At 35.9% G+C, this 72,089-nt stretch overlaps 2 protein-coding genes and 1 non-coding gene across 6 annotated transcripts; 1 reads left to right on the forward strand and 2 right to left on the reverse strand.

Annotated features, from left to right (window-relative positions):
* Positions 1 to 26,675: 26,675 nt before the first annotated feature.
* On the reverse strand, positions 26,676 to 34,613 carry LOC107801625 (RAF-like serine/threonine-protein kinase 20). 4 transcript variants are annotated; one of them, XM_075236618.1, is made up of 10 exons: positions 34,352 to 34,575; positions 30,916 to 34,029; positions 30,640 to 30,833; positions 30,458 to 30,529; positions 30,156 to 30,308; positions 29,838 to 30,001; positions 29,247 to 29,394; positions 27,376 to 27,498; positions 27,216 to 27,303; positions 26,676 to 27,069 (listed from the first exon to the last, which is right to left on the reverse strand). In XM_075236618.1, exons 2-10 carry the CDS (start codon positions 33,893 to 33,895, stop codon positions 26,852 to 26,854), a joined length of 4,140 nt encoding a protein of 1,379 aa, XP_075092719.1. In that variant the 5' UTR covers positions 33,896 to 34,029; positions 34,352 to 34,575; the 3' UTR covers positions 26,676 to 26,851. The 4 variants fall into 4 exon arrangements, with proteins under 4 accessions (XP_075092719.1, XP_016480461.1, XP_016480460.1 ...); XM_016624975.2 differs by having other exon boundaries at positions 30,958 to 34,613; XM_016624974.2 differs by having other exon boundaries at positions 30,640 to 30,827; positions 30,916 to 34,613.
* Positions 34,614 to 61,164: 26,551 nt separating this feature from the next.
* Positions 61,165 to 62,539, forward strand: LOC107801626 (uncharacterized). The gene is made up of 3 exons (XM_016624976.2): positions 61,165 to 61,430; positions 61,811 to 61,926; positions 62,098 to 62,539. The coding sequence occupies exons 1-3, from the start codon at positions 61,269 to 61,271 to the stop codon at positions 62,147 to 62,149; spliced, it is 330 nt and encodes a 109-aa protein (XP_016480462.1). The 5' UTR covers positions 61,165 to 61,268; the 3' UTR covers positions 62,150 to 62,539.
* Positions 62,540 to 65,325: 2,786 nt separating this feature from the next.
* LOC142173049 (U2 spliceosomal RNA) lies at positions 65,326 to 65,522 on the reverse strand. Its single transcript, XR_012702483.1, has one exon. It is a non-coding gene; the product is annotated as a U2 spliceosomal RNA (small nuclear RNA).
* Positions 65,523 to 72,089: the final 6,567 nt, after the last annotated feature.

Here is a 72,089-nt window from a genome sequence, read left to right on the forward strand (position 1 = left end):
ATATCATAGCCTAAGCATTATTCCGAGTAGGAATACTTGCCCCGATACCCACACATGGGCTCAAAACCTCACATATATACGCACTTGTAGCGCGCAACTATCACAAATAATTTACGCAACTAGTGCCTCCACTGAACTTAAATAAAATACTCGCCTCAAACAGGCCGCAACCCTGAAACAATATGCTTTTGAGAACTCCCAGTCTCCACATTCATAGAATACATAAATCACCATAACCGATCCCAACTTCAGCACTCGAATGACTAACACATCTTTCACGCAGGATCACCTCGTGAGGAATACTTCTATAATTCTTCTGTGCCACATAGCAAAAATTTGAATACCAGTAGTCTATCAACCAGGTGAGTAGCGCAATACCAATGAACATCCGTAAGTCAAAATACAATGTGCCTTATGAAATGCGCACCCTTCTCAGGGATTACTGAGCAGTTATAACATTCATCTAGATATCTAAAATTGACCATTCTGTCCAAAATTCGTGATCTTCCTTTCAAGAATGAACTGCCACCTTGTACATGTAAATCTAAATCTCGCACAACACACTACATCTATAATGTGAAAAGCACGAGAATCTCATTATAAACTCTGAGTCACTAGCAAATTACATACCCGGTTAGTTAGAAATATTTCTCTTGCTTCTTTCCAGGAGTAAATCACAACACACAACATGTTCCCTACACCAGTAGAAAATATCCGGCTCAATTCATGGTAGAAACAATCAAGAACACTTTGCAATCAATTTGCACATAACAAAGCTATCATAACTGAATTCCTCTAACTCGACCAAGCCACGCAGGTCACTAAACCCAAGAATATTTCCATCAAAACATCTGTAAAGTCTCATCACATCATAATTAAACCCCATAATATCACAACTGAAACACCCATTATGAAAATATCTTATGTGAATTTAAAATTATTCCTTTTTTCCTTTCTTATACTGGAACATATAATCCATAGTCATACATAATTACCGCAAGTCTCAACACCATCAAATGTAAATAACCAATTCTAGTGATATACAAAATTCAAAAAAATTTCAATTGCCACATATACATTTTGAATCCATTAGAACCCTCTCGAGAGTCATCCACTCTGCCCAAATCTAAATTGTACCACCCAAACTGGCCGAAAGACACGTTCCCATTAGCACAACAACACTCAAAGAAGTAAACATGCTTTAACACCACCAATCAAATTTATACTCCGTGCGCACTACATCCTTCAAATAACAACTTAATCATTCCATGATTTTCATATTTTTATAAAGTGTAATGTAACCCGGATTCAGGAATTTCCTTACTAGAGTCATCCCCGATCTCAACCTCTGCAGTCATAACTTATCCACAAGTATGTCTCAAACCAAAACTAAAATTTAACATATAACCATAAAATTAAATCGTTAACAGCATGCTCCCCCACTTGGCTCAAAGCCATAGATCATGACATTCAATAACTGACAATACCCATACCGTATTACTGCCATGATACTACAGTGAGATTCAACTAAATTCTTCACAAGCTCATGCAACACCAACCATAAAATACCTCAATCATCCGCTAAGCTCGCATTTATTTCTCTTGACAGTCAAGTCAACTTTCTCAACCAGATTCAAATTCAAATCTCAACATGTACACCTCGCTGGTAGAAAACAAACTCTCCACTCAATATTATAATGAGCACACCTCCGTAGATTACTCCGCATGAGATAACCCACAAGCTTAGCCTAAAATTAACATCTTGATATACCCTTTCGCAGACACAATCGCTATGCTATCACTTAATCTTCTTGAGTCTAGACTCATTAGCAAGACATGAGAATTTAATTTGTCCAACAATTTAACAACGTGGAGGATCCTTGAACACATTCATACTCGAGACTATACGTCAAATCAAGACAGACAACAAGCACCCAATAGCCTTTTTTCCATCATATTCAAGCTGTCTGAACACATCCCGCAGTCACATCAAAATCATCACATAGTCAATTCAACCGCTAATCGAGGCAAAAATTTTACTCATAGGGACACTACCAGACGCATAAGTCCAAACGTATAAGTTCTCACAACCGAAACTACCGAGCTTAAATTGCGGTCTAACCCTGGCCTCAAGTCCTCAAGACTGGCCCATCACCAAAACACAGAATGCATATTTCGAACCCCGTTCATGTAATCACAAGCTGACGATGCACAGCTGATACCGAGCGCTCACATGCGCACACGAATGCGTTGAAGGAATTCAAAGAGTTATGTTTCAAGCTGAATCAATTCTGTACGATAAGGAAAGAAAGATGGAAAATTATCCTAAATGCCCTGTAGCCTCTCGAAGATAAGTATGGACGTCATCATACCGATCCGTAAGACTCTACTACACACTTGCTCATGAATTATAGAACCTATAAATCTAGAGCTGTGATACCACTTTGTCACGGCCCAAACTCTAACTAGCCATGATGGAACCTAACCTCACCCGCTAGATAAGCCAAATAACAACAATCTGATTCAATTAATATTTAACTGTCTCTAATACACTCCCCAATGACTGGTAGTATAAATCACGAGCTTCTAAGATTTAGAATTTACAAAGCTGGTGTGAAATAAAAATATGTCATATGTTTGAAATATACATTAACAGATTAAAATTTTAAAGCTACCATGAACAAGAGATAGCAATAACCGGGAAGAAAGTACATCTTTAGATCCAGCTCTCACCGTACGCAGCTAAATAAGCATCTGAAATCTACACGCAAGGTGCAGAAGTGTAGTATGAGTACAGCCGGCCCCATGTACTCAATAAGTAACAAGACTAACCTTTGGGCTGAAAGTAGTGGCGAGTTCAAAAGTTATAATCCAATATAAAATAACAGTACAGAAATGTAGGCATGCTTTCAAGTTGAACAGTTAAACTCAGTACAAGCAAAATAGCCCAATTCTAGATGATATGAGAAATATGACATCTCTATATCTATATGCAAATGTACATACTGTATGTGATGCACTTCAGTGGAAACCTGATATACTCAAATCACAAAATACTCAATCACTCAGTACTGTATATGGCCAATCCAGCCCAAGAAAGATTTATCCCACATATATATATATATACACACACACACACACACACATCGACTGATAGTCTGTCACTCAGTACTGTTTAAGGCCAATCCAGCCCAGGAGAAGATCCATCTCCAAATATAAATGATTCAGACAAGATCCATATCCAGGGAAGATCCATCCCTCAATATAAATTATTCGGGCAAGATCCATGCCTGGGGAAGATCCATCCCTCAATATAAATTCTTCGGACAAGATCCGTGCCCAGGGAAGATCTATCCCTCAATATAAATGCTTTGGACAAGATCCATGCCCAGGGAAGATCCATCCCTCAATATAAATGATTCGGACAAGATTCATGTCTTGGAAAAATCCATCCCTCAATATAAATCATCTACGCTCACTGTGGGGGAGGGGGCAGACTCCGAAAGGGCTCCTTTATCCCAAGCGTGATATAAATCCGATATGGCCTGCTGCAGGCGGGCAGCCCCGATCCATATAATAATAATATATATAAAACCAATATGTCTTGCTGCAGGCGGGCAACCCCGATCGCATAAATATCGTAACAATGGATGAACATAACTGAGTATGAAATGTACATTTTAAAAACAATTAAATTCAACAGCAATACGACCTTATGGGTCCCAAAAATATCGACACGTAGCATAAATACGATCTTTAATACAAGTCTCAGCTTAATTTCTCTAGCACGTGGAGGATATGCGGATAATAACATGATTCTTTAATTTTAAAACTCCACAGAATTTATTCAAGTCACAATTTCTATGGTGCACGCAACACGCCGTCACCTAGCATGTGCGTCACCTCCAAATAATTTATATAACAAAAAATTTGGCAATTCATACCCTCAGAACTCCTCAGAGCCCCTTAGAATTCGGCAATACGAGATGATCAACAAATGAAAGTTATAGCCCTTGATGTCTAGTTTCCAGAATGCTTATATCTCACAATCTATAAGGAATCTAGAGATGATCCAAAAATAAAAGTTGTAGCCTTGGTGTCTAGTTTGCAGAAAGTTAAACCATTTGTCATTTGGAGTTCTGAGGGTATGAATCGCCGAATTTTATATAATATAAATTGTTTGGAGGTGACGCATATACTAGGTGACAGGCGTGTGGGCATGCACCATAGAAATTGTGACTTGAATAAATTCTGTGGAGTTGTAAAATTAAAGAATCATGTTATTATCCGTATATCCTCCACTTGCTATAGAAATTGAGCTGAGACTCGTATTAAAGATCGTGTTTAGGCTACATGTCGATATTTTAGGGATCCATAGGGTCGTATTGCTGTTGAATTTAATTATTTTTAAAATGTATATTTCATACTTAGTCATATTCATCCATTGTGATGATATTTATGGGATCGAGGCTGCCCGCCTGCAGCAGGCCATATTGGCTTTATATATATTATTATTATATAGATCGAGGTTACCCGCCTGCAGCAGGCCATATCGGCTTTATTATTATATGGATCGGGGTTGCCCGCCTGCAGTAGGCCATATCGGCTTTATATCACGCTTGGACTGAAGGAGCCCCTCCGGAGTCTGCACCCCCCACAGTGAGCATATATGATTTATATTAAGGGATGGATCTTCTCTGGACATGGATCATGTCCGAATCATTTATATTGAGGGATGGATCTTCCCTGGACATGGATCTTGCCCGAAGCATTTATAATGAGGGGTGGATCTTTCCTGGGCATGGATCTTGCCCGAAGCATTTATATTGAGGGGTGGATCTTCCCAAGACATGGATCTTGCCCGAATCATTTATATTGAGGGGTGAATCTTCCCTGAACATTGATCTTGTCCGAATCATTTATATTTGGGGATGGATCTTTCCTTGGGCTGGATTGGCCTTATACAGTAGTGAGTGACAGACTATCAGTCGATGTGTATATATATATGGGATGAATCTTCCCTGGGATGGATTGACCATATACAGTACTGAGTGATTGAGTATCTTATGATTTGAGTATATGAGGTTTCCACTGAAGTGCATCACATACAATATGTACATTGGCATATAGATATAGAGATGGCATATTCCTCATATCATTTAGAATTGAGCTATTTTGCGTGTACTGAGTTTAACTGTTCAACTTAAAAGCATGCCTACATTTCTGTACTGTTATTTTATATTGGACTATACCTGTTGAGCTCGTCACTACTTTCAGCCCAAAGGTTAATCTTATTACTTATTGAGTGCATGGGGTCGGTTGTATTCATACTACACTTCTGCACCTTGCGTACAGATTTCAGATGTTGATGTAGCTGTGTACGGTGAGAGATGGATCTGAAGATGTACATGTATCCTAGTTATTGTTGTCTCTTGTTCATGGTAGCTTTAGAATTTTAATTTGTTCATGTATAATTCAAATAGATGACATATTTTTATTTCACACCAGCTTTGTAAATTTTGAATCTTAGAAGCTCATGATTTGTACTATCAGTTCTTGGGGAGTGTATTAGAGTCAGTTAAATATTAATTGAATCGGATTATTGTTATTTGGCTTACCTAGCGGGTGAGGTTAGGTACCATCACGGCTAGTTGAATTTTGGATCGTGACATGTATACAAAGGATATACTATGTATCGACTGTATTCACTCGTGCAACGAATACAATCAAAGCATAATACAAAAATACAGAAAATAAAATATTCTTGTTGAGAGTCGAACTCAAGATATGTGCTTCATAAGCTAGTGTTCTAAGCAACTGGGCTATGAGAGCTTGCTTCTATCTTGTTTCAGTTCAAAACAATTGATCTTTTGTTTTAGTATTATATGTGGATTTGTTATAATATTTAAATATAGCTACGAATGATGATTTTTTGAAAAGTGTAGCTATGAGCGGAAAATAGCTATTCTCTTACGTACAGTAAAGTTCACATAATTTGCATACCGTGTAGCTGCTTTAACTGTGATAGCTAACAACTGCTCACCCGGGAAGCTCTCCCTAATTTACCCCCTCTTCAACCACATGCGCGAGGTTCTAATCGCGACAAGTAATCAGTCACTTGATTTTTGGTCCCCTTTCAGTCTCGGATCTCCATATCAACTTCTTGCAAAAGATGAACCAAACGAATTAGTCTCGGTTTAGCATTCTTTTCTTAAATAAATACACGATGGCGACATGATCACTGTAGACCATGACTTTAATTTCCACCTAGTAGGGCCAAAATTTGTCAAACGCCCATATCCCACATTCTATAATTAGCAAGTACAATAATATAAAATCAATTACGCTTAAATGATGGAAAATACGATTTCTTGGATCAAACACACCTTTAAACAAAATTTATGGCTTCTCACATAAACTTTGAGTTGATATATCGAAAGAAACAGAAATTGTCCTATCAATACCATATTAAGGGATCTTAACATTTTTAGCCAGACGGCTAAAAATATTTTCACCCGCCTAGTTGTAACTATTTGTAGCTCTCGCCGATGTACGCTCAGTTTATAACAAATGTATAATCACTATATGATGTACGTATACTAATCATATACAGATTATACCATGATTATACCAGATAAAATTTGTAAAACGTAAAGAACAAGGTTATTTTTGTTGTTGGCTTTGTTGGGCTACTGTGGGGAGTAAAATGGTTGGGGAATAAAAAATAGTCAAATTTACAACTGGTAATTGAAAAATAGCCATAGTTTAAAAAGTAATTAAAATTTTGCCATATTTTCATGTAAAGATAAAATTTGAACAAAACACCCTTAAAAATCTAGAAAAATCAAGCATAATGTGCTGGAGTTCGAATGTTTTACATATGAGATTCCAACATAATGTGTTAGAATTTCATAATATGCTGGAGTTCCAACATAATAACCTGAAAATTTATACGCATGAACTCCATAATTCAGCATATTATGCTGGAACTTTTCGTGTGTTGGAGTTCCAACATAATATGCTAGAAGTTTATATGCAGGAGCTCTATACTCCAGTATATTATGCTGGAACTTTCCGTATTTCAACAAAATAATGACTATTTTTTAATGACTTTACAAACATTGACTATTTTTTAATTACCAGTCCAAAAACTGACTAGCCTGTGCTATTTTTACAGTAAAATCTCATAATAATTGACCTCTCCGCATTTTAATCTTTTTGGGCCAGCCCATAAATTTTGATTTGAACTAAACTACGGGCCCGAAGTTGGATGCTTTTGGGATTTTTATATTCCTATACACTATTTGAAACTTTATTACCCTCCCTACTCAAGTTTCAATTTAATTACATAGACATATATAATTTACAAATTATGTACATTTTAAAAATTTAATGAAAATCAATTAACTCCTATAATCTCTCTAACGTACATATCCCACTCTCCCACGTTTCTCTCTCCATACCCACCACATTTCTACATTATCTCCCTCCATTAACACATATTTTTTACTTTTCTTCAAAAATCTTTTATAATCTCTCTCAATTTTTCTGAATTCTCGCTCTAAATCCCACGAAAATAGTAGTTGCTTGTTCGTCGTGACATTAGTGCATGTTCTGAAAACTCTCATAATTACTGATGTTGGCTTATTCCTTGTTTTGGAATGTGTCAATCTCATTGGCTCTGATGCAAGGCACTATTTGAACAATGTAAGTTTTGATCTCATGTTCTTCATTATTGAAAGAAAAAAAAAGTTTATATTTTGTCCTCTAGCCAGCAATTTTTGTGCACAGATATATAAATTCATTCTTTATTTAACCTCACAATTGTTCGCGAGTTGGTAAGAAGTCAGAAATTGGACAAAGAATAAAGAGTGCTCAAATGGTGTTTTGAAGATGTTTGACTCTCCACCATTGACAACCATTAAAAAGTTTTGAAGTTTAGAATTCGAATTTGGGTTTCCAAAAACCATTATTTGTTTGGATTGAGTATTGTTGCAAATAATTGAGAATATTGTTTGGAGTTTATATCTCAATTTTGAGGGTATTTGGTGAAGATTAGACCTGATTTTTGCTGAATTTCAGATTGAAACTCGGAGAAGAAGAAGACATGATAATTGTATGTAAATTATATATTTTTTTTGTAGTTATATATATATATTTTTTATTTGAATGTTGTATGAAAGTTGAACAATAGTAGTATAATGTATGAATCGTTGTATAAAATTTGTATTTAAGTTATCAATACAATCTTTTTATATAAAGTTATTGATATGTATCAAAATTGTATTAAGAGAGTAAGTTTTGATTGGAATTTTAGAGAGGAAGAAGCACACACCACATACAAAATATATACAAATCATATACAAAATATATACAAATCAGATACAAAATATATACAAAGACATATTGTATAAAATTTGTATTTAAATTGTATGATATTGTAGTTATATATAACTGAGTAGAAATAATATATGGAAGTTGTAGATAAGTTGTAAATAAGTTGTATAATATATAATTAATTGTATGAAATTTATTTTTACTCTGTATAAATGAGGTACAAAATATACAAAACACATATTGTATAAAATTTATATAAAAATTGTATTTAAGTTGTATGATATTGTAGTTGTATTTAACTGTGTAAAATAATGTATGCAAATTGTAGATAAGTTGTAAATAAGTTATATAATATATAATTATTATGTATAAATCAAATACAAAATATACAAATGATATAATGTATAAAATTTGTATAAAAATTATATTTAAGTTGTATATTTAAGTTCGCGACGTTGCTTTATGGATAGCTAAATCCTTTGGGGATGAGCACAATTCTCTTATTCAAGCTGGAATTAGGTTGACTGATATATCAAATATTAAAATGTCAGCTTCTGTCAAGAGAATATCTTTCGTTAGTAACAAGTTGGAATGCCCAGAGACAACAACTTTACTTTTGCAAGATAATGTTCCCCTTCGGAGAATTCCCATAAGAGTTCTGAATCTGAGTAGCACTTCTATTCGAGCACTGCCTTTTTCAATCGATAGTTTATCTCAACTACGCGCTCTAGTACTACAGAACTGCTGCTACTTGACAGAGTTACCACCTATTGGTAATCTTCGCAATTTGCAATTGCTTGATTGTGATAATACAAGGTTACATCGTCCGCCGCCAGGAATGGACGAGTTGACAGATCTGAGGGTATTATATCTGCCTGCAACTGATTTGGAGAACATTCGCGAAGGAATCCTTCTCAAAAGGATAGTAAAATATAGAACTTTACAGCTCTTTCATTCTGTTGTAATTTATACATTGTCTAGATGGGATTTTTTCGTTCCCCGGTTCGAGTGTTAGTGGTCCCGATAAAAAGTCATTTCACATTAGCTTATGAGTTTGTTACAGAAAACAGAACAGAACGTATCCTGCTTACTCCTCTTTCACTTTTACTGGCTTCTACTTGTCTTTTTTTTATTGGCTTATTTATAAAATGGTATCAACATTTGAGACGACTCTCCCCGGCCAATCCGCAGTCGTCCGTCCTTGCTTAGAACCACTATCTCTTGATTGATCTGTTTGTAGGTAATAAAACCTACTATTCCGCTATGAGTAAAAGAGGAGTTAAGAAAAAGTCTTGTGCTGGGCTGGTTATTTAGAGCCAGCAATTGGCTGTCGGATTTCGTCCCGTAACTAGAAGAAGATCGCTTCGGGGTCACTGTGGTGTGGCTGAATGTAGAGCAGTCCGCCGTTACAGCCTTTGATCGGTAAATTATTTATAACTTCGGAAGATGGTCAAGGTAGCTTGCTTCCAAGCCACTGCACTAGATGGGCATGTAGTCGTTGTAGGGAAAATTTTGAATATGTCGATTGTAATACAGTTTTTTAAGTATTAAAAAAAAAGACCAAAACAATTAGCAAACAGAATTCCGTAAATATAAGTTCGATCTAGAGAGAAGAGGGGAGAGAGGAGAGAAAAAAGAAAAATGTTATAACTAAATCCCTTAATTGAAGGCACTAATTGTCATACATAATTATAATTTACCTAAATATCACCCACAACTATTGTTTAATTGTTATAGCTTGTATCATTTGTATTCAGACGCACAACTGTCAACTGCATTCGTTCGCGCACGAACACACCAAGGCGAAATAACATATTTCCCGTTGGGTACTTTAACCAACTGAGCTATGAGAATTTGTTGCTCTTTTGTTTCAGTTTAAAATAATTAAACTCTTATTTCAATACTATATGTGGATTTGCTATAAAATTCAAATATAAATACGAATGGTAATTTACGTGTTGAAGAAGTTAAAATATTTATTGTAGGTAAGAAGTCAATGAAAAACATGAATCTATATTATATTAAAAGCACGAAGGTCTTTATCGAAATATCGTTCACCTTTTTTACCCTTTAAAATTAGGTTTCACACTAGACAAAATAATCATTTAAATTATTTTTCTAATATTTAGGCTTTTTAAATTAATTTAAAATTTGACTATTAAATGTTTTCTTATTTGAATTAGTATTATTTGAGTTAGCATTTGAAATCAAGACTTTTAGTATGTATATGAACAATACGGGCCTTAAGCACATTGAGTTTCTTTCAAAATTAGGCATAATAAACATGCAATTGAAACATGATTTCAAATCATAACATTTTGATACATTGGTCATACTTGAATAGTGTCACGACCCGAAATTCCCGTCTTCGGGACCGTGATGACATCTAATATTTTACTTGCTAGGCAAGCCAACGTTAGAATAATATTATCCATTTTAAAATAATTTTTAAATTTATTGATAACAAAGAATTAAATGCGAAAGTAAAGTCTGAAATGTAGTGAATAATCCATAAAATAACGGTGTCTAAATACCATCCTAGAATTGGTGTCACAAGTGCACGAGCTTCTAGAATAATACAAATAAAGGTCTGAATAAAATAAAGTTGTCTGAAAACAAACACACAACTAAAGTAAAGTAGATGTGGACTTCAGAATTGCGGACGCCGTGCAGTTATACCTCAAGTCTCCTATGGGTAGCTAAAATCCAAGCCAGTCTATAGTACGCCGCTGGGACCAACTCCGAAATCTGTACAAGAAGTGCAGAGTATAGTATCAGTACAACCGACCCCATGTACTTGTAAGTGTCGAGCCTAACCTCGACGAAGTAGTGACGAGGCTAAGGCAGGTCACTTACATTAACATGTACGCAATAATAGTAATAACCACAATAATAGAATTAAATCATGTAACTCATTTCTAATAGTTGAAGCCAACTCAGCAGTCATAACCAATTATTATTTCTACTAATTTCAGTTGCAATGTGCAACCCGGTCCCACAATATATTTATTTTCAACCCTCCAATATATTTATTTTAATCAAGTATATATATAGACTTTTAAATAAGTCTGTTGTGGCGTGCAACCCGATCCCCCAATATGGACTTTTAATACAAGCTTATTGCGGCGTATAACCCGGTCCCCCAATATATTCATTTCAATCAATTCTGTTAGAAGAAATTGCCCTAATAAATGCAATAATTAATATATATATTTTAAGACAACAAGCGTATAATAATTATAATTTAATTATGAAACAAACAATGACAAATAGTAATTTATTATGAAAATCAGGGAGAAAATAGGCAGTTACTATTTAATATGCTAAATGTCAAGTATCAATTAATGCACATAAATCAAATCAGCATGTAGCAATTATTGCAGGAATTCAAGAATTAATATTTGACAAAGAATATGAGAGAAACAATTATCATAACAATTAATTCGTATATCAAAACAAATTTAGGATTTTCAAATAATTACGCAAACAATTAATTTGACGACATATAGACACTCGTCACCTGACCTATACGTCGTTCACATGCATTTCACATAACAAATAATTTAAGGGTTCTATTCCCTCAAGTCAAGGTTAACCACGACACTTACCTCGCTTTGCAATTTCAATCAATTATTCGACCACAACTTTTCCTTTTGCATTTATCTCCAAAAGCGTCAAATTTATTCACAAACAATTCGATATACTCAATACGAATCATAAGAATTAATTCCATTTGAATTTACTAATTTTTCGGATAAAATCCGAAATTTACTTTAAAACTTGATAGTGGGTCCCGCATCTCAAATATCGGAAAAACTTATGAAATCCGAACACCCATTCCGAGATGAGTCCAACCATACAAAAATTATCAAATTCTGATGTCAAATGGACCTTCAAATCTTCAATTTTCGTATTTAAAAGATTTTATAAAAATTTAATTTATCTCCCAAAATTTTACGGATTCATGATATAAATGAGTATGGAATCATGAAATACAATCAATATAGGATAAGGAACACTTACCCCAATATTTTCCCGTAAAAATTGCCCTAGAATCGCCTAACCCGAGCTCAAAAATAGAAAATAATGGAAAATGGGATGAAATCTCATTTCCAGAACATAAGTTCTGTTTGCCAAGATTTTTACTCATCGCGATCGCGGGAATTCGTTCGCGATCGTGTAGAACAATTTCTGCCTATCCATTTTAACTATACGCGAACGCGACAGTGCTCTCGCGAACACGAAGCACAAGTTCTCAGCCTCCCGCGATCGCGGACTACCTTGTGCTTCAGCTTATGCCTCATTCCTTCTTCGCGAACGCGGCTTGGCTCTCGCGTTCGCGGTGACTTAGTTGCTGCAAATGTGCGATCGCGGACCTCACTATGCGATCGCATAGTACAAATTTTATCCGTGACCACTAAGCCTTCGCGATCGCGGACACAGTCACGCGATCTCATAGAAGGAAACCAGTAGCAGCAGGTTCAGTAGTTTTATGGTTCCAAAATGCGCCGATCCTGATCCGAATTACACCCGAGCCCTCGGGGTTCCAAACCATAAATGCACACCAGTCCAAAAATATCATACGAACTTGCTCGTGTGATCAAATCGCCAAAATAACACCTAGAACTATGAATTGAACACCAAATCGAATGACATTTCAAAAAAACTTTAAAACGCATATTTTCACAACCGGACGTCCGAATCACGTCAAATCAACTCCGTTTCTCATCAATTTTGGCAGACAAGTCATAAATATTATAGTGTAGATTTCGGCATCGAATGTAGAAGTTAAAATTTCTTAGTTTTATTAGGCTTGAATTGGGGTGCAATTCGTATTTTTAGCATTGTTTGATGTGATTTGAGGCCTCGGCTAAATTCGTATGATGTTTTACGACTTGTTGGTATATTTGGTTGGGGTCCCGGAGGCCTCGGGTGTGTTTCAGGTATATTTTGGGTGTTATCGGATCATTTTGGGCTACTTTGGTTCCCGGTTTTCTGATGTTTGGTGTTGTTCTTTGCGTTCGCGAGGAGCCTCTCACGTTCGCGAAGAAGGATTTTGCTGCTAGGACTTTGTTCTTCGCGTTCGCGAAGAAGGAATTTCTGTTATCCGTCATCTGACTTTGGAAGCTTATATCTCACAATCTATAAGGAATCTAAGATGATCTAAAAATAAAAGTCGTAACCCTTGGTGTCTAGTTTGCAGAAAGTTAAACCATTTGTCATTTGGAGTTATATACAAAGAGTTATGGTAGATACACTACAGGATGTCTGGGAAGAGTTTGGAAATCTCTGCTGCACAGGGCTGACTTTGGAAGCTTATATCTCGCAATTTATAAGGAATTGGGAGATGATCAACAAATGAAAGTTATAGCCCTTGATGTCTAGTTTCCAGAAAGTCAAACTTCGGTCAAATCTTTTTATTTAAGCTTCTAAACAAGGATTGTTCTTTCAGTTTAATTTCGAATCATCTAAAAACCAAAGCCGACAATTCACACAAATCATAATACATATTACGAAACTCCTCAAGACTTCAAATTGTTGAACGGGATATAAATGGTCAAAACGACAAGTCGGGTCGTTACAATACATTCATATATTTTGTATTGGTTGTATTCGTTGTGCGAACGAATACGGTTGATATAGGTTGTATTCGTTGCGCGAACAAATACAGTTGATACAGATTGTATTTATTGCGCGTATGAATACAAGTGATACATGCTAGTAACAATTGAACAATAATTATGAATAGTAATTAAGCAACGGCCAAGTACATAGACGACCCCTCTAACTTGGCATCAATTTTTATTTTGGCACTTCATCTCAGCTCTATTCTATTTTGGCACTCCAACCCTATTTCTTATATGTCATTTTAACACAAAAACTTTTATCCAATGTAAAAATACAGCGCATATTTATACTTGCTTCTAATGTGTAACAACCATCCAATTAGATTTAGACACCTGTTTTTTAATCCTTATCAACTGGGTTTAACCCAAATACTCGATTTTGTAAATTATTTACCCCAGGTTGGTTACCCAATATAAAAATCCCTTATTTTCTCTAATTCCCAAAGTCGTCTGTCCTAATCCCACTCCCCAAGTCACTAGCCTTTGGAGATGAAATCATCTATTATTGAAGGATTCTTCATCATATACAGTTGATATTTGGATGTACATTTGATAGTTACGGCTCTTTTCGGGAGTAACCATTGTTCATTGTCGTAGTTCTTGTACTATAGTCGAGGCGTCGCCTGAATTTGAAACTTATGAATTTGAGAATTTGAAGTGCCAAAATGAAACATAATTGAGATAGAGTGTCAAAATAAAAATTAATATCAAGTTAGAGGGGTTGTCTATGTATTTGACCTTAAGCAATTTATAATTACGTATAATAATTACGCTTTAAACTGTAGCGCTTTACTAAAATTCCTAAAAAACAAAGCAAAAGGAAAGTTGCTTGGCCTTTCCTATGCACACTAGCGTTCAAACTATTCTAACATAAGAAGATCTAACAATATTTTAACCATGTTGTATCACTTTGGAAACAATATTCAGGCATTATTTTAATTGTTTTTTCAATTTTCCATAACGTGAAAGATAGGGGAAAAAGAGAGGAAAAGAAACAATAAAAATCAAACACATACCAATTATATAATATATTGTAATTGCTATCACTAAACTATATGGGGTCGTTTGGTATGATGGATAAACAAAAATAAATCCGAAATAAAAATTTAGTATCACTTTATCTCTTGTTTGATTATTATTCCTGGGATATATTATCACATAATTAAATATATTATGGGGATATATTATACATGTCAGGGGATGGAATAGTAATCCAGGATAAATTATCCATGCAGTAAAAGTAACAATCACATGATTAATACACATACTAATCGAATAATAAAAAATAATATCAGAATAATTAATTCCTTTATAACCGATTTAAATAACTAATCTTAGCCTAACATGTCTTCAAACCAAACGACCCCTTGATTTACACAATTATTCATTTGACTTATTTTAGGACCAATGAATCTTCCAAAAATCTCCAAAACGCCATTTTTTGGTCAATTTTCAAAATATTTCAAGGAATAGAAGTTTCTTCACAACGTGGGCTGGAGACAGCTTGTCTATAAAAGCGGCGGCTATTTTTATTCTAAGCCGTCTTTGGCCGGTTTTTTTTAAAATTGTATTATTATTTTATTTTATTTTATTTTCCCTTTTTATTTATTGGTCAAACTTTATCTTATCCTATCATTATTAATATAAGAATAGTTTTTATTGTATTTTACCTTTGGATATAGTCACCAAAGAAAGAAGTGTAATTTTCTTTTACTTTACTTTTACAATAAGCAATTCAATCGTTTACTTTAACATGAAAGGTTTTTATTCTAGATTCCTTTCCTTTGCTAAAGGGATTATGAACTTAACTTCTTTCTCTTTTTTTTTCATTGGGACTTAAATAAATTTAAATTTGTATCAAAAAATTTTATATTGAAAATAAAACACTTCCTAACAAAGGTATTATACAACAAGACTATGATTAAAAGAAAAATTACCAAGAGGAATAAGACTGAAGTAGAAGTTGGCAACAGGTAATTCTACAAGAATTATAGGATTATCACATGATAACATCTTGCTTACAATAGGAAAAAGTTTTCTTTTCTGATTTTTAATCCTAGCCAAAATACATTTATTCCTTAACTAAACATGAGATAAAATATGGGTTAATATCACATCATCTCAAAACTAATAAGTAACTATGATATTTCTTTTCACCAATTTTCTTACTAAGATAATTCAATACCTCTAATTAAGGGCAAGAGGCTCATGTTAATTTTAGAATTGAGGCATCCAAAATAATAAATAAATATCAAAGAATGTTAATCTAATAACAACATAAATTAAACTCTAACAATGAAAAAAATTTAATTTTACCTCTATATAACAAATAAAAGAAATATATATATATATATATATATATATATATATATATATATATATATAACCAATCTCATACACCATTTATGCCAAGTTAATTTTAGAATTGAGGCATCCAAAATAGTAATAAATATCAAAGAATGTTATCTAAATGAACAAAAGAATTTTACCACTATATATAACAAATAAATGTAATTATATATAAAACCAATCTCATACACCTTTTTCTCCCCTCTAATTACACATAAATCATAAATCACACACATCTTAATTTTTTCTTTTTTCTTCCAATAATAATTATCATAATCCAGCATTTCTCTGTGTATTATTATTAGTAACAACAGAAGCAGAAAAGGGAGCAGGAGCAGCAAACCGAGAAGAGAAATTACGAAAAAGCCCATCATCATTTTCTACAGCTTCATCTCCTTCATCAAAGTTAAGAGCATAACTATCAGAATCATACTGAAATTGCTGCCCCTTAGATTTTTTGGAATTACAATATTTCCCCATTTTCCTAACAAAATTCTTCCATTTTGGTCCAGCTACAAGTTCTGAATATTCCTTTAATTCCTTCATCTTTGTCACCATCCATGAGTCTCTGTCTTCACCTTGTTGTAATAGTGAATTTGCTTCACCTTCTTTTGATTGAAAACAGGGGAATCTGAAACAACCACAAAAAAGTGAAGGTTCTTCTTGGTAAAAATAGTTTTCTGTTCCTTCTTGGGCATTTTCTCTGATGGGTGAATAATTGTTGTTCATCATCTCCTGTTTAATTTTCTTGAAAATTTCAGCAATAAGTTGAGCTTGGTGTCAGTGTTTTTGAGTTTTGGTTGGGTTTGGGGGGGGGGGGGGTTATTGGTAAGTATATATGTGTATATTGGTGTGTATATATGTTTAATTTTCTTGAAAATTCAGCAAAAATTTGATCTTGGTGAGTGTTTTTTGGGGTTTTGGGGTGGTGGGGTTTTAGGTTTGAGGGGTGGAGTGGGGGTGGGGGGAGAGGAAGAAAGATTAGTGGTGGAAGATGAAGGAAAAGGGTGGGTATATATATGTATATTGGTGTATGTATATGTTTAATTTTCTTGAAAATTCAGCAAAACAATTGATCTTGGTGTGTGTTTTTGAGTTTTTGGGGCAGTGGGGTATTAGGTAGGGGAGAGGAAGAAAGATTAATGGTGGAAGAAGGAGAAAGATGGTGGGTATATATATTGTATATTGGTGTATATGTAATATGGGTGCGTGTGTTTTTTGTGTGGGGAGACGGCACAGAAAGAACAAAGAAAAGACACAGAAATGGGGTAATTGACGATTTTTCTTTTGACTAGTAAAGGTTGATTATTTTCAGCAGTTATATGATTTTTCTGGTCAATTCTGGAGTTTAAAATTATTGTTATTTTGTGAGGATACTCAAGGGGTTGTACTTGATATTTTCTTTTATGATAAATGTTTGTTATATTTCTAGAGATTAAGGGAAAGTATTTTTTTTTCTTAGAGCATAGGTTGTCTCAAATAATAGAGGGAAGTACACAAATCGTCATTTTTTAGGGCTCATATTTAGGGATTAGCTAATATTTATTTTATTCTAAAAATTTGAACTAAAAATCTTAATTTCAGAACTTTGTTTTTTGAAAAATTGAACTAAAAACAAAAAATCAGGACACAATAACTAATTTCTAAATAGTAGCCCTCTAGAATAACAACCTGGTATCATTTCTACCAAATAATATACGAAGAAAGTTGCAATAGTAGCAGCAGTGCCGGGACTAAGATTTATATTAAGGAAAGCCAAAATATAAACATGTAAACACATAAAAATGATAAGAAATAAAAATAAAAATAAATAATATATATATATATATATATATATATATATATATATATATATATATATATATATGAAAACAAAGCATATCTACGTCCTCGTAGTGTAAATTTCCGACAAAGGAGTCTCAACTAATTCACATGGACAAGGGTAGCTCCGCAAAAGAATAGGAAAAGTATTCTCCCTATATTTTTTATCAGGACAGAGCCTACCACAAGAATAATGTGCAAAAAAAAAACCCATTTATGATGATTATTCTGAATATTGGGCCAGTATGGAATATTAGTAAAGTCAATTACAATTTATTTGAGATTACAGTGTTGATTGTTTGATTATAGGGTTACCTAAATTAACCGCTGCTAGACAATTTTTGTGATGTCATTAGATTCGAATTTCGAACTATTGACACTGTTTTAAATTGTATTTGCATTCTAAACGAAAGCTGAAGTTCTCTTATGACCTTCTATAGTACTTATTCTTTACTGTTAATTCAATAATAATTGAAAGCAAAGTACCTTGAAAACTTTTTAAGGCTCGAAAATGCAAACGAAATTAAAATTGGGCTTTTGAAACATACTCTTCAATCTCAATTGTGTAATATAGTTAAGGAAAACTTGCTAATAATTCAAAGAGTTTTAAGTCATCTAAGAGACATTAGGATAAACCTTTAAGAGGACAACTTAATTTCTGATAGGGGCGTATCTAGCCTTAAATTTTTGAATTCCCGTCAATGGTAGCTTTTATCCAAATCATGAATTTATATTGAAAAATTCACTTAATATTTATAAACATTTGACTATGAACCCATTAAATATTGTTTATATAACTCGAGATCATTGTAGAAATCATAAATTTCAAATTCAAAATTTGCCTTTGATGTATGAGATTTACAGTTCAAAATAGTAGTAGTCTAGTGACTTTAACTCATTTCAACCAAATAGTTAGTGAATTATCTTTCTCACCATCCAACTAAATTAGAGTGAATTATAGCATTTAAAACCTGCTACGAAATTGGTAAGCGTGAAAAGACATTAATCCTTAAACTCTCTGTAACAAATTAAAAATAAAAATGTTCAAAACTAAAAAGGGACTTAATAAGAAACACAACGGTAATCTAAATATTATATTAGCAAGTCTAATATAATAATCACAACTAAGACCATTCAAGAAATATATAAATTAGTCAGGGGCTGTAGGGTAGACTGTAGAGAAGTCTTCAAAGTAAATAAAAGAAGAAAAGGGAAAGACAGCAGTGTTAGTTCGCGTTCACAACGCGTGGAAGGATTTATATCATATCATCATTTTGGTGATATGACTATTTCTTTTGGATACCAAACAATTATTTATATCAAGAACATACATTCTTTTCTCTTACTCAATGCATTATGTTTTAGGAACATAAGCTTTCAACACTAAGTATTGATTTTTGATAATTGATATCAATGTATTGATTTTTGATAATTGATATCAATCATACAATCTTCGGCTTATGAACGTGACCCTGAATAGGTGGGTGTGAAGAACATAATTAGGTTAGAAGATTAGTAAGCGAACAGTCTTTCCTTTCATTCCAATAGTAGTAGTAGCATTATTCTAGTATTTTCTAATTCTTAGAACTCTATTGCTCCCTAATGTTGCATGCGTGGTTTCTCCTACCACTACTAGAAATTCGGCTAATTTTTTTTTAAATATTTTAATTTTTTTTTTTTTTACGAAACCGACCGACTTCGGTCAGCTTTTTTTGGCGCAAAAATGCGAGAAACTATTTTAGCATCCTGCGAAATTTATTTTTTAAGAAATCGGCCGAAATCAGTTGGTTTTTCATATAAAATAAATTAAAATTAATATTAAAAAAAATGACCGAAATCGTTCGGTTATTTCAGTCAGTCATTTTAAAAAACCGACCGACTTCGGTCGGTAATTTTATATTTTTAATAAAATCGACCGAAATCGGTCGGTTATTTTCGCGCGAAAATACAATTAACAACAACAACAACAACAACCCAGTAGAATCCCACTAATGGGGTCTAGGGAAGGTAGTGTGTATGCAGACCTTACCCCTACCTCAAAGGAGTAGAGAGGCTGTTTCCGAAAGACCCTCGGCTCAAGAAAACAAAAAGACAAAACGACAAGAGGAGACAACATTAGTATCACCACAACAATCATAGAAAAAATAGGAACACCATGAAATGGAGAAGAAAGATGCAAAGCAAAAACGATAGCTAGTAAATAGGACATGCACTGAAAAGCGAAGTAGTAAAATACAATATTGTCACTAGCTACCCTAGACAAAAACCCTACGTGGCCAGTCCCACAATGGTACGAAGTAAGTCAAGACTCAACTACATCCTAACCTACAACTCTAATACTCGACCTCCACATCTTCCTATCAAGTGTCATGTCCTCGGAAATCTGGAGCCTCGCCATATCCTGTCTGATCACCTCTCCCCAGTACTTCTTAGGCCGCCCTCTAACTCTTCTCGTGCCCTCCACAACCAGCCGCTCACACCTCCGTACCGGAGCATCTGGGCTTCTCCTTTGAACATGTCTGAACCATCTAAGCCTCGCTTCCCGCATCTTGTCATCAATGGGAGCCACGTGGACCTTCTCCCAAATAATATCATTCCTAATCTTATCTATCATAGTGTGCCCGCACATCCACCTCAACATCCTTATTTCTGCTACTTTCATCTTCTGGATATGTGAGTTATTAACGGGCCAACACTCAGCCCCATACAACATGGCTGGTCTAACCACCGCTTTATAGAACTTACCTTTGAGTATTGGTGGCACACTCTTGTCACACATGACTCCAGATGCTAACCTCCACTTCATTCATCCTACCCCAATACGGTGTGTGATATCCTCGTCGATCTCCCCTCCCCCCTGGATAACTGAACCAAGGTACTTGAAGCTGCCTCTACTCGGGATGACCTGTGATTCAAGCCTCACATCCACGCCCACTTCCCCTGGCTCAGCGCTGAATTTACACTCCAGGTATTCCGTCTTCGTCCTGCTCAACTTGAAACCCTTCGACTCAAGAGCCTGTCTCCAAACCTCTAGTCTCTCGTTAACACCGGCTCGCGAGTCATCAATCAGAACTATGTCATTGGCAAATAGCATGCACCATGGCACCTCCCCTTGAATATGGTGTGTTAACGCGTCGATCACGAGGGCGAATAAGAACGGACTGAGCGCAGAACCTTGGTGTAACCCCATTACAATCGAAAATTGCTCAGAGTCGCCTTCTAATATCCTAACCCGAGTCTTAGCCCCATCATACATGTCCTTAATCGCCATAATGTAGGGAACCGACACACCTTTTGCCTCCAGGCATCTCCAGAGAACTTCTCTAGGAATCTTGTCATACGTTTTCTCTAGGTCAATAAAGACCATGTGCAGATCCTTCTTCCTCTCTCTGTACAGTTCCACCAACCTCCTAACAAGGTGTATAGCTTCTGTAGTCGAACGATCCGGCATGAACCCGAACTGATTGTCGGATACAGACACTGTCATCCTTACCCTCACTTCAACCACCCTCTTCCACACTTTTATGGTATGACTCAGTAATTTGATACCCCTATAATTGTTACAACTCTGGATATCATCTTTGTTCTTATACAATGGGACCACCGTACTCCACCTCCACTCATCCGGCATCCTCTTCGCCTTAAAAATAATATTAAACAACCTAATCAACCACTCCAAACATGCTCTCCCCACACACTTCCAAAATTCCATCGGAATCTCGTCTGGCCCGGTCGCTCTGCCCATACTCATCTTTCGCATAGATCCCACGACCTCATCAAAATCGATACGCCTGCAGTACCCAAAGTCACGGTGACTCTCGGAATGCTCCAATTCGCCTAGCACAATATCCTGATCTCCTTCTTCATTCAAATTTTTATGAAAGTAAGTCTGCCATCTCCTCTTAATCTGGACATCTTCCATTAATACTTTACCATCTTCGCCCTTGATGCATCTCACTTGGTCCAAATCCCGAGCCTTCCTCTCTCTCAACTTGGCCAGCCGGAATAACTTCTTCTCCCCGCCTTTTTTCCCTAGTTCCTCGTACATACGACCATATGCAGCAGTCTTATCCTCTGTGACCGCCAGCTTAGCCTCCTTCTTAGCTGTCTTATACCTCTCCATGCATGCTTGCCTCTCCTCCTCATCTATGCTCCCCACTAACTTCAGGTACGCCACCTTCTTAGCTTCCACTTTACCTTGAACCAGTTTATTCCACCACCAGTCTCCTTTGTGCCCACCAGAGACGCCGTCGAGACTCCTAACACCTCTCTCGCAACCTCCCTAATACAGTCTGTTGTCGCTGACCACGTAGTGCTCGCGTCACCGCTGCTCCTCCAAGCTCCTATAGCCTACAACCGCCCTTCCAACTCTTGGGCTTTATCCTTAGTTAAGGCTCCCCACCTGATTCTCGGACTTCATCGAGTAGACCTTTTCCTTCTCTTTAACATAATACCAACGTCCATCACCAAGAGCCTATGTTGCGTCGCGAGTATATCACCCGGAATCACCTTGCAATCTTTGCACATTCCTCTATCACCTCTCCTGAGGAGAAGATAGTCAATCTGAGTCTTCGCCACCGCATTTTGAAAAGTAACCAAATGCCTCTCCCTCTTTGGAAAGCTAGAGTTCACAATCACCAACCCAAAAACCTTAGCGAAGTCCAACAACGATGTACCTCCTCCGTTCCTCTCCCCAAAATCGAAGCCTCCATGCACCTCGCCATAACCACCTGCAGTCGACCCAATATGCCCATTGAAATCCTCTCCTATGAATAGCTTCTCAGTAGGCGAAACCTGACACACAATCTCATCTAACCCCTCCCAGAAACATCGTTTAACCTCCTCATCTAGGCCCACATGCGGCGCATAAGCGCTAACGACATTTAGGGTGCACTCTCCAACCACCAACTTAATAATCATCAATCTATCATTTACTCGTCTAACCTCGACCATAAACTCTCTGAGTTCCCTATCCACTAAGATGCCCATTCCATTCTTACCTTTCTGGACTCCCGAGTACCAAAGTTTATACTCGTCCGCGTCCTTCGCCCTCGACCCTACCCACCTAGTCTCTTGGACACACACTATATTGACCCTCCTCTTCTGGAGGATCTTCGCCAACTCTATAGACTTACCCGTCAATGTACCTACGTTCCATGACCCAATTTTCAACCTACAGACACCCTTGTTCCCTTTACCTCCCTTGCCTCCCACCCCACCCCCTAACCCCTGCCCTACCTCCTGCCCCACCCTCGTTCCCCTCGAGGGACATGACCTCACTCGACCATCCCAGACCACAACCACTATAACTACGGCAGAGTAAGGGGAATCACTATCACGCACAATATTACAGATCAAACTAGAAGAAGACAAGTTGCAACTACAGGCACACTAATACGAACTAAGTTGACAACAATTTAACTAACACAACAAAGAAAAATTAAAAAACGGGAGGTACCAACTCACACGAGTCCAATATTAACAAATAGCAAATTTTAAGCAAGAACAATAGAACCTGAAGTCACAACGAGTACTGAGAAAGGTATTGTCCACAACAGCTATGTTTTGAAAGTTTTCGCCCGCTTCGCCCGAGGTTCGTTGGAAAATAGTCTTCGCCGCCGCCACCGCTAGGCTAGGTCAGTGCGCCAGAAAGTAGGGGGACGAGGTGGAAGAGACCAGGTATAGGGGAGAGAAAGAAGGGAGAAGAAGAAAAGGGAAAGGGAAATAAAAATGAGGGGGGGGGGGGCAGATCTGAAAAGCAAAAAGGAGGACAAGAAAACAAAAAAGAAAGGGAGGGGGAAAGGGAAGTAACGGGAAGAAGGAGAAAGCAAGAGAGAGAAAGAGAGGAAAAGAAGACAAGGGGTGGGGTGGGGTGGGGGCCGAGGGTCTTACCTGGTCCGTCGGATGTCCGGTGATTTAGAGAGAAAGAGATGTGTGAATATAGAAAGAGATGTGTGAATATAGAAAGAGAAAGAATAGCTGCACTCTAGTAGCTCAAATTTCATAAATGGATTTTTTTTGGTCATAAAATACAATTAAAGAGTACAAATAAATTAAAAGAAAGTCATAAACTAAAATGTACTGATAGTCTAGTGGTAAAATAGTATCCTGTCATAGTACAGACCCTGGTTCGAGTTCTAGACAGTGCATTTTTTAATTGCATAACTAAAAATACCGACCTACTTCGGTCAGTTTTTTCGGCAGAATTTTCTTTTTGGGTCGTTTGTGAAAATTAATTTACCGACCGAAATTGGTCGAAAATTACGACTGACTTCGGTCACTATTTTTTACCGACCAACTTAATTTTGACAGATTAAAGTCGGCCGGAAATCGGTCATTTTTTTTTAATTTTCCGACCGATTTCGGTCGGTATTTCTGGACGATTTTAGACAGTTTTCTAGTAGTGTACCATCTTGTTGTTACCGCTTCCCTTACTTTTACACTATTACATTTTTTCTCTATACTATTATGATTTTGTATGCTTGCTTGGAGCCGAAGGTGTATCTGAAATCGCTTCTTTATTTGTACAAGATAGCAGTAAAATTGCGTACTCACAACCCTCCTCAAACCCTAATCCTTATGAAATTATACTAGTTTGTTGTTGTTGATATCAATGCTACCATCTCTGACCTCTAATCTAGCCAAAAAGTGGAACAATTAAATAGCAACATAATTAATTAGATGGTTTCATTATTGATTCAAAATAAAGATCATTAAAAAATAAGTTAAATAAGTACTACTCCCAAGTCCCAACTCCCAAAAAGATAAGAGATCCGTTAGGTACTGGGGCCGTAGGGTAGGAAAGTCTTAAAAGTAAATAAGAATATGAACATAGTTAATTACCTGGATTCATTATTGGATATGCTTTTTTTCTTCTTTTTGGATAGCACACATAATTAATTACATTAATTAACCACCTATAATATTTTCTTGCACTTAAAATCCATAATGTTAGACAAAATTAGTTGATGGTCTACATAATGAACTATAATTTTGCACCCCTGTATATGAAATCTTATGAGATTGTAGTAGGTGTAAAGGACCCATCCACAACCACTTTTGCAAGCCAACTCAATGAAATTGTAATATTTGAGATCATATTAGTGTATGACGATGTTCCTAGCCACTAGACGGGGGTAGTCTCTTGCAGTTAAGTCGTCTTCAACTCTTCTTTTCTTTTTGACCGTTGTTAGCTATTTTTTCCTGGATGAGCACATTGATTTTAAATTTTTTTTTTATTCTCAAATCATTTTTTGTTCGGTTAGGAAGAAAGCAACTCGGGGCCTTTTCTGGGACGAGCACATTGATTCTAAATTTCTTTTTTATTCTCAAATCATTTTTCGTTCGGTTAAGAAGAAAGCAACTCCTTTCCTTCACTGTAAGCAAAGTCAGTCCCAAAAAGAAAGTACATGTTCCAAGAACCATATGGCGAATACAATTCTATTGATTTCTTTTGGTTGCAAAAAGTAGTTAATCCAATTTAAGTGACACAATTTTAGACTATGATTAATGAAAAGCGCATACAAACTCGAGAAAGATAAGCTTTCTCTGTTCTTGTTTGGTTGTTTTCCAGTTAAGTTTTACAAACTAAACCGTGTAATTCACCCCCCCCCCCCCCCCAATTTTTCCATTCTTTTCAGTTGTAGCCAAACTTTCAAACAGTTGACATTTGCATTAAATTGGCTTTACTAAATACAGGAAGATTCAGCTATGATAGACTTCACAATTTCATAATTTTTCAAGTAACCACAAGAAAATCCCAATTTCAAAAATCCTAATACAATCAAACTTCTTTATAACGGTCTCGTTTGTTCCGATATTTTTCGTCTGCTATAGTGAAGTGTTGTTATAGAGTACATATATTACAACATAACATAAAAACCAGTTCCGAAAAATATTTGACTTTTATAGTGATAGGATGTTATATAGAGATGTTATAGAGAGCTCTGATTATAGATTTATAGCCAACACAAAAATTCAACCCTATTCATCATATTTAGTTGCATGTTTAAGTCCAGTGTTGGACTCAGATTCTCTGCATCTTTGCAAAAGTGGAAACTTCATCCCCAAGCTAATTCAAGAAAAAAAAGAAAGAAACAACGAACCAAGAGAGTAAAAAGAAGAGGAATCATATGTCAATTCACAAAACAATATGTGCATCACAATGTTTATATATCAATCAATCAACTATGCCTCTATCCCACAGGCAAATGTACCATTGTAGGGTGGATGTATCATTGTAGATACTGGTTCAACTGGACCCATAATTTTTGGCGTGAAATATAAATCTGTGTAAACTTTACTGAAATTGTAATTATAGTAAACATGAATCCATAACTTAAAAAATATAACGAGTTTAATGATAAGAATCTTAAAAGTTGAACTCATAAAGTTTAAAACTCGAATCCGCCAATCCCAACCTAGTTCATCAGAATGCCTATATTAAAAGAAATGGAACGAAAAAAGAAAATAACGAGTTTCTTATGCTTATATAGGTCAATTTGGTCAGTATCTGTGACACAGCCACGTTTGATTGCATTAGAATGCTAAAGGAAGCCAATAATTAAATGGAATGGGATGTAAATCTAAGTACCAGAAAACAAAAACAAGATACCACTATATTTTTTGTTACATTTATAAGCTAAATCTATATACCAACTTCAGCTTCCACATGTCAATTAAGGTAGAAAAAAACTATAACAGACAAAAGTAGAAAATCAACTTTTAGCTTGGTTGGTATTTGCTGAAGGAGGTGATTGTTGGTTTTGTCCTTTGGGAGGAAGCTTAGATTGCATCACTCTCAAATCATTGGCAATCTCGGTAAAGCTAGGCCTCTCCGACGGTTCAGCTGACCAGCATCTCTCCATGAGTATCCTCCAATCCGCATCACAGGAATCCGGCACAGGCGGCCGCAATGTATTACTCACGATACCACCTGCATTGGATTCAGTCGTCAATAGTTACACCGGTTTGATGCCTTGGCAAACAATATTTGCAGTTGAAGTTGAAAAAGAGTATCTGGAAGTTGATAGTCATTTTTAGCAGAGAATGAAAGATAATGCGAAAGCAGCGAGACGTTACCAATGATAGCTCCATAGTGCAATTCGGCGTAAGGTTCTTCTCCAGTAAGAAGTTCCCACATCACAATTCCAAAGGAGAATACATCAACCTACAAACACAAGTAGCAAAGAATGAGTTGAAAGTTCTCTATACCTTCTGAAAAATTATTACTTCTTAATACCTTCTCAGAGACAAGACTACTACTCCCATTGAGGAGTTCTGGTGCCATCCAGGGGAGAGTTCCACGTACACCGCCTGAGATTAGTGTTTGACACTTTACTTTGGATAGCCCCAAATCACCAACCTAAAACGAGAAGGATAAATTTCCAGTCAATAAACGATTATATGACAGGGAGCTTTTGTGATTGGCAATGGACTGCTTTTGTGTTTAAATGGTTAAGCACAAGATAAGAGATCTAAGTTGCTCGGACTCTTTATTTTCGGTACCGCACCCATGTCGACACGACATGGGTGTGGGATCCATACCGGATCTGGTCAACCGATTTTGGGCACTTTAAACCAAAATCGACGGAAAAATTTGGGTCAAATACAATGATTTCTGAAATCAAAACAAAAGCTAGGGTGAATTGAAGAAAATGGAATACCTTGTATATAAAATTTTATATGCCAGTCCTCTTCCTTTTATTTCCTTCCCGTATTCTCCTCTTGATCAATATTCTCCTTTTTGGAGTAGTGAGTACATTGTAAGTTTTCCACATAGTGTCACATAATATAGACATATTTTTATAACTCTATTTTTAGATATTTGAATTATTTTTAGCAGAATCTCGGCGCCCGTATCCAGACCCGTGCCCCGAATCTTAAAGTTTAGATGATGAAGGATCCGACCTCTAGATCCGCACTCGTATCGGACACCCGCATCCGAGTCCAAGCAACTTAGTAAGAGAAATCTCAATTTTTAGTGTGTATACTACTTACTGCAATTCCCTTTTTGAATAATACAGTGGATACTGCTATTCTTTGTCACAAGAAAAGTGAAAGGTATAAAGACAACAAGGCTAAAGAAATTATAAATGAAGCATGGTCCATTTATCAGCATTAGTAAGGCAAAAAAGGATGACAAAACAATCACGATAAAATAACACTAACGATGACAACAATGATGCCCATGATGATAATAATAACATGATGATTATATGACCAATGCCGTAGATGCTAGTGGCGATACATGCAAGTGACGTGAGCCATGGATCAATGTTGTCAAGGGCAAAAAGCGTAGACAAACAACGCAAAGCACCAAGGCGTTGCTTTTCCTTCTTTTTTTTCCTTCTTATTTTCGACAAGATAGAAAAGCACAAGGCTTTCCAAGAGATTTAAAAGCAAAGCACATTAAACAATGGCTTTTAGTAAAGAGAAGGCGAGAAATATACATAATGCAAGAAAAAAGTAAGACAAACAAAAACTACTATCATATATTAAACAAAAAGTATATCAATCAAATTTGAAAACCATATAAAACTTCCGATTTAGATGCAGCGGTGAAATTCTAAGTTTTTCATTTAGATTTATAACTTGCTACACCAAATTTCCAATTTTCATTTTCCAGTCACCAAAAATATTCACGCATAACATTTTTTAATAATTAATATATCACTTTGCCGACAAGTGGTATGCAAAGTTATTACCCCCTTACAAGTGGTATACAAAGATATGATTTTGACGCATCTTATCTCATCCATGTAAAAAGAACTAATGGGTACACCAGAATTTCAACCAAAAAAAAAAAAGAACTCTAATTTTTACGTAACAGTTCTGCCTACCATAAAAAATATAACCAACTGCAGATATTATCAGCTGATGTTTTACCTAAATAAGTCTAAACAATTAACCTTCAGCGATTTTCTACCTGTGGATCTAACTGCATAAAAGTTGAATTAGTCTCTATGTGATGTCAACATGTAATAGAATTTGCTAGACAAGGATTAGCACCCCTTCCCCTTGTTGAGATAATTGGCTACCAAATCACTAACATTTCTGCACAAAGTTTTTTTATCAACTGACAAATAAAAGCATCTCTTGGCTATGACTGACCTTGCATATTGGACGGTGGGGATCACGGAGATTAACCAACAGATTGTCACTTTTCAAGTCAAAGTGCACTATATTCTTCCCATGCAAATACTCCATTCCAAATGCAACATCCATTGTGATAACGAGGCGTTTCCGCTTATCCAGATTCCTGAAAACAGTATGCCATGCATTTACTCATCCCATTTTCATGTTGACACCACTAATAGTATAAAAATTTAATGTAGAAGAGGACTCCAAGTGCTCAAGCTGAAGATGATCAAAATCAAAACAGACGGCTTTCTGATCTTGCAAATGATCAGGAGAATATCATGAAAGTGACCTACTCATCCACAAACTAAGTACAAGAAAACCACTCTATTACCACATGGTTTGCTGGAAAAATCCTGCTTAAAATCATTTGGCCTTTAACCGACAATTGTCTAAAAATGCAAAGACAGGAATTTGTACCACCATGTTTTTTAATCACTGAAACCATAGTAGAGGTCAAACCTATCAAATTTTAACCCAAAATTCAGTGGAAGTAAGAATCACCAATAAACAAATACTCCGTTTAATCCATGGAAGTCAAACGGATTACAAATGAAAGATTACCTCTCATTCTTCTGTAAAGCATTTCTCAAGGACCCGTTAACCATATATTCTGTAACAGTTGCCACTGAGCCACCTGGACCATCTAGCACAACACCATAGAATGCAACAACGTTCGGATGGTGCAAATCTGCGAGTTTGATGGCCTCATTCCAGAAATCATCCCTCTAATAAAAAGATAAGCACAGCAAAAAAAAATGTACATCAACAAATGATGCAAAGATCTTCAATAAATTGGTTAAATTATCAGGTGCTGGGAGAAAGAAAAAAGACAAAGAAATAGACAAGTGGTAAACAGAAGGAAAGAGAAAAGATACCAACCATGCGCTCTTGTTCTGAAGCTTTCCCAGCAAAACACCTGTCGTTAATCCTTTTAATTGCAACATCAGTACCCCTCCACTTTCCATGATAAACAGTGCCAAATGTACCAGAACCCAATTCTCGCATCTCCTCGAGGTCACTATTCTTTATAATCTATTCACATGAATGCACTTATTAAGAAAAACAGAATGGGGTGAAAACTAAAAACATTGCAAAGTGGCAGAGACAGTAAAAGGTCATTTCATTTTTTTCAGTTAAGGCTAACAAATTATGGAAATTGCACTGGACAAGAGATGTCGAACCTGCAAGCGTCCAATGCCATCTGAAACAGGAAATCCAAAATTTGCTCTCTCTGGAAATTGAGCCTTAGTTTCCTGAATAGAGATTGCTAGTGGATTAGCAATACGGCAAAGATAAGATACAAGAAACTGATTATGAACAACTTGTATAGCAGCACGTGTAATTGTGTGAGAGAATTTAAGACCTCAAATTTATCTTTGTTGTCCTTTCCGGCATCAGCGCTTTCAAATTCAGCATTCCATTGAGTAGAAGATGGGGACTCACTCCTTCCATGTATGGAAAGGTCAGCATTAGATGGAGTTGATGACTGAAGAACAGAAGCGGCGACACCCTCGGCAACAGCCTGAAGTTCTCGCTTGATCATTTCCTCTGCTGAGCCTTCGACAGCAAAGAGGAAAAGAAAAAGTTAGGACTGCAAAAACATAAGACGACCTAAAATCCAGAAATTGAGACTTCTCACCTTTCTTGGACCGTGATTGATCTGAACTGAAATCTGTATTACCTGAAGGCAGGCAAGCTCCATCTTCCAACCGAATTTGTGTTTGTAATCCCCCATTAGTAACAGTTGGCAACTCACTGTTATTGCCAAAACGTTTCTCGCCAGAGTAATCCTTGGTGCCTGCAGCTTCCTTTTTTAGCTGAAGTTTACTAGGTTTAGGAGGAGGGAAATGGGCATCATGTTGCAAACTCCAAGGATCCTGGTTGCTATATAAAGAATTTGAGCTTTCCTGTACAAATGGTGGGGTACCATCGAGTATGGCCATTTCTGCAGTTGTAGGACTCAACATTTGCTGGAAATGCTGGGCCCCATCTTTCCATTCACCAATAGCTGGAGTTCTTTCTGTTGCATTGGCAGTTATATGGGAAGAGACTTCATATCCTTCTGCAGCCCGAATGTTATGCATGAAAGGAGCGTCATTTGAAGAAGCTGGTATTTCATTTGGATTCACGTTACTTGTAACCAAACCTGGGTATCCTTCCCTCCCACCAAACTGTTGAACTCTGTTATTCAACATGTCTTCCCTTCTAAAGTTATCAACAGTTGACTTACTCTGCTCATTAGGTGCTAACACTTCAGCGGGGTTTATCAGGAGATTTTCCATTCTTCCTTCAATTTGTCTCAAGTGGTTGTAAGCCATTAAGGACTCTACGTCATCTTCTTTTGGAAGCATGGCAGGAGTGTTTCCACCATAGTTTTTGGGAGATTCGCCACTTAAGTTATCCACTATTTGACCAGGCACAACTCCAACTTTAAGGAAATCATTATTGACGGGTTTGTTCGCAGCAACTTCTTGTTTAATCTGATACTGTGGTGAAACCATAAGCTGCTCAGTGGCATTAACATGGTATGGTTGAGGAACAGCACCAACAAAAACTCCATAAGGTGATTGCATCGTACCCGTTAACCCTATCATACCTTGGGGAACTGACACCTTTGGGTGCTCTGGCACAAACTCAGGCTTTTGGAGGTTCCTATCATATTCATACTGTTTATCAACATTTTGTGAGACTCCAACTACCTCACCTTGACCCCCAATTCTTTGCCCAACAGAAGCTCCTTGTTGTTCAACAGCCCCCTCACCTAACGTTCCGGTTGTAACAGCTCGGTGAATAGGCCGACCCCTTTCATCCAATCTAAGGCTATGATACACTGAATTAAAATCAGACGTTGTGCTTGCAGGACTCTCTCTTTGTTCCACTGCTACTGTATCTGAGTGTGCATGAGGCAGCGATTTTTGACACATTAGACAGTCATCAAACCGAGATAACGCCTCAGAACCAGTAACCAGTGGTGGAGGCACCTGGCCTTCAGAAAGCGGTGCCTGTTGAGACTGCGGAATCTGGTGCCATCCGTAAGCTGCAGGAGGGACCTGATGCTGATAAGCACTATATCCTTGGTCAACAGGGAACTGCACAACTCTCGGCCCCAATGTGCCTTCTGCAGGATAATTTTCAAACCTAACATGTTGGGGCTGAATCGGTGAGGGAACCATATTAGGATTCATACTGACATGAGCGGAAGGAGTCATTGTCATGTGAAGAGCAGGGACAAACTGCTGAGTCGGAGCACCAGCAATTATATGCTGCTGATTGATTACTGGCCCAACAGTTCCCAAAAGCTGCCTCGGAAATCCCATCTGGGAAGGTATTTGAACATAATCTGCACGGTTTAGGTTCTCCCTTTGAGGATCCACATAAGCCGGGACATATGGTGTAGTTCCTGGATAAGTCACTCCTGTTTGCTGCATATCATAACCCATCTGTCGCTGCTGTGCAGCAGCGACAGGCACAGATTTCTCTAACGCATTCTCCAGCTGAGCAGATAAGCTTGGCACTGGCCCGGGAACGACTAATGGAATGGTCATTGGAGTGACAGAAGCATCGGCATGAGTTGCAGGATTTGCATCTGTATACACCAATCGGTAAGCAGGTTCTTGAGAGGTAGCGGAAGTCCCACAAGGTGATAGTGCGTCAAAAGCAGGTATGCCTCTAAGCTCCCCTTGACCATTGGCTAAGCTATCAACAGCTTCAGAGCCGCTAAATTCTGAATTCTGGGTGGAACCAGCACTAGCGGTACTCCCTTTCCTAGTAATACCAATACCACTAAACCCATCACCAATCCCATTCACTGCCTCGACATACCTCTGTCCACTATCTTGCAGATCTTGCAGATCTCTTAATTGCATCACACCGGACGACTCTGGCTCTGAAGCCGAAAACAGGAACACCCTCAATTTAGCTGACCCATCTGACGCTCTTTCAACCAACTTTTCGTACTCATCCATCATATTTTCAAGATCTTCCGGACAAGAAACAGACACTAGCGCGTCAAGATCCTCATCAGGCAACTGGTACTTAATTACCACATCCTGCCCATAAGTATCTACCATTTTGCGAACCAGTTCAGCAAAACTCACCTCCCTCCTAACACTAATAATCCTAGTCTGTCCACCCACATATCTCAACGCGCCATCACTCGGCCTCGGCATTATCCTCCCCCCAAAACTACACAAAAACTTAACTTTCCTCCCCAACACCGAATCATCACCACCATCATCACTAGCACGATCAGACGCATTACTACCAACCCGTGCCCCGAAATGCAGATTCTTCGACGACCCACTTCCCGAATTCATAACGCCAATAGTAACAACACCAGGAGGCTGAGAAGACACAACCTGCGGGACCCAACCGGCCGCTCCTGGAGCGGCATTTGTAAACCCTAAACCTACAAACCCAGCATCCGCTACAGTGGTAGGGTAATAAACCCCAGGCATAGTTCCAGGACTACCTCCAACATCCCGGGTCAGGTTACCATAAAACCCCTCAACGGGTCTACCAGATGTGGTCACAGGAGCAATACCAGAGTCTTCTGGCACTGTCCTAACAATGTTCAACGGGCGCAAATCTTTGGGAATTGAATTCTGATCAAAAGCCATAATCCAATACTTACATATATTTCTATCTTTACAAATAAAAATTCAATCTTTTTACCAATAACCCAAATCTTGCTTCAACCCAAAAACCTAAAATTGCTGTTCTGGTTCTAGGCTTTATCCTTCTCTACATTGAGCTACAATACAAACCAAAAAAAGACCCTATTAACCCTAATGGGTTTACGCAAATATAGGCAAATCAAAATTCATTTTTTTTCCTCAAAGCCCAAATCTTGATTCAACCCAAAAACCTACAATTGCTGTTTTAATTCTAGGGTTTATCCTTTTTTACATTGAGCTACTATACAAACCAAGAAAACCGAATAGACCAATACCACTAACAGCCACTTTGAACCTCAAATAAACCCTAATGGGGCTTAACACAATATAGGTAAATCAAAAGGGTTTTTTTAGCAAATATATGTATTCAGTAACCAAGAGTCAAGAACTGAAAATTACCTCAAAAAACAAGAACAAGAACAACACTTTCTTGCTAATCTCTATATTTTTAGCAGCTGATATGCAAAAAAGATACGATTTTTTTTAATGGGCAATTTTTTTTCTTCTTTTTGTGCTCTTTTTTCTGAGAGATTTTGCAGAAAAATGTGCGCTGTAGGGGAAGAGGTGAAGCAAAAAAAAGGAGGAAAAAAAGCTGCGTAGGTCACTATCAAATTGTAGAGATGAAACAAGAAGGGTGCCTCGTTTTTGATTTCTTGAAGAAAAAAAAAGTTGCAGAATATAATTTTCTGTTTTATTACAATAATAGAAATCAAAATGTAGTGAGTGTAGTGAGAGAAAGAGAAAGTGAAGGGGGAAAGGGCACGTGGAAGAGTTCATGCAGAATTGTGCAATTTGCTAATTTCAGTCAAATGTGGTAATGGAGCTAAAGGGAGGATCTAAATTTTTTTCTTTGTTTTCTTTTTTGTCTTCTTATTTCTGGTATGATTCAATTAATTTGAATTCACGTTATATATTAAAAATTAAAGAATTTTATTTTATCTCATCGCAATTTTTAATGGTCTAAATTAAAATTAGGAATCTAATATAAAATATTGTTTGAATTATTAAAAATTGGAGTAATAAATTTTGAAACTTTGTGATTCAGAATTTCTCATTATACTTTTGATGCTATTGTTGTAATGAAAATGACATGGCATGTCGAAGATAAAATAAATTAAGAAAATTTTGATATATTGAAAATAATAAATATATATTTAACTTATATTTCAATTATTTTTTTAACTTAACATCCAAAATCAAACATCATTCTATAAAATAAAACCAACAAAGGTAGCATCATCTTCTCTTTGAATGAGCTTTATAAATGATACCATCAAGTGTTTTGATCAAAAAATTCTTTGATTTCAAATTTTAATTCATTTACTTTTAATCAAATAATTTGAATTCAAACTTTGTGAATAAAAAAAAATCTTGATAGTTAACGTTTCTCTCTTCACCTTACGAAATATCTTACGTTTGAGAATGGAATTAAGAAGAAGACAAGAATAATTGAATCTTCCTTTCCTTTTTGTTTTTCGTCATTTCCTAATTGACATTACTTTCTTTTTCCTTCTTTGTGAAGTAAAAAGTTAGTAATGTAAGAAGTCTTCTCTCTAACCTTTTTTTATTTTTCTATTTTAAGAAAATAATAGAACTCATTTCCTTTTAGCGGCATAAATTTGTTTCTTTTTTGGATGAAAATGATTTAACACCTTTTTTTGTTTCTGATGCATAAAACGCTCTTAGTTTCTACTCCTTTTTTTAAGTAAGAAAAAAACAAAAGTTACTTGAGTTTTATACCCTTTTGCATTTTTTGTGAATATTGTTCTTCTTTTTCTTCTTTTTTCCAGTATGGCGGTCATGGTATTCAGGGGCCGAGCCACAATGTTATTTGCGGGTTCGGCCGAACCCAATAACTTTTGTTCAAATACTGTATTTGTATTAAGAAATTCAATGAATATGTACAAAATATTAATTTAGAACCCAATAACTTAAAAGAATTATAATCTCGAACCCATAAGGTTCGAATTCTAGCTCCGCCTCTGATAGTATTCTGTTAGTATTTCTTTATTTCAAATTAAATGGTTGGGAAAGGGATCTAGCCATTTTTCAAGGTTAGTTTCTTTTTCACTTTTACTGGTTATTATGATTTCAATTTTTTCGGGTTATTATGATTTCAGTAGAGTATCCAGAATTTTTTGTAAACAATGTGGATAATATTTAAAAAAATCACTATAAAGACAAATAATGTCATTATTTATATTTATACCCGCTATTTTTATTTTTCTTATTATTTATATATACATATTTACATAAAATTTTCGACGAAGGCCAAGGTAGATGTACCCCTAATGTTACTGGCTCTTGGGGTGTGACTTACTTAAACAACATCTTGAGAAAAAAGATGATGATGTATAGCTAATTTATTTTTTTGGCCCTTTTCAGATTTAGCTTTTGTTTAGAGATGAATATTTTATGTAACTTCCATCTTAATTGTATAAGCTATTTTATTTTTCTAAATTTGTTACTAATTACATTTCTTTAAGGAAAATCATGAGGAAATATACTCGAAGTCGGTTAAAATGAATGAAAAAAAAATGGTTTTCTTAGCTAGGTGAATTAGAAATTGTACTTACAAGTTACAACTATAAATTTTTCTCCTTTTCCCTTAAGTTTGAGTTTTATCTATAATTTCTCAAATTGTGTGCGTCATACTATGCGGTATACAATTGTGAGTGGCCTTTTTCGGTCATATTTCCAATTTAATACTGTATCTTTATTACTCTCTACAAAATTCGTCCTACTTAAGTGGACGTTTGGACATAAGAATTGTAAAATTTCAAAAAAAAAAAAATTAAGTGAAAATGATATTTGAAAATTAGAGTTGTGTTTGGACATGAATGTTATTTTGGGTTCTTTTTAAGTTTTGTGATTGATTTAATTGAAAATTTTGAAAAATAACTTTTTGGAATTTTTTAAATTTTCGAAAAATTCCAAAATTCTTCTTCAAGTGAAAATTAAAAATTTTATGGCCAAACACTAATTTAAAAAAAAGTAAAAAAATTTCGGAAAAAAAAAATTATTTTATGTCCAAACGGGGCAACGTAGGTACAAAGGAACATTTGTAGCAAAAAATTGCAATAAAGAAGAGGACATAAAGTTAGGATATTCCTTTTTGCATTATCAATATAATATACTGACAATCCGATGATTGAGTTAATCAATCATTTATTAATGTCAAAATGGTAAGATTCACTTTCTAAGTCAAAAGATTTTAAATAAATACGTACATAATTTTAATCAATTGACACATAATTAACAAGACGCTGAGCTGATTATGGGCACATGGCCTAGGATAATATTTAAACACAATAATGACGAGATTTCTACCCAGAATTCAAGATTAGTTTCATTTGAAAGTACAAATAAAAGGGTTTAAGTTATACTTATATTATATCTCTGAGGAATTTTTACACTAAATTTTTGTTTTTGTTAGTTTACTGTGTATTCGGTTGGTTTAATTTGAAGCCTAACTCATTTGTGGACCTCCATTGCATAGTTTTGAAAGGAGAAAAAAGTAGATAATAGATTGTGAGGACAAGGTACGCTTAATATAAACACAAGCAAACTATATTAACCATGGATTAATTGGTTGCGCAGCATACCATCAACGGTCGTAGTGAGATAGTAAGTATCTAGGTCGGATCTAGTGTATTGGTTACGGGATCACGTGAATCCGTTATCTTTTACCCAAATCATGTATGTGTACTAAGGGTTCGTTTGGTTAAGAAACAAGTTATCCTGGGATTGTTATCTCACCCTCCCGTAGGGATAAAAATAACACTATAATCCCGGGATAACTAATCTCGAGATTAATTATACCGTGATTTTATCTCAACCAAACGTGGGATAAACTCATCTAAATTTAATCTCATGATTAATTATCCATTATCCCTTGTATTAAACTAGCCCTAAAAAATCCTCTAAATTATTGACGTGGTATTCAATAATTTAAAATTAAATAGAACATATCATTATTATTTATGTATCATTTTGGTTTTTATATTTAATTATTAAATTTGGTTAACCTTGAAAGTGTACATCAACGAAAAATTATTGTCAGATGATTAAAAAACTATCATGTATTACAAAGAAAATTCTCACATAAGAATATTTTAATAGATCATATGTTTGTCAATTTTTTAAATTTTTACTAAATATATATTTACTTATCAAAATTTAACAAAATAAGGTTGAAATAATATTCATGTAACAAAAAATCTCGAAAACCCGATAAAATCGAACCAATCCAAACCGATATAGTTGATTTGGTTTGGTTTTGATAAAAACCGAACCAACCCGATCCATGTACACCCCTAATGTATACTAAGGGAAACGAAGTTAGTGGGAGATTAGTTATTTCGGGATTAGTTATTCTACTTTTTCATGGGGATAAAAAAAATACTAGAATCCTGGGATAACTAATCCCGAGATTAATTATACCGTAATTTTATCTCAATTAAACGTGGGATAAACTCATCTAAATTTAATCCTATGATTAATTATCACTTATACCTTGTATCAAACGAACCCTAAAAGATTCACTAAATATCTATAAGTATTTATTATGAATTTAATTATTATTATAATATTAACTTGAGATCGATGTAGAAATCTATAAACTTCGAATCCTGAATATACCTCACGTAAGTACCATCTCACGTTAGAGCCTGAAAAATGAAGTCACCTTTTTCCCGGCGCAAAACTGGATTGGTAGCAGGCACGGAACACCAAATGAAAAAAACAAAAAATTTATGGTGCAATATCGTTCCAATTTCATTATGAACTATTTGTGTAGAAAAGCTAAGTCCACCCCTTTTCCTTCTTCTATTCACAGACTCATCAAAAAATAAAAAAAGATTACTAACAGTGCGAAAGAAAAAAAAGTCAGTACTTGTTCAGAGGTTTTGTCAGATTAAGGTTTTTACAGTTTTGATTAGAAAAAAAAAAAGAGTAGAAGAAATGCATCTTTCACTGAAATTTTATGAGTATTGAATAAATTTGAATTGGCACAAGAAATGCACGTACAAATCTCCACAAAATATGATGATATGTGCTTGCAAAGTTAGTCTTAAATTTTCAGTTTCAGCAGTTACACGTCTTTTTCTTGTTTGAGAGGTTGAGTACAAGTTTAGCCTTAACCATATCAGTCTCCCATATGTTAATTATTTTAAAATAATTAATGAGATTTTCCTAATACGAAATTTGGTGCGATCTCACAACTATACTTAAAACTTAACTTTAGCTTGCTTAATTATTCGAGTTGATTAAAGTTGAGCAAACACATTGCTTGTGGAGTAAGAAATTAAATGTAATTTTAATTCGTTTTTTAGAATTTGTCTAGTGGTGGTACAACAATGAGCAAAAGATTATGCTAGGATGTGTTAACTTCTTTACAATTTTTTTTTTAGGGAAAAGGCATAAGTAACTCCTGACCTATAACCGAAATTCTAACTATACACTTTTTTTTTTGGGGTCCTATTACCTCCCGAAAAATTTTAAAATAAAATAAATTCACCCTCCACTACAACCAGATTTCTGGTGGAAGGTGAACTATACGCTCTACACAAGTGTATATTTCATTAAAAAACTCTTTTTATTTTTTTTTCTTTGTCTTTTCTCTTTTTCACACTTCCATCACCACCAAACTAGCTACAACAAAGTTTCACTCCATGTTTTAATTTTTTGCCCCCAATCTTTTTTTTTTTCTTTTGATGCTAAACTAGGCATGAGGTCTTTAAATGGCTATTATGGTGAAAGTTTTTTGGATGGTTTCTATCACCGGTGATTGTGGGGGCATTGAAATGGTAGTTCTTATAATTAAGAAGTAAGTGATGGTGAATGATGTGAATACATGTGTATCTGATAGGTAAGAACAAAGATTCTTTTAGTTCAAAATTTAAAAAACACCATTTTTCTCGACAGAAAAAAAATTTCGATGATGGATATTTCCAGAGTTGAGTAGTTTTGCTTTACATATGTATAATTTTTTTATGAAAGTGTAATTTGTGTGTTCGAGAGGCTCAGAGAGGAAGAAGACTAACCGAAAAAATTAAAGAAGAAGGCCATAAAAGTTGTCGGCAAGTGTTGTATGTTATTGACGGGAATAGTGAAGTAGATGAGAAGAAGAAAAAGATAACAACAACAACAACAACAACAACAACAACAACAACAACAACAATATCAATAATAAAAACAACCCAGTATAATCTCACATGTGGGGTCTGGGAAGGGTAATGTGTACGCAGATCTTATCCATACTCTGGAGGGTAGAGAGGCTGCTTCCGAAAGACACTCGGCACAAGCAGATGAAAAAGAGGCAATGGAACAGTAACAATAACATACGTCAGGAAGACAGTTACAACGACCTAAGAATCGAAAAATAAACGGAAAAGGCAGTATCAATAATCAGAACAATGAAAAGTATATTTTTAATTTTAATAAAAGTAAGAAAGTAATATTTTCTTTTTTTCTTCTCACTCTCTCAAAGAGAGTGATATACACACACTCTACAACTAAAGCCTTTAAGGTGCAACTAATTATATTCTCAAAATAGTATAAGTAGATAATAGGACCCCAAAAAGAAATGTGTTTAATCAGAACTTCTGTCATAGGTCGGAGAGGGAGGGTACTTATATATTTTTCCATTTTTATTATATTGAGACTTTTTATTTTGCTTCAAGTATATTAGAGAAGGGAAAATCGACAGATTTATCCCTCTCCTTTCAAAACTTAATTACATTTAACTTTTTTTATACTTTGGGAACAACAATACAACAGCCGTTACTAATTTGAGAGTGTATAGGGCGGAACATCCATCAAAGCAGTAGCATCCCACACAATATATGTGTGTTCAAATTCCACTATCACCCTTCTTAAATGAGAACTTTTTACAAAAATGGAAAAGAGATTTAAATTTTGAATTAAAATTGTAGTTGACAATATATTCATTCTTTATCCTTCATAACTGTATTATATATTGAGTAAAATTATATATTTAAAGTTTTCTATCTAACTAGTCATATGATACACATGTTGTGCCTGTACCCTATATTGATGAAATAAATCTTTTAAAAAATAACATACTTAATACTCAAAGCATGTGTTTGAGTTGAAAAATAAATAATCAAGTTAAAGTGCAAGTTCCTAAAAGTGATAAATCATGTTTGAAACTTTGATTCCACTCAAGTCGTTCTTCTTCGTATTTGTTTTAGTACTTAATTCAATATTCATCATGTCAACAAATTAACAATTTTTCTGAATCTCATTTTAGTTTTTAAAACTTAAAGAAAACAAATGCAACGATATGCATATTCTAAAAATATTTGTATGAGTTATAATTAAATGGAAACTAAAGTATAAAAATAATTCAAGTTGATATCTTGTTTTATCTACAGTCAAACTTCTCTATAACAACCTCGTTTGTTCCGATATTTTTTAGTTGTTATAGTAAAGTGTTGTTATAGCGGACATATATCATAACATAAGATAAAAATCGGTTCCGAGAAAAACTTAATTTTTTTAGTGAATTGATGTTCAAATGGATACTGTTATAGATATGTATGATTGTATTTGATATTTTGGGACATGCTTTCAAATTAAATTACCAGATTAAAAGTTGGCTAAAAGATGCATCCCGATATATTACACACATTTAACTCATGTCAATGCAGCTTTTCCTAAATATGAACTTTTCCTTGACACAATCTAAAGGGATAATTACCTTAGATGCCAAAGATCCCTACTCTTAGATAAGCTGCAGTTCCAAAGTCAATTATCTTGCATATAACAGAACTTGTTTCACATTTTAAAAAATTAGATATACAAAAAGAAATTTGATCATAATTAAATAGAAATACGGAAGTTACAAGTTTGTAAACATATTCATCCAGGAGTAGAATTAGATTTACTTCAATCAGATACTTCGAATAAAACTACGTTCGGGCAAGGGCCGGATACACCTTATAGGTATTGAATTCATATGAATCCAATATTTTTTACGCAAAATATAAATTATATGTAAAAATCTACTAATATTATAACAAATATAAATTCATAACTCTAAACATATAATGAATTTCAATATTAAGATACTTAAAGGTTAAACTCATAATTTAACTCTTGAATCAGCCTCTTCTCCAGCTCTATTCCCGCATTTGCCCCTATATGGGGTGAAATATGATAGGACACGTGGCCGTCTAAAGGGAGGACACATGAAACCCAAGACAGGGATGGCCGAAGACCGAACGCAGCCATTCCGCTTGTCACCAGAAAAGATAACGTTCAATAAAGGTGTGTTAAATGTTCTGCGCCCGGTAGCATTTAATAGGTAATATTCTGCAGCAATAAAAGCGACGGTTCGCTACAGAGAATTTGGCATTTATGTTCACCGTTATGTCTTCATCAATAACCCTCATAATTGACATTAAAGGAGGACACGATCCTAGGACTCAATTCCCTAGACATAGCTATAAATAGTAAGTTCAGTTATCATTGATAAGGATACAAATTTGCTGGCTAAACTTACACTATATTCTATACAAAAGCTTAATACAATCTTATTTTCTTTCTTTTTGATCTTATCATTGTTGTGCCCGGAAACCTCGTTCCCGGAACTGTCATCTCTGTTGTTTCATCTACATTTCGAGGCTTAGTATTAAATATTTCTTCAATTATTATATTATTTCAAGATCAAATTAGTTTACTTATCTAGAAATCACGTACAAATTTAACTGTACCATTTTACGGGTAAACAGTTTGATGCCCACCGTGGGTCCTAGACAACCGTGCAATTAAATTGATCCTTGCCCTTTTTACTAACGCGATTTGATTATTTTGTCTTTACAAAAATCATAAAAATGGCAGATAACACTGTTAACAATACGCAGGACCCTGAAATTCAAGAGGATCAACCTCATTTAGAGAATTCAATCAGCGACACCCGCAATAAGGAGAATGACACCACGCCAGTGCATGACCGGTAGTATCCTCAACAGGTTCGGGATACAACTCCCGATGATGCAGATGAGGAGCATGTCGTGGATGCGGTGAGGGTCCTGCAAGAGCAACATGCAATCATTCTAGGGTATCTCACGCTATGACGAAACTGAAACAGGCACTATCGGGGGGCTTCAAATAATACAAACAGACGAGATCCAATTTCTCCCGGTGTTCCCGCAAACCAAACAACGCAGAGAGTCGACAACAACACTCCCAGGGGCGAAGTTGGCTCCGATGGGCCGGGGGGAGTAGATCTGGTCTCAACAATGAAGACGACCCATTCAAAAATGAACTTTTAAGATTTATAAGGGAAGTAAATGCCAGCATAGACCAAATCCCGGGTGCGCCACCAATATTGAAAGGCACGGACTCGAAGAAGTATACTCAATTTTCGTATAAGCCGAGTGTGGTACCATAACTAATCCCAAAGCGGTTGAAAATACATGAAGTGCCAAAGTATGACGGGGCTTCAGACCCACGAGAGCATATTACCACCTACACAACAATGGTAAAAGGAAATGATTTACCTCCTCACTAAATTAAATCTGTGTTGCTAAATAAATTTGGTGAAACTTTCATGAGGGGAGATCTAACGTGGTATTCATTATTACCCGAGCATTCCATAGATTCCTTTGAGATACTCGCAGATTCTTTCATCAAAGCTCATGTCGGGGTTAGAAAAGTACAAGCCCGGAAGGCTGACATATTTAGGATCGCACAAGGAGAATCTGAATTATTACGAGAGTTTGTTACCCGATTCCAAAAAGAAAGAATGTTGCTCCCGTTTGTCCCAGACGAATGTGCAGCTGAAACATTTACAAAAGGATTGAATCCGAGAAGTTTAGATGCGTACCGGAAGCTGAAGGAGAGTTTGCTTGAATTTCAAGCAACAACTTGGGCAGATGTCCACAACTGGTATGAGTCAAAGATAAGGATCGAAGATGACCAGGTCGATTCCACATCATCGGCCAAAGGACGGGATAAGAGCATAGAAAAATCAAAGGACGACTACGACGCGAACAAATGAACTTCAAGGGGTCAATTTGCGCCCTACGAGTGGACCGAAGGCCGTGACAGAAACTTCCGGGCAACAAACAAGTTCATCATTGACAGAGGGATCGATCGTGGTCGGAACAATATATCACTCCAGGATAAAGAGACGTCGGGGACTCGGGATCCTTCTTACCCCAAGTTATCGGAATATAACTTCAACATTAGTACAATGGAATTAGTGTCAGCCATAAGAAAAATTAAAGAGGCACGATTCCCGAGACCTATGAGATCCGATTCCAGTTAGAGATATCCCAACTTATGGTGCGAGTACCATGGGACGAACAATCACCGGACAGGGGACTGCCGACACCTCTAGGAAGAAGTGGCTACACTGTTGAAAAATGGTCACCTCAGAGAATTTTTGAGTGACTGAGCTAAGAACAATTATGGTCGTAACAGAGATAATGCGGAACCTTCGAAATCAGGAGAAGAACCCCCACGCCAAACGATCAATATGATCTTTGGGGGAATGAGATTAACGGGGTCACCTTTTCGGAAGCGCCGAAGACGAAAGTATCAATAACTTATAGTAAAAAACTCCGGGAAGACGATATCACTTTCACGGAGGAGAACCCAGACGACTTGTTGTTACCACACAACGACGCACTGGTAATTTCTTTAAATATGTTAGATTTTAAGATTAAACGTGTTCTAGTGGATCCAAGAAGTTCGGCTAATATCATACAATGGAGAGTATTAGAGCAATCTAAACTCGCCGAAAGCATTATTCCGGCAAAAAATGCTCCTCGCTAGATTCAACCTTGCAAGTGTGACGACCCGAGGAGAGATTTTACTACTCATGAATGCTGAAAGAGTAATGAAAACAACTCTCTTCGAAGTAGTAGATGGTGACATGGGATACAACATCATCCTAGGAAGGCCATGGTTACACGAGATGAAAGTTGTACCTTCAACATATCACCAATTGCTCAAGTTTCCAATGCCCGTAGGAATCTAGAAGATAAGAGGTGATCAACCGGAAGCAAGGGAGATGAATGCAATCTCCGTTTCCAGTAGCAAAGGGAAGGAATGCACAACATAGAAATTACAGAAAACGACACCTACTCCCGTACTACTAGGAGTTAGCCCGGAGGTAGAGTCAACAGAAAAATATCAGTTGCCAAGATATTTCCAAGTTTCAGAGGAGACGGACGCAACGAAGTCCATGGTGGAGGAACTGGAGCAAGTTGCATTGTTCGAAGAATTTCTAGAAAGAAAATTCCATTTGAGGACATGACTGCACCCGGAGCTCAGGTCTGGTTTTATTGAATTCCTTAAATTTAATGTTGATTGTTTTGCATGGTTGCACGAGGATATGACAGGTATCCCGACAGAAATAGCCATGCATAAGTTGAGTTTGGATCTTAACGTACCTCCGGTAAGACAAAAGAAATACCCTATTACCGAGGCCAAGAATAAATTTGTCAAAGAAGAGGTAACCTGCTTGCTTAAAATTGGTTCGGTCCGAGAGGTAAGATATCCGAACTGGCTAGTCAATGTAGTAGTAGTTTCTAAGAAGAACAATAAATTTCGTATATGTGTAGACTATAAAGACCTTAATAAGGCATGCCCGAAAGACTCGTTCCCACTGCCAAATATCGATCAAATGATTGATGCCATAATTGGGCACGAGTTGATGAGTTTCCTCGATGCTTATTCCGGGTACAACCAAATCAAGATGAACCCGGAAGATTAGGAAAAAAATTTGTTTATAACGAATTTCGGTATATATTGTTACAATGTAATGCCCTTCGAGTTGAAAAACGCTAGAGCCACTTATCAAAGGCTCGTAAATAAGATGTTTGAAAAGTAAATAGGAAAGACTATGGAAGTTTATATAGATGATATGCTCATTAAGTCTTTGAATGCATATGACAATCTTAAGCATTTGTAAGAAACATTCGACATCCTGAGGAAGCATAACATGAAACTTAATCCCGAGAAGTGCGCGTTCGGGGTCAGTTCTGGTAAGTTTATAGGATTTCTGGTCTCATAAAGGGGAATTGAGGTAAACCCCGATAAAATCAAGGCCATAGAGGGCATCCCTGATCAATTGTCGAACGTAAAGGAAGTCCAAAGACTCACAGGAAGATTAGCAGCTTTGAGCAGGTTCATTTCCCTTTCGTCGGAAAAATGTCATCGCTTCTTCACACTGCTCAAAAAGAAAAATAATTTCGAATGGACACCAGAGTACCAATAGGCTCTAAGGGATCTGAAGAAGTATGTATCGAGTCCTCCATTGCTCTCAAAACCAAAAAAAGGTGAAACATTGCTAATCTACCTCGTGGTTTCAGAAGTTGTGGTAAGTGCGGTTTTAGTCCGGGAGAACGAAGGTACGCAATTTCCCATTTATTATGTTAGCAAAATTTTAGCGGGAGCAGAAACTCGTTACCCACATTTGGAAAAGTTAGTCTTAGCTCTCGTAGTCAACGCTCGGAAGCTGAGGCCCTACTTTCAATGCCACCCGATAGCTATGGTGACTACTTTTCCTTTGCGGAACATCCTCCAAAAACCCGAGCTCTCGGGAATTTTGGCCAAATGAGTCGTCGAATGAGTGGGTTCGACATAGAATATAAACCAAGAATTGCAATTAAGTCGCAAGTCTTGGCTGACTTCGTGGTCGATTTCAGTCCGGGACTACTGCCTCTTGCAAACAAGAAGGCATTAACGGTGTCGGAATTGACATCGGGGGTTTGGACCTTATTTACGAATAGAGCTTCTAACGTAAAAGGGTCTGGACTCAGAATAGTCTTAATCATGCCTTCAGGGGAAATCTTAAGGCAAGCCATCAGAACGATCCCTTTAACTAACAATGAAGCAGAGTTTGAAGCTTTGATTGCAAGGCTCGAATGTGCCCAGGGACTTGATTCCGAGGTTATAGAAATCAAATGTGACTCGCAGCTAGTGGTAAATCAGGTATACGGGATCTTTGACACCAAAGAAGAATGTATTCAACAATACGTGGTAAAGGTCTAGGCTCGTTTGGCACGATTCCGGGAGTGGTCAATTACTTATATCCCAATAGAGGATAACACAGAAGCGGATGCATTAGCAAAGTTAGGATCATCGACAGAAATGAAGGGATCGGAATCCGAGACGGTAGTGCAACTGATGAACTCAGTCCTAGATACAAATGGTTATTATGAGGTGAATTCGACTAGTCTGGTCTAGGAGTGGAGAAATGAAATAATCAACTATCTCGGGCACGAGAAGTTGATCGAAGACCCCAAAGCATCACGTGCTTTACGCTCCAAAGTTGCATGTTATAGCTTCAAAAGAGGCCAATTGTATTGAAAATCCTTCCAAGGCTTGCTGGCTTGGTGCTTAGGAGCGTAAGAAGCTAATTATGTCATGAGAGAAATCCATGAAGGGATATGCGGCAATCACTCAAGCACATATTCCTTGGTGTTGAAGTTAGTACAGGCAGGATATTATTGGCCTCGCATGGAACAAGACGCCAAAGACTTCGTACGAAAATGTGATAAGTGCCAACGCTACACACTGCTAGTACACCAACCGATAGAACCCTTACATCCGGTTTTGCCCCTATGGCCATTCATGTAATTGGGGATGGACATAGTCGGACCGCTGTCACCTGCTCCCGGAAAGGTAAGGTTTCTTTTAATTTTGACTCACTACTTTTCTAAATGGGTGGAGGAGAGTCCTTATCAGAAGATCGTAGAACGCAAAGTGGTTGATTTCCTATGGGAAAATATAATATGCGAATTCAGAATACCAAAAGAAATAACATGTGATAATGTGCCACAGTTTATCGATGCAAAAGTTACAAAGTTCCTCGAAGATTTGAATATAAAGAGGATCGCATCTTCCCCTTATCATCCGAGCGCAAAAGGTCAAGAGGAGTCAACAAACAAAGTGATTATCCAATACCTCAAGAAAATTTTGGAAGCGGCAAAAGGCAAATGGCCCGAAGTTCTATGGGCCTACCGAACAACAGCCAAATTGAGTACATGAGAAACTCATTTTCCCCTTGTGTACGTTGTTGAAGCCCTAATCCCGGTGGAAGTAAGTGAACCCACTTTGAGATATTTTTAGGCAAATGAAAAATCGAATAACAAAGCGATGTTAATCAACTTGGAACTGCTCGAGGAACGCAAGGACTTGGCGCATGTAAGAATGTTGGCTCAAAAGTAGAGAATGGAGCGATATTATAATCGAAGAGCCAACTTTAGTTATTTCAAAGTAGGAGACTTGGTTCTGAGAAAAGTAACCCAAAATACCTACTCCAAAACCTTAAAAAGAGGTTAACCGATGCCAAAGGGAGATGGAAGGAAAAACTACCCGAAGTCCTATGGGCATATCGTACGGCCTCGAACTCCAGTACCGGGGCTACCCCATTTTCATAAGTTTATGGCACCGAAGCTCTGATTCTGGTCGAAGTCGTAGAACTAAGTATCAGATTCTGATACCCAACGAAGGAATCAAATGACGAGGCTATGAGTACAAGCCTGGAACTATTAGATGAAAGGCGCGAAGCCGCCCTTGTCCGACTGGCAGCCCAAAAATAGTGGAACGAAAGGTATTACAATCAAAGGGCCAACCTTTGACACTTCAATACCGGGGACTTGGTACTAAGGAAGGTCACACTGAGCACTCGAAACTCGAACGAAGGAAAATTGGGGCTAAACTGGAAAGGACCGTACCAAATTATCGAGATCACCGGAAAAGGATCCTACAAACTCAGAACAATGAACTGCGAGCAACTACCGAACAACTAGAATATAAATCACTTAAAGCGATATTACTACTAAGGTACGACCCCGTTCTTTCTTTTATTTACATTTTAAACTAACGCTTGCAAGTAACCAACAAGGGATGATACGAGATTTTAGGTCTGAAAGCACGCGTTGCACTCTTTTTCCCTTGAATCGATTTTGTCTCAAATGGGTTTTACGGCAAGGTTTTAATGAGGAAACCAGTAAATCATGCTAACTTAGAGTTAAAGACCGGCTACGAGCCAATGATGATGATCACAACAGCATTCAAGGCCTCTCTTTGATCAGCCCCGAACACCGGGGGGCATTACCCTCGGATATCGACTTTAGCATGGAAAGAGACTTCAAGATTGAATGGTCTAGATCAATAGAATTCATTGTAAGGGACAAATGGTCAAATGAACTGTGCCCATATAGACTGCTCGGACCGTGGCATAAAGCACGTATACATGTGTAACTATTATGCACAAAAACAAAAAGAAGTCTTTTCCTTGCGCATAAACATCTTGTCCTTTAAAATATTTCTTGCATTTCTCGAAGAATTTCCTACATATGACCCCCTGACGGTATCGAGCCCAAGGGCCACCTTAATTCAAGTTCGAACAATAACTCTCACTCGGGGACAGCTGCCCGAAAACAAACTCGGACGGTCCGAGCTATCAGACATCGGGGGCATAAGCTTATTTGGCATTTTTCGAACTAAAAGGCTACGGTCATTCCGGGATAACAAAACCCGAGGGCACAAAGCTTATTTGTCACTGCCCGAATTAAAAGGTTACGGCCGTGTCGGGATAACGAAACCCGAGGGCGCAAAGCTTATTTTGCATTGCCCGAATTTGAAAAGACTACGATTATATTAAAAAAGGCTCGGAGACGTCCGAAGCTCGTAACAAAAGGTACCTTTGGCAAAATTATAATCTAAGGAATTATAAGTACTTTGGGAAAAATTTTCCGGTCATACCGAAAATTCCTGCATCGTCTTAAGAATAATCAAAGGCAAGGCTTATTCAAAACCCAGAACATGACCTAACTATTTAATACTAAGGCATTTCAATCTTTGTAAAATATAAAGAGAAAGTAAAAACCCAAAGAATTATCGAAAAACTTATATATATATATATATATATATATATATATATATATATATATATATATTACAAAGGCACAACAAGCCTTGACAAATAATACAAAATGCAAAGATGAAAAAAAAAAAACAAAGTCAAATAGAAGCCGCCTAATCTTTGCCGGGAGCCGCATCATCACCTTCGGGGTCTCCGCCACCTTCGGACTCACCCGAATCTTCAGACCCTCGGAATATTCCTCCTCTGGATAAGCCAACTTCCTGGTCTTGGCTTCGAATACCTTGGCATTCTCGATTTCATCCAACAAGTCAAAACTCCAGGCGTGAACTCCCTCGAGGGCCTCCCTTCGAGATTGCCAGTTCGTATGCTCCACCATATTTCTCACTTGGGGTTGAGCCGCCTCGGTATCGGCTTGTGCTGGGCCACCTTCTCATCGGCCTCGGCCTTGACCACGGCGATCTCTGACTTGGCCGCCTCAAGCTCCTTGACCAGATTTTCTTGACCGGAGACCACCGAGCTCAGCTGAGACTGGAGCTCCTCGACCTTTTTGGCCCGTACCAAGGTTTTTTCCAAACCACTTCTTGCTCGGCCTGGAGTTTCTCACTGAGATGCTTATAAGCATCCATCTTCTCAGTGAGCTCTCGAGTTTCGGCCTCATGATGGTTTAACTCTTCTCGATATCGGATAAAAGTCTCGTGATGAAGAACCGAGGCCTGCGGGACAAAGAAAAGAGTTACGATTGTTTGCAAATTAACCTAAGTACGTAATAAAGAGGCATTCAAAATTACCGATTTAACGCATGTTGTGCTTCGTTGAAAAGGCAGGGCGCTTCCACCTCGTCCATCTTAGCTTTATCCTCTTCGGTCACCAGGCACCGAAAATAATCGACCGCTTCCGGTCAGGATATGCACTCGGAGCTGGGAACTGGTTTACTAGTCTTGGACTTGTAGAAGGCCCGCTGGCTCCCGAAGACGGTCTCTTCTTTGGTACCGGTAAGTCGCTCAACCCGGTGACATCTTCTGAGGCGGTAGAATCTAAGCCATCAAAGAAGTTGTTAAAGTCTGCTACCCCTTGGGTCCGTTCACCGAGGTTACCTTTCAGTGTTTGCGGCTCGTTGATCATAGAGTCGATAAACGAAGGCAACTCAAAGACATCTATCACTCTAAGTGCGTCCTTCGGGGCATTGTACTCTGCCCGAGAAAAACCAGCCGCGGCCTCCTTATCAGCCTCCCTAACTTGAGGCAAAATGACCTCGCTTCTCTTTAGTTCCGAGGCCACATCCACTGCCTCTCCACCGCCCCCCCCGGTTTGGGGTAATTCGATGTCGCCTCTCTCCGATTCGGGGCCCTCTCGTCCCTCGAAATGCGGCCACACGCGGGCCACTAGTTCAGAAGCTTCTTCTTTTTCTTCTTCGGACTCATCCCTCAGTTGATAGAGTGAGTCCGATGGGAGCTCTCAGGCGCTGGTACTTTTGTTGGATTTGCGCACGAGCCTCCTTCTCAATTTCTTCTTCTCGGAGCTCGGAGAACTCGAAGGTCGTTTTCTTTTCTTCTATTTATCCTGCCTCGAAGAAGATGGTTCGGGGAGGATATCTTCATCGCCAGATGGGGGCCTCATTACAACGTCCTTGGGAAGGCCTGCAAAGAAAAGGAAAAGAAGTAAGGGCTCGGCAACACGGAGGAAACATAAATGTTGTTGAGTCGAGAGCGGAATCGTGAGAACGGGCCTCCCACCGACACTTTAAAAGTTTGTGCCATGCACGCTCAGAATATGGTTTCTGGGACACGATGTCATCGACCCACTCCTTGAGTCGAGGAACTGCATCCGGCATCCGAGCGACAGTTACGCTACCACGAAAAATCGGTGAGAAGGGAAGAAAAAGAAAAAGCGATAAATGAAATCTTGAAGGCAAGGTTATACTTACGTTTCATATTCCATTTCTCGGGAAATGGCATATCCTCGGCCGGGATTAAATCTGAGGTCTTCACTCGAACAAATCGGCCTAACTAGCCTCGGTCCCAATCCTCGTCGATGCTCGATAATGGAGCCTTACTAGCCTGACAGGCAAGTTTTATTAGTCCCGCTCGATAGAGTCGGGGACTGTACAGACGCATGAGATGATCGATGGTGAAAGGACACCCTTCGATTTTGTTTACGAAGAAGGGGAGAAGAATTACTATCCTCCAGAAAGAGGGATGAATTTGATCGAGGGTCACCTCGTACCTCTTACAGAAGGCGATGATGACTGGATCCAAGGGGCCCAACGTGAAGGGATAAGTGTAAACACTTAAAAATCTCTCCACATGGGTAGTAATTGCTTCCTCGGGCAAAGGAACCACCACGTGCTTATCAACCCAATTATAGTCTTCCTTGACCTTGGAGAGGAAGTTGTCGGTGACCGAGCATATATATCTCGAGACCGGTTCACACCGACCCGGTACCGAGGAAGTTTTCTCGACCTTGAAATCGGCACCGGTTGGGCACCCCGTAGGAACGAATATCTTCAGAAGAGGTTCCGGTGTCGGTTCCTCAGTAGCAGCAGATGAAACGTTTTCCTCTACAGCCGGTTGCGAAGTAGAGGGAATTTCTTTTTGGGGAACGAACTTTGAAGTATTCACCATTTCTTTGATAGGTGAAGGAAAGAGAGGAAATTTAAAGATTAAGTTTGATGGTTGGGAATAAAAATAAATCTGAAGTTCTTGTGAAAAGATTTCAGAATAGCCAAAGATTTAATACTGGAAAAGTGTTGAAATTTCTAAGAAATAAGAGTAGAGAATATTTGGATGTAAAAAGTTTGAATGAATGAAGAAGGGGATATTTATAGTTTCCAAACGACGGTTCAAAGCCGTAAGTGGCAGACCAGCGGCTGACGAGCATTTAATGCCATGAAGATGTGACTGACGAGATGTTTCGTTCAATTTGTCGTTTCTGACGAGAAATACCGAGGAGAGATATCGGAGGCTCATATCGTTTCTCGTCGATTATTCTCCAAAAAACGAGGGGACTATCTGTATACGGTCAAAGTCGAGCTCGACTTCAACTTGGTAGATTAGGTTTGGAACATGGAGACCATGGACTGAAGATCGACCCCGAGTCTCACCGAGCTAGAACCCGAGGTCGGAAAACCTGCCTTCGAGGAAAATTGAGTCCGGTGTCGATCTTAGCCTCGAACGAGCTCGAGGATAACTAACAGAAGACCGAAATATCCGCGACCGGATGGAAATTACGACGAGAATCTCGGCACGTATCAGCATGGAATCGGTAATTAGCAAATCAAGAGATTTTTACCTTATATAGAAATGTACCTAGAATAGGACTCATCTACTATATAAAGGGGGTCTGATAATTCATTAAGAACACTGTAACACGCATTACAAAGCAATATATTATTATTTTTAGTTCTCATTATCTTGTCATTCTGTTCCGGTATCGATAAAAGCATTTTTGACTCGAGCGTGACTAACCTTCAAGGCTAAGATTGTTCAAGTTGTGTGGTTTGCATTTATTTTTTCATTGCTTATTTCAACATTAATCTGATTTTTCGTTTTGTATCAAGTTAGATCACGTATCCTTAAAACAACGTACAAATTCAATTGTTATTCAATTTTGAGTGTAAATATATAACTTTTTTGTTTTTCGCTTTATACTCAAAATTTTGATTAATTCGGAGTTGTATCGCGTAAAATCCGTTAAAGAGAAATAGTGCTTGCTGCCAGGTGTTTAATAAAGCGCGAATTCTAACTATCCGATACATAAACTGAAGGTGGAAAATCAAAATAGCAATTATTGAATTATTTGATTCTATATATTCTTGGCAAAAGCAAATGCCACGAGCTCTTGTCCCTTCAATTTGCACTCTTTCTAGAAAAAAAACACTAGCATTCTCGATAAACTCAAAACTGACGAAGAAAATAATACTACTATGTTTTAGTTTGAATTTTCAGAAGTATATTTTTAGGTTTTGCTTTAGTGAAATAAAATAACCTTTATTAATAACATTAGAAAATGTTGAAAGATAGGAGTAGTTTATAGTTGTATGTATGATGTCTTGCTCGATTGCATAAATGTCTGCACCAAAATTGTCCTGGCTTGCCTACATACTTTTAAGGATGAAGTCATGCTAGTCATACTGATTTTTCACTATCAAGTGCGTTGTATTTGTTAAACAATTCTTTATCATTTCCTTTGTTCCTTTCTTATTTTTATTGTCATTTAATTCTATCAAGATATAAAGTTTTTATTTGCATCTCGTGTTTGATATTCGTAATGAAGTTTTGACTGATTTAAATTTGCGTCGCGTAAGATTTATTAAAAACAAAAACGTTCCCTATCAGATTTTAAAGGATTTCGAGTGAAAATTTATATGTTTCTAAATTATCATATCCGACTTGATATATGTTTTAATCGATCACTAAAGCTATTCTTGTGAACATCTTTTTGTCATCTACTCTTTAATTTTTCTTTCCATCATTTTTTTTTTCCTTTTTCTTATCCAACCATAGCCAAACTAGTATCTCCAACTCCAAGTGTTCGATGTAGCTTATTACCTGCGTGTAGGAGTGGCAAACGGGCGGATCGGGTTGGATATGGTTCGGGTTAAAAACGGATAAATTATCCGACCAGACCCATATTTAATACGGATAAAAAATGGGTTAATCAACGGATAATATAGATAATCATATTATACATGACTTCTTGAATATGAACTCTTTTGGGAGAATTCCTAGTCTCTCAAACTTGAGGAACCCCCAATTTGAGGCTTTATAAATGTAAAAGTTAAACTCATTAGTTATCCATTGGTTATTCATTTTCTAAATGGATAATATGATTCTTATTCATATTTGACCCATTTTTAAAAAGTTCATTATCCAACCCATTTTTTAGTGGATAATATGGGTGGTTAACTGTGTTCTTTTAACCATTTTGCCACCCATACCTACGTGGTTCAACCAAATTTAGTATTAAGTATAAAATTTCAACCAAAATATCGAGAATTTTAAAAGTCAAACTCTATCAAGTTTAAATTACTTTGAATATCTAATGCTTTTACCAAAGACTCGAGCAAACAAGTGTGAGTTGTAGGATCATCATTTTTATTTTTTTTTTGGAAATAGGTACATCAAATCTTCCTATGATAATCTTATTCAAATATGAAAATACACCATTGATGTATTACATTTCTTTTTACATCTCTATTGTCTTCTGCCTTCTTTTTAAACCCATAGATATTTTACACCTTCCAAATTGAGTATTGAGATATTACAAAGGAATATATTTTTGCCAAAGCATTATGCCAATCTTATGCCATATTAACCGGGCGGAGCCAACCTTTCGGCTACGGGTTCTGCCGAATCAGTAGCTTTGGTCCAAACTTCATATTTTTCTTAAAAAAATTATTGAATATTTTAAATTATTAAGTTAGAGCTCAATAACTTAAAAGAACTAGAATCATGAATTCACAAACTTTAAATCCTGACTCCGACTCTGATATTAATTATACCGGGGCAGGAAAAGACCATAGTGGAAGTGACAGAAAATCTCACCTATACTCAAATCTACATCATAATAATACTCAATACTTTGGCAAACTTTTGCTTGTTTGTTCTTTACTTTAATAGTTAAGGATAGTAAAATTCAACACGAAAGCATAAAAACGATTTGATGTTGACTAGAGACCAACTTGAAGTAGGACATTAGCCCTTTAAACAAAATCACCAATGCAATATGATAAGAGTACCAAAGCTAAGGCCTCAACCAATATTTGATTGGACATTCCAAAAATGCCTCACCACCCCACCCCACCCACCCAAAATTCCAAAAATGCCTCATCACCCCCCCCCCCCCCAAAAAAAAAAACCCAAAAAAATCGACTCGAAGAAGATTGATGTATTTTTAAAAATCTGATATGAATGTAATGTTATTTTTATTTTTAGAGAATTCGAGTAAAAGTCTCAATAGCCTCAAAAGTTTACCTGGAACTTGGTTGTTTGTAAGTTTCATTTTTTTTTTTAAATTTCACTTTTTAAAGATTTTTCAAACTATTACCACCTCTCCAATATTGAGAGGTGCAAATTTATCTGCTTTAAGAAATTATCTGAAAAAAACCAACTACTATTCAATAATACCACCACTTCACTACTGTGTTCATAACTGGTGAGTTTATGTTTTTTACGAGCCAAAGATCTAACGAAAATAATTTTTCTATTTGTATCAAATATGAATAAAGTTTACATACACATTATTCTCGGTAGATCTTATTTACGAGATGATACTTAATTTTTTGTTGTTGGGGCCGAGGAATATAAAAGTAGTACTCCTTCCGTTCACTTTTACTTGACACGTTTTGACTTTTCACGTCCCTTAAGAAATAATAAATGAAGTGCATAATTTATCATGTAGTCATATTAATTGATGCATATTTTGTTGAATTTTAGAAAATGATTTGAAATGAGTAATAAATACTGTGAGTATAACATATATTTTTTTTTTGTCATTCTTTTGATATGCGTAAAGTGATAAGTAAAAATAAAAATCTATTTTTAGTATACATATCAAGTAAAAGTCAACGGAGGAATTATCAGGTTTCCATGTTTTTGAAATCTATAAACCTTTTTAGCTATGAGACCAAGGATGGAATAAAAGAATCTTTCATAGAAATCATAAATACAGTCATAGTTTGTTACTTTACGATTCTATCATGTCTGTTATCATTTTGGCTGCACCAAAAAAATCTTGAAATTCCCAAATAATTGTTTTTTACCAAATGTAACAACCAACAACCATGGAAAAATATTTCAGTTGCGAAAATAGTTACTAGTAAATATTACTCCATCCGTCTGTTATTTTAAAAATTCAAGATAAAATTAATTATTATTTTTTTGCACTCTTAATAATAATTATTTTTGAAAATAGACATAATACATAAATAAAATAAATATTTAATGAAGAGATATTTTATCTTAAAATATAAATAAAGGTAAAATCGTTTAATCTCTTTCCTAATTAATATTTTTTAAAAGGCATGTAAAATAACTGCAAACTATTACTCAGCTAAATTCCACTGCAGTAATCCATAAATTGTTCTGCTCAGTTAATTCATAGAAATATCATTCAAAATTTCATTGCAGCAATAAGTATTACTACTAATATCAATAATAAGAAGCTAATTCTATAGGGTAAAATTTCTGGACAGTCACTCACTCAACTTTTATTTTAGTACACTAAAATCACTAAAGTACCAAAAAGATATTTAACTTTGTAAGTATGTACAAAATAAAACGTATATTTATTGACTTAGTGTAAATATCTGTCCACATTTTTACCAAAGATTTATCTATGTACAAATTACCAAAGCTCAGAAACTGTAATTTCATCCCCTATTATAATATATTTCCAGAAATATAAAAAAAGAAAAGAAAATATAGAGTTAAAATACTCCCCAAAAAAAACCAAACTCTCACCAGTAACCACCACCAGTACTCACACGCTCGCCGCCGTGAGAGACAAAGCCTTCACCGACGGCAACGGCGGAGAAGACGGCGGAGGAGGGAGTCTAGAAGAGAAATTCCTAAAAGGGGCTTCATCATCCTCATACCCATCTTCAAAATTCAACGCGTAACTTAACGGGTCGTAACGGAACTCAGCGGAAGAGTGCCGTTTATGTCGGTTTCCGTTACCGTTACCGATGAAATTGAAGATCGTACGGCACTTGTCTTTGATATCAGGGAAGTCGTTCTTGATCCAAATCAGCGACGGGTTTTCGTCGGAGGAGGGCGGTAATTGAGGGAGTGGAGTTTGGTGGTGGAGGTAGTGGTGTTACGGGGGTGGTGGGGGAAACAGCAGGAGAAGCAGAGGGAGTTTTTGAGTTTTTGTTTGAGAGAGAGTGGTGATGTGGTGAATTCGTTGTCCTCCATTGGGATAGTGTAGAGCTTGTGATTTGTGTTGTGAGGAAAAGGGTGCGGAGTATGTGTAGGGCTTTCAGCTTGATTTATTTCTATGGGGATTTTTTTTTCACTATTCTTATATCAGAAATACAACAGTTTAGACTAATCATGTATAAATACTTAAAAGCTTGGCAAGCCGTTTGAATCATTATTACCCATAATTTTATAATGTATTTTATTGTATTGTACTGTATTATATTGTATCGTTTTATGAATACAACGTTTGAATAGATTATATCGTTTGATATTGTTAAATAATATTTTTGTTGTTGGTTTGACTGTATCGTACAATACTGTAACTAATAAGTTCACTAAAATACCCGTAATTGTTTTAAATAAAATTTATCAAGAATTACACATAAAAATAATTTAAGAAAACCTCTTTCTACTAATTTATCCTTAATTACGTAGTTTGGAAACAAGAGCAAAAACCTAGAAAAAAAAAGTTAACTAATATTAGAAAGACCAAAAAAAAAATTAAAACTATGAAAAGAGACAAAGAATCGAACGGAGACTTGGATAATAAAAAGAACGGGGCAAACCAACTCTAGAAAAGATGGAAGAAGACAAAGTAGGTCAATATATTGGAGATTTGGAGTTAAAATAAAATAAAAATTAAAAGATAAAATAGAATTATGGAGTAATAAGTAAGGACATAATTAGAAAAGAAAATAGGAAACGATCGCACCACACCAAATCGGTTGTTTCATAAAATGGGGCTTTTGGTTGTTCCAAAATAATGGATTTAACAATACGATACAATCAATTTTAAATAGACAATCAAAACAAATATTGTTTTAGCATAACAATACAATACGATACAATGGGTAACAACCATCCAAACAAGCTGTTAATCTCGATTTCAAGCCGTATAGATATAAAAACTTATGGTAGAGTTTCTTTTATTTTAATGTATTTTATATGGTACGAATTTAAATTAATAAAGTTAATAAATTTTGAATACTAAATTATAAATGATAAATATTTATCTACACTCGGTATTTAAATTAAATTAAATATTCAATCTTAACAATTAAAAATTAAAGTGAAAATATATATCATTTAATGTGTATAAAATACATGTCTTATATTTATTGATTTGATGTAAAAATAGATTTAGAGAATTTCTTCTTGCATAGAATATCACTAGTTCAAAAGGATTCTACCTAAAGATCGATTAATGCCATATTACAAATGTTTTTTTTTTTTTGTTATATAGCTCTTTTACCAAGAGATCGTTAATAAATGAACTAAATATAGTTGGTGAGGTATTTGCTTATTTGTAAAATAATACAGTTGAATTTGTTTTGTGGTTTACAGATAAGCGGGCTGATTTTCTCCGAAAATGATAAATAAATAAGATTAAAGATAAGACTTAGCGCTAAAATCAAAGGAAATGACAGGCTTGACCCCGAGAGCAACGTCTGTGAGGACAGAAATAAGAACAATATGCAAGAAAAAGTAATGTTGTATTATTTAGCTCGAGAATAGAATGTAGCACAAATTTTGCCAAAGATTTCTTCCCCTTACAATGGCTGTTGAAACTACTATTTATTGTTATACATAAGGAATAAGATCCTACGGCCAGGCCCATCTTAAATGACAATAAAGGGGGCCATTGATGAATATGTAACGGCAGACCATGAATGCTAAAATTCTCTACAACGGCTACCTATTTAATATTAGGGAATATTCTACATTAAATGACATCTGGTGACAAATATTCGACCCGCTCCCGTTGATTATGCTCCCTTCGGGTTCTATTCGATATCAAGCGCAGTTGTTATCCCCGGTCTTGGTTCTTACTCGATTATCTTTCTGCATGTTTCCGGTTCCATGTGTCACGCCATTATTTAATCATTTAATATAAATCAATTTTACCATATATATATATATATATACCGACTAGAAAAATTATAATTGTATCCAGCCGATTATTTGATAATGATCCCTAGTTTATACCCGCATATCTGCAGAGGCGAGCGTTCATCTCTTCATGTGTAGCCCAAATGTAATTTGTCTTGTTATGCAAAGTGTGCATATATATATATATAGAGAGAGATCCTTAGTTGGATAATATTGGACTATTCACGTGGTCCCTTGTGCTTTTGAACAGCAGTTGACCCTATAATTTGGCCCAACAATAGCTTGGCCCAATTTCTCTCTCACCATTTAAGAAGCCCAAATTCTTACTGTAGTAGATCTGGCCCAAATTCTCCCCCTTGTTCTCTTTCCAAGAACTCATTCCACACCTCTTTTCTTTTATTTATTTATGGGAAACTTACACAAATGTCTCAAATAAGTCTCAACTTATCAAACTCTAGCCATTAATCATAGACTTACCAAAACTAGCAAAGCACATATAAAAATTGGAAAACCAAATAAATAAGGTTCTTTCTCTCAAAGAATCACATGCAAAAATCGCCTTCCATATTTTTAAGCGTGATTGGCAACATTAGGTGCAAGACGGAAATGAAACTTCATAGATGAGGTAGAAAATAAGGTGATAAAATACAAAAAAAAAAATACAATATTAAAAAAATCTAAGCAAAAAAGGATTTTTTTTTTTTCAATTGGTATAGTTGAAATTCATTGAAAACATATAGATAAGTCAATATACAAAATTTGAGGAAGATTGGAGGTGATTTGGACTGGTTTTATATCAAAATTCGTAATTAAATCGAGTTAAAAAAATTTATTTGCAACACATGTATCAAACATGTATCACGCATGGATCTTACACACAAGTATACATGGATATACATGTGATACATAATTGATACAAATACGATACATATGTGATATACAAATGATACACAATGTGATACACATATTATTATTTTTCATATTCAGTTTTTACTTCGAATTTTCAATTCAAACCACCTCAAAACTTCACCAAATCATCCCAAAACTGAGATTCAAGCTCCTTAAGATGTACCCAATTTATTCTAATAACACCCACTCAAAAGAAAGAAAAAATTTAATATTTTTTTGCTACAAATATCTAATTGGCTAATATTAGTAATATTTGGCTAATATTAATAATATTTTATGAATTGACCAATTTTTGTAACGAGCTACTTATAAATGGACATAGCGGGTAATTTTCCTTTATTTATTTTGCTAAACCTATGTAAAATGGACACTCCTCGGTTATATTGGAACTTTATTCCATATTCATTAAGATTAGACATGCAAAAAAAAAATTATTTAAAAATCAAACAAGAAGACTAATTATGGAAAAAGGTATTGTTTTAAAATAAATTGCATACTAGCTCTATGATTAAACCAATATTTTAAAAGAAGAAGCAATAAAGAAATTGAACTTAAAGTCCTATGAAGTTTCCCACATCCTTCCTACCACCTTCCTTTCATTGTTCTATTTAATCAACTTTATTACACTTGCCAAATGAAAGAGAAAGAAAACAACACATCATAGAAAATAGTTAAGCCTATTAATTTTTCTTCTTTCTTATTTCCTTTTTTGAGTTTTGAGTAAAAAATGGCAGGTATGCTTGCTGGTGTTGAATGTGCTAGAAGAAGAAAGTTTCATAAAAACAATGGGTTGTTAGATTCATCATCTGGTTTTTCATCTACAAGGAAATCTTTTCTTTGTCTCTACACAAGCAGCCATGAACATATTCTTAGCTCAAGCTTTTCTAAGGTACTAATTCCTTTCCTATCCCCTAGTCATAGCTATTGTGGTTGAAGGGTGATAAGTTGAACACTTTTCGCCGAAGAAGAAAAATTGTATTTTGTTATATATATAGGTCAAATTCCTTCTCCCATTTTGTGCCTCCTTTGTCTAATTGAATCGGATGTATATACAAAGTCGAATCTACGATGAATCTTGTAGTTGAATCCATTTCTTTCTGTTTGAACTATATGTACATAAGCTAAAAATTGTATACTTATAATAAGATCACACTCGTTTGAATCCACCACATCTAAATCTTGAATTCGCCTCTATGTACCTTCTCAAATAAAGATCTTGTGTTTGTAATGGCATGATAATACAAATTCTTGTGTTATTTGACTGAATAGGAAAGAAGTGCAACAAACCAAGAATACCAAGATGAGAAACTAGGAGAAGTTGCTAGAGAAGCCAAGCAAAGGCTAGATGAGAGGCTCAGTGCCCAATGGAAATCACAAGATAAGAGGTCAAAATCTTGTTCTCAATTTCTTGATGGCGCACTTTAGCAGAACCTCATACTACTTGCTAACTTGCGCCCCCTCCCCCCACCTACCCCCACTACTCCCCCATGCTTGTCTTTGACCCTTTATCCTAATGATGCTGATTGTGTTTTTCTTTCTTGTGTAATTGAATTCAGGGGTGTGAAGGGATTGAAAAGGCTAGGACAATGGAGGGGCATGATTTGCTGACACACAAATGTTTGGATCAAAGAAGTTGCAGCTTAGGAAAACTGTTTTTAAAGGTTCATATGAAAAATGAATGTGTCATTTGCTAGGATCAATTCACAATGGCAATTTTGATTACTAGAGTGTATATATATTTTCCCCTTTAGGGGTGCCCAAGATTTCTATATTATAAAAGTCTTTCTTGTACAACAACAACAACAATAAAAAGCTCAGCGTAATCTCATAAGTAGGGTCTGAGAAGAATCGAAGAAAAGTAGTAATCAAGTAAATTGACTAGTTTGTGAGTTTTTGAGAAATGCTTTCTTGTAATATAACCAAGCTGATTGACTAGCTAATGAGTTTTTAAGAAATAGGGTCTTTGGAAATATTGGGCTTTTATTAGAAGTTTCATAGACGTCTGTCTTTTCAATTTTTTCTACTTAATTTGTCGAGTTCTTGGAAAGATAATGTTTCAAGAATGGGTGTGCATATCTACCACCACTATTTTCTTGAGCACTACTTTTTTTATTGGTTTCTCTTTTCTCATTGACCTATTTTGTTAATGCATTAACTTGCATATAGTTATTTATGTTTCCATAGGATTCTTCTCTTGGAAAAAAAGGCTAAATAAGAAAGCAAAAAATAATCTCAGACTTTGCTTTGTTAAAGGTTAATTTCCTAAAGTTATGATCATCCTATAAATTGCATTTCCTCCTATATTGCAGTTTAAGCGGCGGTCATAATAAGTTACTCATCTTCTTCTTTATGCTATGAACTTTTGCTATTATATACGCAAAATTATTTGTATCACTGAGGGGTGTGTGGGATGAGCGAGAATTCTTCATCTTTTATTTGAGGTCTCAGATTTTAGCTTTGAAACGGAGAAACTCTTGGTACGGAGTACTTTTTTATAATGTGTCATACGCGGCATGAATCTGAATTAGCCGAATTGATGAGTTTTAATTGCGAGGTTTTGTGGAGTTATTTGGAGGTTAGAGCTGTTCATGTGGCATATGTTAGTTTGATTAGGGACATGTATGATGGAGTAAAGACCTAAGTGAGGACGGTGGTGGGGACTCGGATCATTTTCCGGTTATGATGGGGTTGCATCAGGGGTCAGCACTTAGTCCTTTTTTGTTTGCTCTGGTGATGGACGTGCTGACGCGCTACATCTATGGGGAGGTGTCGTGGTGCATGCTATTTGCAGATGATATTGCTTTGATTAACGAGACGAGAGACGGGTGAACGCATAATTAAAGGTATGGAGGCAGACCTTGGAATCTAAAGGTTTCAAGTTGAGCAGGACCAAGATAGAGTACTTGGAGTGTAAGTTGAGTGGTGAGACTCAAGAAGGGGAAGGGGAGGTGAGGTTGGACTCGAAGGTCTTCCCTAGGAGAGAAAATTTTAAGTACCTTGGGTCTATTATTCAGGGGGATGGGGAGATTGATGAAGATGTCACACATCGTATTGGAGCAGGATGGATGAAATGGAGACTCGCTTCCGGCGTTTTGTGTGACAAGAATGTGCCACCGAAACTTAAGGGTAAGTTTTACAGAGTGGTGGTCAGACCAACGATGTTGTATGGGGCTGAGTGTTGGCCAGTCAAGGTCGCTCATGTCCAGAAGATGAAGGTAGTAGAGGTGAGGATATTGAGATGGATGTGCGGGTACACCAGGTTAGATAGGATCATAAATGAGGTTATTAGCGACAAGGTGGGTGTGACCCCTATTGAGGACAAGATGCGAGAAGCACGGTTTAGGTGGTTTGGTCATGTGAGGAGGAGGAGCACGGACGCTCCGGTAATGAGGTGTGAGAGGTTGACATTGGAGGGACTACGAAGAGGTAGATGTAGGCCTAAGAAAAGGCGGAGAGAGGTGATTAGGCAAGACATGACGCAACTTCAGCTGACCGAGGACATGACCCTGGATAGGAAGGTATGGAGGTCGAGGATTAGGGTAATAGAGTAGGTAGTCTAGAGTGTTCATAACAGTAGTATTGACACGCAGTCTTGCTTTCTGTTGGTAGTAGGTTTTTATAACTAACCGTTATTTTCTTTCATTATTGATCACCTTACTATCTTGTTGTTTTTATTCTGCTTTTGTATGGCTTTTTGGTACTGTCTCTTCTTGTCTATATTTTCATTAATGTAGTGCTTATACGTTCTTGAGCCGAGGGTCTATTGGAAACAACATATCTATCCTCACAAGGTAGGGGTAAGGTCTGCGTATACACTATCTTCTTCAAACCCCACAATGTGGGATAATACTGGGTATGTTGTGTCAGTTACAAGATAGTTATAAAAAATAATTGTTTGTAATTAACTTTTAACTAACAAAAAATGTATAGTGTAGGAAGCTTTTACTCTAAGACCAAACGTGACGCAACTCATATGAAGGCATAATTAATTTATAATAAAACGTTAAAGTAACTTTTCCAGTATTTTATTTTCAATATAAACAATGAAAACTGACCAAATTACATCTATAATATTTTTCATATTCATTAACTAAAACAGAACAACAAGAAAAAAATAACAGCTCAAGCCTTTCCAATGTACTACTGGTTTCTCCCTCTTGACCTCTTCCATTGTGCTCCTCACGAGACGAATTCAGAATTTAAACTGATATATTCAATTTAATCTTAAAAAAGTTTTTATAATTAAACCCTTTGTGTTTTATATCTATATTTCATGTCAAAAATGATGGGTTAAGTTGAACCCGTTGATACATGCGCCCCATGCCCCCTTACCACTCCACCCATATTAAGGTCGCCATGTCCTTGTCAGTTGCAAAGGATCTGGAGACCAAAACATTTGTTCATTTTAGGATGCAGATTTCCATTAGAAACCTGAGTTTCAATCTACTGTAAAGCTTGTACAATTTTTGGAAATATTGGTACCCCAATAATTTTCCTTCTTCACCATGGAAATGAAGCAAGTTTTGTAACTTCACTTTGACTATGGATTCGCAGCGGATTTATAGCCCAATATATTGGACACTAGTTGCTTCGTCAAACTATTTTATGTATATATGCACTAAAGAAGCTAAATGGTACACTTGAATGTTAAATTATTTAGCTAACATATTATTAAAAATTCTAAATTCACCTTTCGAAAAGTGGATAATCGACAATGCATGGAAAAATTCTAATTAGAAATGCAGATCATGAGCAAGGGCCGTTCAAAATTTGGATTAGATTTGGTGGGGTGCGCCAGGCTTTGGCTGTAGTGCAACATCAAAGTGACACACAAAGGTCCAGGTAGCAAGCTACCTTAATGGACCTTCCCCCTAAAAAAAATTGAGTTAATATCGTGTGAGTCAATGACTCACATATCAGATATTAAACTGATAAGAACAGATACTACACTTGATCTTAGCCAAAAGGCCGAGAAAGGTATGCTTAAACTCCTGCACGGCCTTCAGCTTTTATATCAGTTCTCTCCTTTCTGGCTTTTGTTAGCTTTCGATGTGGGATTCTAGGCTGGAAAATTTTATTTTATGCGCTTTTAACTTGCCTGCAGGGAAAGAAGGAAACAGCTAATTCTTCTCAGTTCTCACCTTATGCAAAGCTTATAATTTCATGTTGATTTAATGGACAAGAGAAATTTCAGCCAAAAAGGAAAAAGTTATGATCTGAAAGTCTGTTCTACCAACCATGGTAAATACTTACCCCAGATATTTATGCCAAGCTAAGTAATTCAAGTGTAGCAGTTAAAAAATAAAGTAAGAATACATATCATTCAAGTATGGTATGCAGTGACGGACCCAAAATTTTATACAAATGGGTTCAGTAAAAGATGATGGTGGCTATTCATATAAGTAATGTCGGGTAAGATACGTAGAGTTTGATCACTTTTTTTAAAAAAAATAATTTAAACAAATATACTTTCATGTTTTATCAAAATTTAAGACCGAAACAATCAAAATTCACTTTGTAGATAGATTAATTTTTGAAGTAGGTAAAATTGTAGAATAATTTTTATTGATTTCAAAATAAAAATAAAGTGAAATAGAAAAAAGGCAAAGGTAAGAATAGTAAATTCAGAAGGGACAATTTGTCATGTACGCACATAACTCCGGCCCACTAGAGATCACAAATAAAATGTACAAGCGCCACAAATGGGACGCGAACACGACGTCTTCCATACATTTTGAACCCTCTTCACCACCTTAACAGACTACACACTTGGTTGAAGCAGGTTCAACTGAACCCGCTTGACAGCATGTGAGTCCGATCCTGATGGTATGTGATGAACCCGCTTGACAGCATGTGAGTCTGATCCTGATGGTACGTGATAAATGGTGTATGAACAATACCGGATGCTGGTAAGTTAGTGTGCGCTATAAATTTTCGACATCCGTTATTGGCAAATAATGAAGATGAACTAATGTTCTACTTATTGATTATTCTTCTTCTCTTATTGTCCTAACTTATTTGTGGATGAGCTTTACATCTAGGTCTTTATGTTCCATATCACTACTTTCCTGGACAAAGAAAAGTAAAAATAAGAAGATTAAAAAAAGAAAAGCAAAGATTTTGTTAATTTGTCTGAAATCATAAAAGTTACACGTAAGAACTGAAAATGCGACATACACTTTATGCAAGCGCATTAATTTGCGGCAGTACTATTTTTAGTGTGGTAGTTATTGGACAATATGCTAAATATCATTCAAATTTAATGGGTTCCACCTAAACCTTATAAACATGATGGGATGGGACGGGCCACTGGTAGTCCGGTTCGACCCAGGTCAGCCCGGTCCGTTAGGAGGTGGGACGAGTTGGGGAGGGTTGAGGTGGAGCCGGACGGGGGCTAGCCTTTTTTGGTAATAGTTGCCCCGGAACCCAGTTAGCTCAGTTACCGTTAGACAAATTTTGGTCCAATTTGGTTACCGTTTTTACCGGGCTACAACTCGCTCCAACCTGGTTACCGTTAGACAAATTTTATTTTTTTAAATTTTTTTTGACCGTTACAAACGATCAAATTCAAAATGACCATTGGGCAACGGTCATTTTTTGCAAATTTTGGCCATTTCGGCACCCTCTTAAGAAAATAACCCCCACCCCTAATAATTAATAAATTACAATTTAACCTTTTAAAATCTATAAATAGTCCCCCTTCTTCTTCATTTTTCCTCACAATTTGCTCTCTTACTACTCTAATTCCCTCTCAATTCTCTCTTGATAATATTGCTTATTGCTCTCGAGTTCTCAATTACTTATTATTTCAAGTTTCATCAAATATTTACTCTAGTCACTACAAAAATATAATTATTAAATATCAAGTATTCAAGTGAAGTGTGGTATCAATATCATCAAATATCAATCGAAGTGTGATATCAAATTTAGTGCGGCATCCGGAATCCCAGTACACTCGTTCCATCTCTTTCTCTTCTTTTGGTGTATATTTTTATTTTATTATTTAGAATTATTAATTTAACCTTTTAATTTAACTTACATAATGGATATATTTAGAGCAACCAAAAAAACGTGTACTAGTATGGGTGGTAGTAATAAGAGTAAAAATCCTAAAAGATCAAGAGGTGGTACTGGTTTTTCTAGTAGCTTTACACATATTTCTGAAAGTTCACCTAAAAATTCGGCTATAGGTCAAGGGGTACTTATGCATTCCCAAATTTGAATGTAGATTATGAGCAACTTCAAGAAGATTACGGTGGTTAATGATCTAGATGATATTCAATCACCTGATAATCTTGAAACACCACTACCTACACCTGATACTGCTAGTCAAAATACTAGGGGTGTAGATCGTGGTAATACAGGTAGGTCTCCCCTCCCTATTAAGAAAAATTGAAGATTAAGAAGTAAGTGTTGCAATTTTTTTGAAAGACTAGAAGAAGATAAAAATTATGTAAGATGTCAAATTTGTAAGGAAGTTTATAAATATGAGACCGGAGGTAAGCAAAGGGGAACGTGTCAACTTCGTAGGCACATGGTAGATAACCACCCTATTGCATAGGGTGCTGATGAAGAAGGTAGGCAACAAAAACTTAACCCGGGTACTGGCGATTTAATGGATAAATATAATATAGTGAAAGGTCGGGAAAAATTAGCTAAAATGATAGTTTTAGGTTGTTTACCTTTTAGTTTTGTTACTTCACCATATCTTGCTACTTATATTCAAAGAATTTATAACCCTTTGTGTAAAGGTATTCCTAAAAGTACTTGTAGAGCTGATTTCTTTAGGCTTATTGGACAATATCAGACATATATCCGTTATTTGTTCGCTAGTCTTTCTTGTATAGTTTCTCTTACTTCTGATATTGGTCGTGTTATTAGTAGAAATGATTATTTGACTGTTACATGCCATTGGATAGATGATAATTTCTGTATGCAAAAATGTATTATTGCTTTTAAATATGATAAAGATCAAAGTCATACTGGTGCATTTATAAGTAATACTATTCATGAAATTGCTATATTTTACAATCTTTCATAAAAAATTTTGTGTATGTCATTTGATACTGTTTCTAACAACTATTATGCTATTACACTATTAAAATTATATCTACACCCACCACTTCCTAAAATATTTCATGTGAGGTGTGCATGTCATATTTATAATTTAATTGTTAAGAGTGGCCTTGAATTATTTAGAAATGAGATCACTTTAGTTAGAAGAGTTGTTGGTGTAATTCCAGAAAATAATTGAAGTGCTAGATTAGATGCATTCAAGGATAAATGTGTACAATATGGACTAAAACCAAGACTCATGCCTGAAGAAATAGTTACTAGGTGGAATTATAATTAAAGTTGCTAATTCTCATTGTACCGATCCTAATTGTTTGTCAACATCTAGAACTTGGGATGTCATTGAAGATGTTGCAAAAATTTTACAAAAATTTATGTTGCTACACTTGAGTTTTCTGGAGCTTATTATCCTACTATTGCAAATAGTTTAGTTCATATTGCTGAAATTTATCTTTTACTCCATAATTTCAAGAAGAAAGAAGGATATAGTTATGTTGCTGAATCTATGCTAGATAAATTTAAGAAATATTTCTATCAAATTTCCCCTATTAACCTAATTGGTGCTATTTTAAACTCTTCTATAAAAATGATCATTTGTCGCCAATTAATCACTGCTTTATATATTTATATGGATATTGGACCAACTGAAACCCATGATGTTGAAAGTCGTATTTCTGATCTACACAAACATTTACAAATTTTATATAATTATTATGCTAATATTGTTGATACTTCTGCTGCTGTAGATGCATATATTCCTTCAAGTTCAGTTTCAACATCTGCATCCGGTGTTTTGGAGGATAATGATGGTGTTGAAGATTATTTGATTTGGCCTACACTACGAGAGCATCAACAAATCAGTAGCAGGAATATTGATGAACTCCAATTCTACTTGCAAAAGTCACTAGAGACCCGCACAAAGAAATTTCTACCGCTGAATTGGTGGAGGAGCAACTCAAATCAATTTCCTATTCTTTCGGCCATGGCTCGAGACGTGCTAAATGTGCCGATTTCAACAGGCGCATCAGAGAGCATATTTAGCAAAGCAAACCAACAGCTAGGAGATACCCGTCATTCATTGGGTAGCAACGCTTTGGAAGTTCTAGTGTGCTTCAGAGATTGGATACGATCAAAACAACGAAATCAAGGGCGTGAAGAGGTAGATGAAACAGAGGACCAAGAAATTGAAGATATAATGGTTTTTGGTTCCCGATTCAAGCAATGCCGGAAACCAAGAACATCATGTTGACATGGATGAACTTACAAAAATGATGCAAAGCATGTGTTGTATTCTTTCTTATTTTTTATAATTGTTGTAAACTTTTAATTTGCAAGTTCAAAAAAAAATTAGAACTTGTAAATTAATTTGAAGTATTATTTATTATTCAATGAAAATATAAAACGAAAGTCGTCGGAGTTTGATCCTTACATATTGCTCTTATTAAATAAATTTTTGTAGCCGCTTACTTTCAATTATAAAATTTTAAATTTCAAATTTCAAATTTAAAACTTTAAAAAGTTTAATTCTAAGCCTTAAAATACTTATTTCCTTAATTAAAAGTTTGCAAACACTTAAGTATCAATAATATTGAATAAGAAAAAATGTACTATACTTAAAAAAAATGGCCCGGTCCGGATCCGCTAAGCCCAAACCCGGACGAGCCCTAATTAACCCGGAAATTCCCAACTCGTTAGCAGCCTAGTTAGTCAGCCCACTCCAGCACGGACCACTAATCGGACAGGCTGTTTTTTTCGTGTCCAGCCCGGACCAGTCCGTCCTGTAAACAAGTATAGTTCCACCTTTATATTCATACTATTGAATCAATTACACTTTTGAAATTATAGTTTCAAAATGTAATAGAAATCTATGTATATTTCACTTTTATATATATATATATATATATATATATATATATATATATATATATATATATATATATATATATATATATATATATATATATTTTATGTAAAAAATATTGAGTTAAGTTGAACTCGTTGAACTCTAAGGTGAACTTGATGATAATTATCTGATACCAATTCTACTCCATTTCTTTTCATTCTTTGCCAAGAAAATTATGAAATGGAAAAAAAAGAAAGAAAAAGAGCGGATTTTCCATTTAATTAATATCTTATTCCAACAGTTAGGTTCATAATAGTACAAAGAAAGCTGATCATATCTTTTAGCCTTTTCATTGTCCTGAATGTACAAATCTATGTCAATTGCATTATGATTTTGAACACCCACATCACATTTGGAAGAATATACAGCTCACAATTGCATAAACTACAATCATTGAGGTCCTTTAGAATCAATATATATATATATATATATATATATATATATATATATATATATATATATATATATATATATATATATATATATATATATATATATATATATATATATATATATATATATATATATAAAAAAAATTAATATATAATATATATTAAAAAGAGAAACGAAGTAACCATAAGATCAGATTCTCTTTATTTAACTAGGGAACAATATCTCTAAATAATTTGTAAGTTTTTTATTTTTTCAGCCATTAACTATAGAGCAAAGTCTGTCAGAATAATAAACTATAAGCTTAAGAAGAAAGAAAATCAGGAGGAAAAAAAGAACTGCTCAAACCGTATTTTAATTATTATTTCCGTTGAATTTCTTTTCTACATCACATTATCCTCTTTCTTTTTTCCCAATTTATCTTAATAGAAATATAAATCGACTTCAAAGAAGGTGTAAATTGAATATTCTGCACAATCCTTAACTAAGTTTTCCTCCTCACTGTTGATTTTTTTCTTTTAAATAAATCTCCAATGTAATAATAGAAAAAAAAAAAAGGAGAGATAAGATTCAAAAATACCATTTAAGCATGAGAAACGAGATATTACAAACTAAATTAGGAAATTTGCCAACTTGTCCTCTCTAATTAATCGTTGAACCAATCTCACCTTCCTAATAATCATATACGAAAAGAATAAAATAACCTAATGTTTCTGCAAAGCATCACCTAAATTACCAAACCCCTTTGTTAATTTGTTTGTTTTGTTAAAGAGAAAATGTTTCATTTTCCTTTAAATCTTTCTAAAAGATCATATCACATCCTTTTCTCTATTTTATATTTTTGTAATAGTCAGCCTTTATATTTTATTAGATTTTGACAGGGCAGCTCTTTTATTTAAATATGGTATCTTTGAGTACGTAATCTCAACTTTGATCATATACCGATTATAACAGTGAAGACCGGCCTAGACTATAAGTAAATAAATGACCATTGACCAATTTTTTCATACGAAAATTTGGTCATACAAGTTAGTGGTTTACTATGAAAAGATTGTCCAAGTTTTATAAGCAAACTCCTTCGCACAGGAAGCTAACTAAAAGAATATAATAGTAGAGTACCTTTCGTTATGTGCTATTTCTTGACGTTAAACCAAAAAAGGTAGCACGGTGAACAAAGCATTT

The sequence above is a fragment of the Nicotiana tabacum genome, chromosome 18 (genome assembly GCF_000715075.1).
Source record: "Nicotiana tabacum cultivar K326 chromosome 18, ASM71507v2, whole genome shotgun sequence".
Lineage (NCBI taxonomy): Eukaryota > Viridiplantae > Streptophyta > Magnoliopsida > Solanales > Solanaceae > Nicotiana > Nicotiana tabacum.

Excerpts from the sequence above, each read along its gene's own strand:
- LOC107801625 (XM_075236618.1), bottom strand. The coding sequence starts at position 33,895 with ATGGCTTTTGATCAGAATTCAATTCCCAAAGATTTGCGCCCGTTGAAC. Across the intron at positions 30,530-30,639 it reads ACAACAAAGATAAATTTGAG|GAAACTAAGGCTCAATTTCC; the intron begins GTCTTAAATTCT and ends ATCTCTATTCAG. Across the intron at positions 27,304-27,375 it reads GTAGTCTTGTCTCTGAGAAG|GTTGATGTATTCTCCTTTGG; the intron begins GTATTAAGAAGT and ends TTGTGTTTGTAG.
- LOC107801626 (XM_016624976.2), top strand. The coding sequence starts at position 61,269 with ATGGCAGGTATGCTTGCTGGTGTTGAATGTGCTAGAAGAAGAAAGTTT. Across the intron at positions 61,431-61,810 it reads TTAGCTCAAGCTTTTCTAAG|GAAAGAAGTGCAACAAACCA; the intron begins GTACTAATTCCT and ends TTGACTGAATAG. Across the intron at positions 61,927-62,097 it reads TGGAAATCACAAGATAAGAG|GGGTGTGAAGGGATTGAAAA; the intron begins GTCAAAATCTTG and ends AATTGAATTCAG.